Below are 60,948 nucleotides of genomic sequence, written 5' to 3' on the forward strand. Positions count from 1 at the left end.
AGATTGGTTTGCCTTGGCCTCCAGGTACACTTCTAAGAGAATGCTAAGAGGTTGCTGCTTCAGTGACATGTCCTCTTTCCAAGTTTGTCCCAAGAACTTGGGTCTCCCTAAACTGCCACCTGAGCAGTCTGGCTTTTGACACTGCCCTGACCATAGGATGTATTCTACCTACAGCTCAGAGGTGTGTCCAGTACAACCATTATGGGACTTTGGCTAGTAGAGTAGAGGTCTAGCTTACACTCTTGATATCTCTCGATCCTGGTGCTTCCCTGAGCCTACAGATGTGTGCTTGAACATGTCCCCAAGCATCCCTGCACTTCTGTGTCATTTGAAGGGGCCTCACCTCTGTGGCCACTCCACGAGGCTACACATACCCTCACTTGCCATGCACTGCAGTTCTTGTTGCAATTACCTTGTCTGTTGTCCCTCTATCCTCAAAGATGATTGCTGAAGCCTTGGCCCAAGGCGGGATGCACGTAAGAGCCCGGTTCCCGCCCACCTCCACCATGTCTGCTGGCCCATCAAGCTCCATCTCTTTGGGCGGACAGCCCACAGCACAGGTATTTACAGATTGGGCTTCATACAGAGCTCGGCCCAAAAGCTTGGGGTTCCTCTGAGCACCTCCATGAAACATACCTCCTTTCACTTTCGGTGACTTCCTTTCTGGTGGCTTTCAACGCAAGAAAACAAGGGTTACATTTTGTTTGAGGCTAAGCCCTACTGGTCGGTCTTTCTTTTGAGACAGGGTAGCCTGTGTAACTACCTACTAGGTACCTCTGTGTAACCCTGACTATCTTGGAACTCACTCTGTAGACCAGGCTGACCTCAAACTCAAGAGCTCTGGCCGCCTCTGCCTCTTCCTTCTGAGTTCTGGGACGAAATGCATATCACCATGCTTGGCTCTTACTGATATTTCTTCAGGGGCTTTTTCTTTACTTTAAAATTGTCATACTGCTTTTGTTTTCATGGTAAAATAAAACAGAAGACATAGGTAGGGATGCAGTCAAGTTGGCAAAATACTTGCCTTGCATGCACAAAGCCCTGGGTTTGATCACTAAGCTCTAGGTATAAAATTGAGTATGGCGATAATTCTAGAACTCTTGAAGTAAGTTTGAAGCCAACCTGGGCTCTACTCTCTGATTCTGTGTATGGCTGGCTGTTACATTCAGACCAAGCATCTGGTCCTCATTGGTACCAGTCACATTTGCTGCTGTTGAGCTGTGTGGTCCCGATTACTGCAGACACAGCCATCATGGGCAAACATTTTGCTGGGCCAGAATATTCTAGAGTTTGCTGGGAGGAGTGTGTCATTGTCACATAGAAACTTGGTGGACTACATTCTGTGCATTTCATGATTTCATGGAAATATGCTGTACACTACCATGTGGAATTTGGAGTCACATCCCCCCACACCTGTGTATTCATTTGCTTATCAGCATTCCCTATGTCAGGCATTGTTTTGAAGATTATGAGGGTAGACTGGTATTAATGTTCTTTCATTACAAGGCTTTCCATTTTAGCGAGTTTATTGTAAAAAACCTGACCACTAAAAGAACTTTAGAATTCCTTTTCCTACATAGGAAATCACATCTATGATTCTAGCAGATGGAGTTGCTGCCCTTGCATGAGGGCCCACATGCAGGAACAATCCCCCACATAGTCAGACATGAACAGTTGTATAGCTTCCTCCAAGGAGGGTGCAGAGGCCTCTAGCTCAGTATACATTGGGTTCTCAGAGTCAGGTGGAATTGTGGGGATAAATGACTTAGCAGCACAGAAGACTATGTAGAAACTGAAGGTCCCTAACATTTTTGAGGGTGTGATCTTGAGTGAGAATCTTTGTGTGTAGAACCATGTTAGTTCTCATTGTGGCAGGTAAATTCAAGCATCTAGTTCCTTTGCATGTGGAAAGAGCTGGGAGTGAACGTGTTGAGGATCAAGACTCAAGTCCTGTCAGTAAATTATCCTAGGAGCCCTCAGCCCTGCTTTTGTTGCTTTTGTTGCTGCTCTCACAGCCATGCTCTCTCTTCTAACTGACAGAGTCTGTCGATGTCTTTTAAACTAGGTTCTGCCCTGGGCCTTACCCTGCCTCCATTCCCACTGTGAGTAGCTCCTGAGCGGTCAACTGAAATAGGTCTTAGAATCTATAATACTTCCTAACCCCAGAAGGCAGGAAAGTTGGTTGGAGGAGAGGAAAGAAAGAGAAAAATAGATAGAGGCTAAAACAAAAAGTACTTGGAAAAATTTGGATTACCCTCATAGAACATTGTGGCTTGGTTGACTGAACCATCACTGGTAGATGGCAACTTGAAATCACCCAGACTTACTCATCGTCCTCCTGTGAAGTGCTGCCAGGTAGGGGACATGTCCATGCAGCTGTTGAAGACAAATGCAGCAGTTGTTGGAATTGGGAGCAGTAGTGTGGCAAGAGGACATAAGGCAAGATTGTGCTTTGGTTTGGTGTGATTTTTATCCTATTTATTTTGTTTCATTTTATTCTATTGTTTTTGTTTGTTTGGTCTTTCTTACAGGGTTCTCTTTGTAGTCCTGGCTGTCCTAGAACTCACTCTGTAGACTAGGCTGGTCCTGAACCCAGAGATCCACCTGTATCTGCCTCCTGAGTGTTGGGATTAAAGGTATGCACCCCCATGGTCCAGCTGGTTTGACTTTTTTTTTTTTTTTTTTTTTTTTTTTTTTTTTTTTCTTTTTTCTTTAAAGCACATTCATTTTTGCTTGCCTGCTCAGAAGATGAAGGCCCTAAGAATAAGGGAGAGAAGTCAGTGGAGAAAAGCCTGGAGACTCCCCTCTGGTCATACAGTACAGCTGTCTGATTTCAGCCCTTCCTACCTTCACAAGGGCCAGGGCAGCAGCATCCACATTGCCTGTCTGTGATACATGGTGAATGTTAGCAGACAGCACCATGACAGGAGTGGTCCATGGTTCTCTGGAGTGGGATTCCATGTTCATGCTCAGTACTGGGTCAGGAGCTAGGACAGTTTTAAGTGCTGGGCAGGTATAGGGTCTAGAGAGGAACAGCATCATTGTGCCAGCCTGTCTTAAGGTTCTCTGTGGCCCTTTGGACTAGCCTCCTTCCCCAGCTGTGGTCCCTCTGACCTCCCATTCTTTTCCAGCAGTCTACCCAGATTCTTCCTGCTGACCTAGCTGTGATGTGTAGTCCCCATATGATCTATCTAGCAGACTGAAGCACCATGTTTGCGCTTGTGCCTGGGCTTTCCCTGTGAGACCCTGAGCAAGCCACCTCTCTGATCACCACAGTCCATGCCTTTAACATGCAAGTGAAAGATGGTGTGCACGGGTCTGTCTGCCACTCTAGCTTTTGTTAGCACTTGTGACGTGTCCATGCCTGGGCCAAGAATGTGACCTGAGAAAGCACAGCCAGTACCCATCTGTCCATCCCCCTGTCCATCTGTTGTGTCCCTCCACCCCCAAGAGGTCCCTTCTCTGCCCCAAGAGCAGCAACCCCCATCTGGTTCTTCCTCCTTGCTAGGTCACTCTGCCTAGAGATAGTCTATGGGATGCTTTCTTGTACCTGGGGTGTCTGTAATGACTAATGACTTGAGCAACTAGGCTTTGGCTCCTAGAAGGTTCTTCTAGGGGGCTGGAGTTTCCAGATCATGGAGGTGAAGGGTGTCCTTGGTTTTGTTTCCTTCCCATTAGAAATCTTTTCTCTGTCTCCCATCCTCTGGGGCAGCCAAAGAATCCAGGCTGACCCCATACTGGATCTTCTGGGAGTCCCAGACCTGGTGAAACACTGGTGGGGGTTTGCTGTTTAGGTGTGTCTGGAAAAGCCTCATGTGTAAATAGGCTGGATGCAGTCTGGACTCTGGAGGTCTTGAAGTTTCTAGACTATGTTAGGGAAGGAGAATCATGACCCTGGAGTCCAGGCTTCCCAATAGAAGAAAGACCCTCTTTTGTTTGTTTTCTTTTTCAAAACAGGGTTTCTCTGTGTAACAATTCTAGCAGTCCTGGAACTAGCTCTGTAGAACAGGCCTGCCTCTGCCTCTCTAATGTTGGGATTAAAGGCATGTGTCACCACCTCCTGGCCTGGAAGAGACCCTCTTGTCCCCAAAGGCATGCCCTTCTGTCTGGGTCCTGGGATTTTCCCTACATTGGAAGCTTCTCTGTCCCCCATGCTCTACTGATTATTGCTTCTTCATTTCTTAGACTACTGCATCATGTCTTGGGACAGCTGCTTTGATCTCTGCTATGTCCTCAACAAGGGTAGAAGGAGTCAAAGCATTTGTCCTGTGCCCAAGTGTTGGTGTTAAGGTGGGACATGAACTGTGAGGTTTCTTCCTACTATGTGGCCCCCTTCAGTCTTATGTCCCTCTGTGTGCCTAACTGTCCCATGTAATACACCTGAGCTTTAAACTGTGCTGCTACAGCCAGTATCTAGTGCATCGGCAATTGGCACAGAGAAAAAGAAGGGGTTCCAGAGTGTCTTGGGAATATGTAAGGGGCAATCACCCACTGTAGCGAAGGTCTGGCCAACAGGGCAGAGCTTGAACCCCAGCCTTTTTGTGTGCCATCTGTAGTCTGCATGGAACTGTATGTTACTGGGTCTTTGATAGGACACGGGTTGATTCCAGGCAGGTTTTTTGGTCTATGTTGACGACATGTGCCTCCCGTGTCCATGGATTCCTAATGCATCCCAGCACCACAGGAGTGCTCGGCACGCATAAGAGACCTTCCTCACCTTGTCCACCTAGCGCACCTCTGACCTCCTTAAGTCAGGGTGAATTTCCGCTCAGAGGAAGGCTGGGGAGGCTGCCAGCAGCCTGAATTTGCTCTCCTGCTCCCCACTGTGCAGGGTTTCTTGGTCACAACATGATAGCATTGTCTGGGCTGGGCCTTTTTTTTTTTTTTTTTTTTTTTTTTTGAGATTTTATTTTTAACTATGTGTTTATGTGTGTATCTATGTGGGGGTTTGTACATGTGAGGGCAGTACTCACAGAAACCAGAATGTGAACTGCTCCAGGTGGGTTCTAGGAACTAAACTTGAGTCTGTGAGCTTAGTCAGTGATTCTGAGATGACTGAACAGGCTACCATGCCAAGCCCCATGTCATCTTTGACCTGACCATTGTGGGATGGGCAGGTAAGGAGTGCAAGCATCATTTTCCTTGTTGAATCCTGTTCCCACTTGAGAAGTTAAGAACCTATTCATAGAGAATGGTCTTTGCCCGACAGTCCCCATGCTGTGGCAGAGACAGTGTGTGGGGTGTGACCCCACATGGGCATCAGTGTCTAGTAAACTGGGAGAGGCAGCCGATTGACTTGGTCTGTAGAACTCGCTGACCTGGAAGCCATGGGACAGGCTGTGGGGCTACTTGGTGTACAGTGATTGACTACTTGGTGTACAGTGATTGACTGGGGTATAAGAGGTGCTCCCTTGGATGTGTGGGGCCTTTCGAGTTGGTATGGTCTCCAGGGTGTCCCAGGATAGTAAGAGAACAATGGGCAGCATGTTATACTTCTCTGCTGAAAAATGGGGTCACCTACATCCTGTTGCCTTTGCCTGGTTCTGTGATTTCTTCAGTCCTACGAGTTCTTAGATAAAAGTCAGTGGCCCTGGTGCTAGTGGTGGAACAGTCTGTCCTGTGTCTGTTGTCCAAATGCGCATTGACAGCAGAGGGCAGCCACCTCTGTGGACAGAGCCAGGCCTCTGAAGCCATCCTTAGGTGCTCTGAGCCCAGGGAGCTGTGATAAAAGTCACTCATCCCTTCAAGTAGGCTCTGCCTGCCAGGCTAGCCAGAGGTGCTATACCACTTATAGGGTTAGTGTGGTACCACTTAAAGACATGCATGTGGCTCCTTGGCCACGTCAGCCCAGGTAAAATCAGGTGACTCAGCGGCATCTGCACAAATCACAGAGCAAGTCACCTTCATCCAAGGCTGTGTCCTTGGAGCTAGAGTCAGACTGGAAGACTCATGGTGGCATACAGAAAGACAGTCTCCATAGGCTAGCCAAGGATGGTCGACCCTCAGCGAAATGTTTCACATTAAACAGAATATGGCAGAGCATAAGTAAGGCCTTCCTGGTCTCTCTCCTTACACACCAGTACTTGAGAAGCAGTCCTTTACCACAGCTCTCCCACTCCAGAAACCTGAAGTCCTCATGCCCCTGCCCTCCCCCCCCCCCCAAGGCCTATTGGCCTTCTTCTAGCCCCTTGGGTACCATGTGGCCAGGCGTTTGCCTTGGTGTGTAGCATCTTGAAGAGCAAAAAGGGTGGATAAGATGGGTGGTGGGGCCAGGGGGTGCTTTGGGCAGGGTGTGTGTAGCATGGAGCTGGATAAATCTCCTCACTTCCAGGTCAGCCAGAGCAGCCTCACCATGCTGTCCTCACCATCACCAGGCCAGCAGGTGCAGACCCCACAGTCGATGCCCCCTCCCCCACAGCCATCCCCACAACCTGGCTCACAGCCCAACTCCAATGTCAGGTAGGCTGCTGGGGATGCACACATGTGTCCTCCTCCCTCTACCCCAGCCTCAGAGCTGGCAAGGTGTTCTGGGCTCAGACCTGTTTTTATTCACTTGGCTACAGCTCTGGCCCTGCCCCATCCCCCAGCAGCTTCCTGCCTAGCCCCTCACCACAGCCTTCTCAGAGCCCAGTGACAGCACGTACCCCGCAGAACTTCAGCGTCCCTTCTCCTGGACCTTTAAACACCCCTGGTAAGTTGGCCCTGGGCTGGTTGAACAGCTCTACAAGGTGCCTAATGCCCCTTCCTCTTCCAAGGTCTCAAATTATGTAAAGGGCTCATGGGACCTTCAGACCTGTTGTGACACCTGCCCCACAGCTTGTATCAACCAGTCTTACCCCTCCTGTCCCCTCTAGTGAACCCCAGCTCTGTCATGAGCCCAGCTGGCTCCAGCCAGGCAGAGGAACAGCAGTACCTGGATAAGCTGAAGCAGCTGTCCAAGTACATTGAGCCCCTGCGACGCATGATCAACAAGATCGACAAGAATGAAGGTAGGCTGACCCAGACTAGGGCACAACTAGGACTTCCAGGGCCTGCTTCTTAGTGTCCCCTTTCTTTCCCAGACAGAAAAAAGGACCTAAGTAAGATGAAGAGCCTGCTGGACATTCTCACTGACCCCTCTAAGCGGTAAGCACTGCTCTAGGGCCCTGGGTAGGACTGTGCTATACCACACAGCTCACAGACAGTCTCCAAGACTTGGTGACAATGTGGGTTTAACAAAGGATCCAGCCAGCCCTATGGGTGATACTTGAAGCACAGATGGCTTCACAAGTAAGTGTGTGCCGAAACTTCAACCCTGTCTGCACCATCCCAGTGTGCACCTTTCAACCTTGTTCAAGGCGTCGTGGGCCTCGCATTTCCACCTGTGACTGTCATACTGTAGTTCAGGGGCCACTGTGGTAGGTCCTAGCTTGTAGTGGCCCCACCTTCAACTACCCATGACAGGTTAGCCGAGTCTGCCTTTGAACTCTCCCTGACATGCCAGTGACCTTTGGCTGTAGGCCCAGCTACAGCTGTGTACATTAGTTATAAAGATGAACACTGGCTGCCAGGCTTCCAGCTCCTGCCTACCAGCCACAGGGTGCTGTAACACCAGTGTTCAGGATTGTGTGCATGGATGTGTCACCATACCTACTGAAGTGTCACAACTCAGTTCACCTTAGGCTCTGCTGTCCTTAGGAGGGTCCTCCCAGCTGTCTGTCTAGTAGTCACTGCTGGGTGGGGCCTGTTGGAGCAACACAGTCCTCCAGAGCCAAGATGGGGCTAGAGCTGGCCCGGAAGAGATCAAATGTGACCTGCTGGGTCTGTTCTGGAAGAAGCTAGTTCCTATGATGGTTTCTAGTGACCCAGACCCCAGAGGCTACCTGGATGGTGATTGGAACCAGCACCCAAGAGTCACCTGCTCTAGCCCTTCAGCAGAGTGTCAGATCATGTGCCTCTTCTTAGGTGTCCCCTGAAGACCCTGCAGAAATGTGAGATTGCCCTAGAGAAACTCAAGAACGACATGGCTGTGGTGAGTGGAACCCAGGGGCCCTCCCTGTGGAAGGAGTTTTTATGGTCAGGAGTTAATGTTGTCAAGGATGGAACCTGACCTGAAAATACTGCTTAGGGGAGCAGGGAGGGGAGAAGTCACTCTCCGCCTCCAATCCTGTGTCTGCCAGCTCTGCTTGGGATAAGGGCACTGGGGTGGGAGTGAAGCTGCAAGCTGGAGATGGATGGCTTCAGGATCAGCTACCATTGTTTGTACCCTGTCAGGGTGGGGGCTCTTGAGGACCCTGGGGTCTAGAAGACCCCCTCAGAATGATGAGGCCTTGAGCCCAGGACACTGACCTTGACTTCCCATCTTGTCTCTAGCCTACACCCCCACCACCACCAGTTCTTCCAACCAAACAGCAGGACTTGTGCCAGCCACTCCTAGATGCAGTCCTGGCCAACATCCGTTCACCTGTCTTCAACCATTCCCTGTACCGCACATTTGTGCCAGCCATGATGGCCATCCATGGCCCACCTATCGTGTATGTACACCCAGGTTGGATCTAGTGATAAGCAACAGGCCAGAGGCTATGTTACCTCTGAATAATCACTTTAGTCCCCTCCTCCAGGTCCCCAGTAGTGTGTTCTCGGAAGCGCAGGTTTGAGGAGGATGAACGGCAGAGCATTCCCAATGTGCTGCAAGGTGAAGTAGCCAGGTTGGACCCCAAGTTCCTGGTGAACTTGGACCCTTCTCACTGTAGCAACAACGGCACTGTCCACCTGATCTGCAAGCTGGGTGAGTGTTCAGGGGCAGGGATGAGGGGTTTACCATCCATACTGGAGGTCAGTCACCACTGCACATTTGTAGACGGCCCTGTGCTTGCACAGTCTGGCACATTGCTACTGTAGCTTTGCTTTTCATTCCCTGCCCCAATTCCACCAATCCTCAGGCCCGAGCCACAAAAGTAGTTGTGGTTGTTAGAGGTCCTGGGGAAAATGACTGGCAGCATCCTGTCTGCACAGGTGTTTCCTGCCATTAGAGCCTGAGACTCTTCAGGCCTCTGGGTCTGCAGCAGGCTTCAGTGGAACCCTGTGGAGAGCAGAGAGCCCTTTCAGGAGCAGGCTGAGGTGAGCAGGGTTGTGTTGGTGCTTGCCAGGCCAGGTCATATGTACAGTTTTTGTGTCACAGATGACAAGGACCTTCCTAGTGTGCCCCCACTGGAGATCAGTGTGCCTGCTGACTACCCTGCTCAGAGCCCAATGTGGATCGACCATCAGTGGCAGTACGGTGGGTGAACCTAGAAAAACTATCTGGAGGCCCAAGGCAGGCAGGGGTCATGTCTGGGCATTTCAGTGTCCCTGTACAGCAGAAAGATACTTCCAGTCACCCCAGTGGGCAGGGTAGCCTCGACAGCAGTTGCCTGGAGATAGAAGAACCACTATGTCCTTTGCCCCTTGCCTACAGTTCCAGGGCACCTGTTAAGTGGGAGAGGGTTGTCAAGTTCATGATGCTTCTTTGGAGCTCTACCAGGTGACCGAGGGCCACCAGCAGGAGCTCATGTAGCTCGGTCTGTGTGATAGGCTCCAGGGAGAGCCCCTTGGGCAGGAATAGTAGTACTTGAGGCTCTGCTGGCACAGAGCAGGGACTGTGTGGGGCTCCAGACCCCATTCAAATTCAGTTCTTAACTGAAAGAGTGCCTGGAAGACTCCACCACTGTGGAGCGCTGGGGACTAACGAGTGGCACCCTTCTCAGAAGTGGTGCAGGAGCTGCCTCAGGCACTGGCTGCCTCGCCAGGCTTGGCTCTCACGGGTGCCACTGCTGTGTTGCAGATGCCAACCCCTTTCTGCAGTCAGTGCACCGGTGCATGACCTCCAGGCTGCTGCAGCTCCCTGACAAGCATTCAGTCACAGCCCTGCTCAACACCTGGGCCCAGAGCATCCACCAGGCCTGCCTCTCAGCTGCCTAGCAAACCTGAACTTCTGGCTGCAGATTTTACACCACCTACCAGTTGTTACTAGGCTTCTTCGAGGGCCTGGGTTAGGTTAGCTCTCCTGCTTTTACTTTCTCTCTCGGGGGTCTGCCAGATGTTTCCCATGCTTGTGCAGCATGAGGGCCTACAACGTTCCCAGGAAGGTTTTCCATGGTTTCTTCCAGAAGTCAGGCCCACACTTCTTACAGCCATGCTTCCTGCAGCCCTTCTGGACTCCGTGTATACTCAGTAGCATGAGAACTCAGATCCATCTAAGCGTCTGTCACTATACCATTGTACTTGTGTCTGGAAAACGTGGAGGACGTAGGAAACCCTCACTAGACACAGTTCTTCAGGCACAGGCACAGGCACATGACAGGAATACTTATTCATCTAGGGCAGCGGTTTCGGTTTAAAGGAAAGGCCAGTAAGGCAGCAACAGGTTCTCTGCTGCTAGCAGGGCTCCCTCACAGTGCTGTGGGGAGGAGGGCCAGCTGGGGTAGGGGCTGTCCCTGTGTCAGTGCTATGAGACATGACTGTCACTGGAACCCACAGCCTCAGAATACCATATTCTTACTCTCTCCACCACCAGGAGTACGGGCTTCCTTCAGAATGCTGTTGCCATAAGGCACTTGCCACACTGGGCAGCAATGGGCAGCTCTGATGAAGAGAGATTTCCCTTTTATATGTGCACTACTCTGTCATATGATTCTTATAATAAATTTATTATTCCTGTGTTTGTCAGGAGCTTGCTGCCATCTACCTTTTTGTGAGTCTGGGCCCACAGTTGGGGATGCTGTCCATCATGGGAGACCTTGGGCTTGATCACTTACAGACATTGCATCCTGATTCAGGCCCAGGGCTTGGTCCAGTTCTACTGAGGTTAATTCAGGGAGTGGGCAGTGGTGCTGTGAGGTCTGTGCTGCTGGGCGGGAGTGGGCACAAGCTGACCTCTTCTGGGTGGCAGCTGCTGCTCTGGGGTAGTGTGACCTGGAGAGGGCAGTTCTACCTCAGCTGTTGTGCTGGGAGCCCTCAAGCAGCTCAGCCCAGCCTGACTATTGTTCAGGCATTGGGTGTCCAGGCAGTACAGGACAGTGTCTTATGTGAGAAGTAATGCCTTCAGGCCAGTCCAGTAACGAAGTCAGCTGGCCCCAGAATGCCATTGAGGCTGCTGAGATAGGGCACTTCCAGAGCAGCAGGGAAAACTGACAGCTGTGAAAAGAAGGCTTAGGACTTGAAGAAACAATTTTTATTTTCAGTCAACAGGTAGGAGAATAACATTTTATAATGTGCTTTTGCATAAATGCAGAAGTAGTAAAATAATAGAGAAAATAGACAGTTTCCTCAGTTTTGAGAGCAAGTACTTTATCTGTCATGGGTTCTGTCTGTCTTGGAATTTCGTGTGGCTGAAAAGTAGGGTTGGTGTGAACCACCATCGAGAGAGGACGGCCGGGCTCCCGGGCGCCTGCTCAGCAGCACGGAGCGATGCAAACGCCGGCTCTGCACTACTTGCAGCCTTTTCTGCCGCTCAGCAAAGTTGCTTTTCAGGCTTTGTTTGAGCGCAGGCAGGATGGCCCGCTCTGCCGCAGGCATTGGGCTCAGAATTAAGCTGGGTGGAAGAAAGGACAGTCATGGCAAGCAGCTGCCAGCTGCCAGCTGCCTCAAGGGTACCCTGGACCAATGGCTGCTCTGCGATCAGGGCCTGCCTGACTTTACCTCTGGACACCCTACCCTCCTGTCCTTGCAGCATCAAGCTGTGGGGGCACCCATCCTGTGCCTGGGACTCACCACTTCTTAGAGAGGCCCTTGGCGGTGACCTTGGGGAACTGCATGGACTCCTGATCCCTGGGAAAGGAAGTTAGCCATGAGGCCCACACCTCCTCTGGGCTGGGGCAGGGCACCGGGCTCAAGGCACTCACTTTGGAGAGCCCAACCCAGCCTCCTCAGCTGCAGCTTTGGGCCTTTGGGTCCCTTCCAGGAGTGACTTGAGGTGCTGTAGCTGAAAGGCAGGGAAAGACATGGTGGGTACAGTGTCCTGTGCCACTGACATTCAGGGTCACATGCCTGCCCAGGACCTCACCTCCTGGGCCTGCAGGAGGTTGGCGTTCCACAGCTGACGGATGACCACCTCACACTGCTGCACTGTGGTGGGCTTGCGCATGTGCGGGGGCAGGCTCAGTAAGGGGACCATCCCTGTCCCTTGCCGGCCATGGCTGCCCCCCACCAACGTAGCCCCTGAATTAGAAGCCTCTGCATCCTCGTCTCTGAAACATTACAGCAGCCCAGAGGCGACCTGTGGGAATGAATGGTCTAGCCACCCACCCACAACCTCCCTGGGGCAGCACCCATGCCTGCCAGTGTGGAAGAGGCCTATTTCCACTAGCCAGGGTGCTCTGGAGCCAGCTTTGACCCCCGTCTGTCACTTTCGCTGTACTGAGGAGACAACCAGCTAGCTAACCAGGTAACTCCACCCAGCTTGCTTCTTGCCCAGAGTGGATCCTGGAGTTGGGGCTTCAGAGAAGTATCGACCTGACTTCTGGGGAAACTGGGGTTCCAGAGTTTGGTACTGTTAGCCCATGCCTCCCAAAGGCAGACTGGCCAGACATGCGCTAGCTCCAGTGGTGTCGGGCCCAGGAATCCAACTCAAGAGTTCTTGGTAAAAACAAACTAATAGCCAGGTGTGGTGGCACACACCTGTGATCCTCATTCGTAGGAGGCAGAGGCAGGTAAAGGCCTGTGGAGTAAGTTCCAGGCCAGCCAGGACTGAACATCAAAACTCAGGACCCCCAACCCCTCCCAGCAAACTAATTAGGAAGCCAAATCAATTTTGTCTCTTCTCCGAGAAAACAGTAATTTAGGGGTTTCCACTGGTTCCCTGTAGGTGGGACCTACAGGGGTCCCCTGTAGGTGAGGTCGGCCAGGGGTCATGGCAGGACGCCCCCAGGAGAGAGAAAAAAGTAGTGTCTAGTACATGGATAGCAACTTGACAGCTGCCTGCTCCCTGGAGCCTATTTTCATCATAATGGAGTCAGGTCCATGGAGATGGAGACAAGGTAGCCTGCTGGTCCCAAGGTGAAACCTAGTAAGGGTAAGCTCGGGGCCCGTAGGTACGGCCTGGCCCTCGGGTGCAAGCAGGCCTTACTTGGCCTGTCCCTGCGCCCCAGGGACTCTGTCCAGCTTGCTGCTGTGGAACAGGGCAGCACTGCTGAGTGACTGCTCTCCCAGGTCCGTCTTCTGCAGGGCGTCAGACTTAAGCTCTTGCTTCTTGAAGGAGCTGGGCTGGGGCCTGGTCTTGCCTTGAGAGTTGGCTGCAGGGCACACCAACAGGGCTATCACAAAAGGCCTCAGAAGCCACAGACCCACTCTCTAGGATCAACCAATGGACCCTCCACCAGTCCTCCACTGTCCTGGAGGGCTACAGAGAGGAAGGAATACGTTTTGAGAGTGAAGCCTGTGGTGGTGTCTGCTGAATGTGCCAGAAAAATCAGTGGTGGATGCTGGCTTCTTTTGGGTAGAAGAGACTGTAGAACTCTGGGGTCTGGCCTGTGTTTATTTCCAAAGCCTGCTGGTCAGCTGGGGTTGCTTCTAGTGAAGTCATCTAGCCTCCATAGGAGGTGAGTGGAAGAAGAGGCTCTCCTTATTTTGTCTGGGCATGGGGTGAGGGCTGTGGATGGAGCACACACCCTCCTTCCAGAAGGAAATGGGCCAGGGACTTGTCAGTTGCTTGTAAATGACACAGCCACTCACTACCCTACCTGTGTGGGCCTGCTACATCATCTGACTGTGCCACACTGGCAGCCAGGCCTCCTCTCAAGGACTCGTGGCTCACAGTTGTTTTTGTACATAGGACATTGGAACTGTCCCCCTTTGCCAAAGAGAAGGGTTTTTAACTCTAGGCAGCACTTCCCACTGGCTGCCTAGTCTGGGGGCCCCTGCTCACCGGATGCGGTGGAGTTTGAGGCAGACTTGTTGGACTGAAAGCTGGATGAAGAGACGCTGCCTGTGGGGAAATGCAGGGTCCAGTCCGAGAAGCCATTTCTTACCCATACCTGGCCCTTCACACTCAAACAGGGCCTCCCCAAATCTGGCAAGGCTGTGTTCCACATTACCTCACAGTAGCTACACACCTAGATGAGCCCCCCACAGGAGCAGTTACTCCTGGAAAGGCTTCTGCAGGGGCCAGCTACAAAGTAGAGGACCTGTGGCCAAGGGAGCAGCGGGCCCTGAGGCAGCCTCCACTCCCACCTCTACACCCTGGCAGGGCCACCATTAACTTCACCAGTGGGGTCACCAACTTGGGCTGCACTGGGCTCAAACAGTATGGCAAGTCATTCTGTCCTGCTGGAGGAACCCTCCCACCACGTGTTCTCTGCATGTCTTCACAAAGGGGGAAGCCTGGGCATTGCAGGACTGGGCTGTTTCCAAGCAAACTTCTTTAACAGATTGCCAGATGCCCTAAAAGCTTATTATTAGAGGAGAGAACCTAGGAACTCACTTGATGAGCCCTTGGGCTGTGCTATTGGAGGACCAGCTAGAAGACCAAAGCCACTGTGGGCAAGAGGAAGTTCTCAGGGCCCTAAGGTTGCTGTGGAGATAGCAGGAAGTTCCCAAAGTGACAGACACCTCACTCAAGTGTAAGGAATCAGTGTCAAAGGGTTGGGGATCCAGGAGCAGGCACCACAGCAGCCATCAACCTACCAGAGTTATGAGGTCCAGGGGAAGGGGCTGCCACAGGCACTCCTATTTCAAGAGCTCTACTCAGCACAGAGAGGGTCTGCAGCCTCCCTACTGTTCCTACTGTACAGGCCTCATCTTGCCTTTGGTGCTGAGAGCAAGCAAGGCAGCAGTGGCTGGGGAAAGCAGCATGTATCCGAGTGCCCAGAACTGCTCCCCCCTGAGTTAGCATGCAGGGCTCAGTGCTGCCACATGGGCACGAATGGTAGCTCCCAGCGAGCAGCTGAGTCCTACCTTTTTTCTGAGGCTTCTCATTCATGATTAGCTTGTAATGGAGATCTAAAAGCAAGCAAATACTCATTATCACACCTAAAATCTACAGCCACTCAGAACATGGGTCTTTCCATGGGTCCCACTAGCTTTTTCCACCAAGCCTTTCCCTCAAGCACTTCAGGCCAGAAACATCTCTGGCTGATCCCTGTCATCCTCAACAAAGACCTTATTCACTGGGCCAGTCAGGGACAGGAGCCTCTAAATGGGTTGGTGGGGTGTGATGTGGATTAGTCATTCAGACACGGGGAGAGCCTAGGGAAAACATCAAGAGTGTCCTGTAGTAAGGTGCCCAGTGAGAGGATCTTCCACATTCCAGGTAGACAGCACCAGAGAGGGAGAAACTGAGGCCACAGGCCCAGGGTGGAAGGAAGCTGAGGAGCCATAGCTAAGATGTGAGTTAGAGTGAGGGACAGTCATGTCACACAGAGGCCAAGTCTCCAGGGTGGAGAGCATGAAGGGTGCCCCTGCTGGAAGGGATGTGGGGCAATATCCAAGCAATCCCTGCCTATAATCTGTATGTGATTAGTTGGTGACCATTTACTAGCATCTGCTCTGCTGTTTAATTTCCACAACGGTTTTAAACAACGAGGTGGGCCATATCCTGCTCTGGGCAGAGTGCACAGGAGGGTTAGCGTCTGTTTGGGCTGATGGGCATAAAAGGACCAACAATTGGAGGACTGAGCCTGTCAGCAGGCCCTACTAAAAAAAAGCCGTCCACGTTCCTCCCTGCACCCGGAGACTGTTCAGAGTTGTTGGCCATAACCGTGGCCTTCGAGCTGTAAATGCCGGGCCAGCACACAGAGGCTCACCTTTGTTCTCCCGCTTTAGGTGCTCGATCTCCTCGTGGAGTTTGACCAGCGTCTCTGAGTGCTGCTGCTGTAGGAACTGCAAGCTCTTCTCCAGGTCCAGGATGCGCTTCTGTGCCTCGCTGAGCCCGAGTGGAGTGGGCTGCGCCCCCGCGTGCTGCAGGCCGATGGGAGGGCGCGGGCGTGGGCGGGACGCACTTCGGGATCCTGGGGCTGCGGAGCTGAGGGGCCGCGCCCCGGCCGCCACCCCCGCCCCGCTCATGAAGGTGCTGCCACCGCCGCTCAGTACCCGCTGCGGGAGCCTGGCACCCGGTCGCCATGGGAACGGGCGCGCCGGAGAGGGCGGGGCGCGCCATGGGGCGGGGCCTGCGGCAGCGTTCGACCAAAAGGAACGCGCATGACTCTTGAACTCGCCAGAACCGACCGCCTTTACAGATTTGTGTGCGGGTGCGCGTGGCCACCAGCGCTCCACGTTGGGTTCTACTACCCACCTTTAGCTTTTGAGCTGCGCTCTCTCCTCGTCGCTAGCTGGGCAGGCCTGCGAGCCCCAAGATCCCCGCATCTCCCTGCTGCCCTGTGCTAATATCCCGGGTGTGCGCCTTCCCTTCTCGCTTCTCACGTGGGTGCTAGGGACTCGCATTTAGGTCCTCATACTTGAGCACCAATCACTATACCTACCTACTTTTGAACAGGGTCCCCCTCTGTAACACAAGCTGGTCTGGAACGGTGATTATAGGTGTGTGCGACAGCATTGCTTTTTAGTCTCTCACTTTGTTTTAAAGCTTGCTTTTTAAACACATAGCAATAGCTTTTTTTTTTTTTTTTTTTAAATCTTCCAATACAATACTCACAGAATCTTTGTGGATATAAGTAGAAAAAAAAAAGTGTTCTGAACTCATACAAGAGAGACATCTGAAGAATAGGAGGGCCTTCTATCCCAGCACTTTAGAGGCAGAGGCAGGTGGATCTGAGTGAGTTTGATGTCAGCTTGGTTTACATAGTGAGTTCCAGAGCTACAAAGTGAAATCCTGTCTTCAAAACAAACAAATAAAAAAGGCCATTTCAAACTGATCATGGAAACTAGTACCTATAGTCCTAGCCTTAGCATACATATCAAGTTTCATTGTAGGCTACTATGAGATCCTATTTAAAAAAGCAAGGTGGAGATGGTTATAGTCTGTCATGCAAAAGCCAAGACTGGAACTCAAGGTAGGAGCCTGAGGCAGAAAATAAGGAAGGAACACTGCTAGCTGGCTGCTCCCAGGTTCAGTCAGCTGCTGTGCCTGCACAGCCTGGGTTCGAGTCACACAGAGGGAGTCAGGATTGAAGACACATACACACAGCAGACAAGATCAGAAGGCTCTTTATTAAAGCGGCTTGGAGGCTTATACACCCTGGACTGAAGAAGGGAGGGGGAGACAGTGAGGCAGTTCCTCATGTCACATGCGGAAAAGGGCTTTGAAAACAGTTCCAGGGACCCAGGTGGAACATGGAATATCGTATCTTGCACAAACATTTGCATGACTAATGGCTGTTTTTCAGCCATCTGTGTGTGGGGGTTGTGTACCGAGGCCTCTTGGTTCCCACAATTCCCCTTTTTTATTTTTTATGAAGGGGTTCTGTCTTAGGTCACACTGGCTAGCCACCTCTCCCCTTACCATTCTTTGGAAGGCCTTGATTCCTGTCTTAGGCAGGGCGGTTACCTAGCAAGTTGCCCGTCATGGAGCCCCTTCAATCTCTATTTAGCATTTGGAGCCAAACTTTATGGCTACTGGGAGAGCCATGAGCTAAATTGAGCAATATTTGTTTGTGTATGTGTTCTTTTTGGTTAAAGATCTGACAAACCCTTCTCAAGGCAAACAATGCGGCACAGGCCAGAAGTAACCCAATTATCGCTAGCGACAGGGTCCCGGACCACCACTGAACCCATCCCCCTATCTGAGCCATGGCTTTCCACCATCCTTCGCCGGATGGGAGTAACACGCATTTGATTCACTAACTCTTCCGGCCAAGGAATTCACAGTCTCGGCATTCGATGGGGACTGGACAACAGCAGTGCCTGCCTCTGCTACAGTGGTAGCAGAAATAGCGATGGCAGTGATCACAGCCACAGTGATTCCAAAGTTCCTCTTGGGTTGGTACAGAATTATCTCCTCACCACTGTGAGCATCGGCAACCACCATGGAGGTCAGGGCAGCATGGAGGCCAGGGCAGGAACCCGTACAATGAGGGCAGCAGTATCGGCCGTGGGCCAGCAATTACTCAGGGTACAGGAGCTAGAACAATTGAGAAAATCTTCCCCTTCTGTAGTGGGATAGTCCTTCTATGGCACTGACCACGCCCATTGGGGGGTGGAACCATGGGCGGGGTGACCTGTGGAAAGAGGTCAGAGGGAGAGCAAGGAAAAGCCCTCTTGCTGGCATGACTCAGACAGGAGAGGATCGGGTTGAATTTCCTGGTGTTCATCTGTCTAGGTTGTAAGTTATTTCTCCCTAAGTAAACATCTATTCGGCCTATTTGTTTATCCTGATCCTTATTTAAACGCGATATCTGGTGTCAGAAGCGGATTTACCTGGGTTTCACCCAGGCGGCAGACGCCACTCCCCTCCCCCACCTTTCCCAACGGGCAGGGTTTAACCAGGTGGACTCACCACAGCTTTGGGACATTTGCCTCTTCCTTACCGCAAAGGAGATCTTTGCTGCTAAAGCAGACCTGAGAAGGCACTTACCGCTTAACATTTTTTGTCCATTTCCGCATGGGACTTTGCATTTGCGCAGAGCCACTTGGCGGCACCCACCCTGCTTGCGCGTTTTGTCTTGTGTTCCCAGTAATTCCAAAAGTCTCCTTTTAACAAAATTCTGCTTGCCATAGTTTGTTAAGAGCTATTCTACAGGGACCGGAATCAGAAGGATAGTCTGCTGCCGGACAATATTTGGCGGTACACTTCTAGGCAGAACCGGGATCAGACGGGCCTCGGCTGCTAGACGCTATTTGGTGGCACACCTCCAGGCATAGCTACCACAAGCTGAGATATACAACTAAAAGCATCAAAGTTCCAGGACAACAGAATTACACCTAAGGTAATTGTAACATCCTTTGCAATTTAAGCTGATATAAAATCTGAGATAAAGTGTTCCATAACTATGGCAGATAATTTTACAATGCAGAACTTTAGGAATTATTTTACTTCATATGTAAAATGGATTTTAGCAGAAGAAAATTATGACTGGACCAATATGTACTTTTATTTTGTAATAGCAATGGGTTTCATCATTAACATGATGTTCTTAAAGAAATGGTTTGAGATTACAACAAACAATAAGAAACTTATACAGACCATAGGAGACTTAGTAACAAGGATTCGAAACATTGAAAATGATAGAATTCAAAGCATAGAGACAAGGATTCGAAACATTGAAAATGACAAAATTCAAAGCATAGAGACAAGGATTCAAAACATTGACAATGATAAAATTCAAAGCATAGAGATAAAAATTCGAAACATTAAAAATGATAGAATTCAAAACATAGAGACAAGGATTCAAAACATTAAAAATGATAAAATTCAAAGCATAAAAAGTATTTTAAAAAGATTCAGAATATTGAAGATGGCGTTGGCGAGCTGACAGGTAAAATTTGTTTCATGTCAGATACCTCAATAACCAAAACAAAAACAATGCAATGCATTAACACACTAACAGAAACAGCTCATTCCTGGTCGGAGGAAGCTACTAATAAGTTTAAAAAACTAGAACATCAGATAAAAAAACTAGATGATAAAATCTCTTCCATGTCTGAGGATAATGGCAAGCTAGCAGATAGAACATTGTTTCTGAAAGGCAGTTTACACACCATTCAGATAATATCTAAGGATGATAAGATTAAAAACATGGAATCATTTGTAGTTGGAGAAAGTAAGAAACTGACTGATACAATGAAGTCTCTAGAAAGTTATTTGATTCAAGAAGTTCAGACACTCAAAAAAACAATGGTGAATAGATTTCAGGCTTTAGAAGACCTTCAGTCTGATACATCAGAAAAAAAAACTACAGGTAGCAGGGCATGAAAAAGATTTAAAATTTTCCACACCATTTAGGGTCAGGGGAGCTTTCCCTGTATCTATTCATAAAAGGCCAGCAACGAATAAACATCCAAAAGGTGTCGTTACATATCAGTGGGAACCAATATGTATAAAAGATTTAAAAGGTATAAAGGAAGCAGTAGTCTCTTATGGCATACACTCACCTTATGTAAAGAAATTAGTAAAATCATGGGCATGGAATAACAAGGTAACCCCTAAGGACTGGGATCAATTAATATCAGCTGTCCTTGAAAGCTCCTCTCAATTAGAATGGAGGGCTTTATGGAGAGAGAAAACAAAAGCTCTTAAACTTCAGGGCTTAAAGAAAGGTTATAAAGCTCCCCAAGATAAAATTCTTGGTGAGGGTCTCTATGCTGACCCAGAAACCCAAGCTGCCTATGCAATACAACAGCTTTAAAAGCTTGGGATAAGGTTCAGAAATTAGGAGAAAGGATAGAACCCTATACCAAGATAAGGCAAGGACCTAGAGAACGCTTTAGTGTCTTTCTAGAAAGATTATCTAGGGCAGTACAATTAGAGGAACAGACATAGATGCTAGGCGAATACTTATAGAATCTTTAGCTTATGAGGATGCGAATCCTCAATGCAAACAGGTGCTTTGGCCTTTAAAAATGCGATCAACACCCTTAGATAAATGGGTCCTATATACAGGCAACATTAAATATAATGACAATAACACTGAAGCATGGGTAGGAGAAGCCATATCTAAAGGTCAGAGAAGACATCAAGATAACTGAGTTCCTTACTATGGTGACTTTGAAGCTTGGGTAGGAGAAGCCATCTCCAAAGGTTTGAAGAGATATCAACATGTCAGATGTTATAACTGTGGTAAGATAGGACATCTAAAAAGAAATTGTAGGCAAAGCTTCCCTAGAAATAACACTCCCAGGAGGCCTCAGCCTCCTGGGTTATGTAGAAAGTGTGGCAAAGGCAGACACTGGACAAATGAGTGTAGATCGACCAGAGACAAGCAAGGAAACCCTTTACCATCGGGAAACTCCTTGGGGGGGCCTCTCGAAGGCCCCCACGTCACAGGTGGTTCGAACATTCCCAGTCGCAGTGGAAGACAATCTCCCACAGGACAATTAGAAAATTCTGTGCCTATTATAAAAACTCATACTGCTCTGGATGACAAACTAGTGACGGAAGTTGAATCAAACATGACAGAAGGAAATAAAAAACGTATATTTTGGCAAACCGCTATAAATAGTCATAGGCCTAGATTGATAGTTAAGATGAATAATAGACTGTTTGACGGTCTCCTGGACACAGGGGCTGATGTAACTATCATATCTAATAAATCTTGGCCTCGAAGATGGCCCCTGCATGAGGTAAATGTTCAATTCTTAGGGATTGGAACCCTGTCTCAGGTAAAACAAAGCATGAGATGGATTGAATGTATAGGACCAGAAGGACAGAGAGGGAGGCTGAGACCATATGTGGCTGATGTAGTGATAAATTTATGGGGTCGTGACCTATTACAGCAATGGAATACACAGATTAACATTCCTCCAGTATTAGATAGGAACCATAGACGACCTCATGATTGTGGAAAAAATACTGTTAAGTACTATACAAGACAGATACCAAATATCCAGGCAGTACAAAAACAGAATACAAGTGCTGAACAAACAGAGGAACCAAAAGCCCTACCTTTAAAATGGCTAACAGAGGAACCTGTCTGGGTAGGACAATGGCCTATGACCTCTGAGAAGTTAGAAGCTTTAGAAAGCCTGGTTCAGGAACAGCTAAATGCTGGGCATATTGAGAAATCAACCAGCCCTTGGAATTCTCCTGTATTTGTGATCAAAAAGAAATCTGGTAAATGGAGAATGCTTACAGACCTGAGAGCCATCAATAAAGTTATCCAGCCAATGGGCTCTCTACAGCCTGGAATGCCCTTGCCTTCTTTGATACCCAAAGAATGGCCTATTATAGTTATTGATTTAAAAGATTGCTTCTTCACTATACCTTTACAAGAACAAGATAAAGAGAAATTTGCCTTCACGGTACCTAATTACAATAATACTCAACTGGTGAAGAGATATCAATGGAAGGTTTTGCCACAGGGAATGCTAAATAGTCCCACCCTGTGCCAATATTTTGTACAAAAACCGTTAGAAATAATTCGTAAACAGTTTCCACAATCCATAATCTATCATTACATGGATGATATATTTTTAGCTGACTCTAAAGGAGAAATATTAGAAAAAATGTTTGAGAAAGTAAAGGAAGTTTTACCTCGCTGGGGATTACAAATTGCACCTAAAAAAATACAAAAAGGAGAGTCTATCAACTACTTAGGATATAAAATAGGTCTACAGAAAATTAGACCACAAAAAGTACAGATCAGAAGAGATCGCTACCAGACTCTTAATGATCTTCAAAAACTACTAGGAGAGATTTCTCAACTACAAACCATTATTGGAGTAGAAGGGCATGATTTGAAAAACCTGAAAATGGCCCTAAAAGGAGATAAGGACTTGAATAGCCCACGAATACTATCAGCTGAAGCTGAGAAGAAATTAAAATGGGTAGAAAAGAGGATACTAGAAGCACATGTGGACCGTGTGGATCCAAACCTAGACTGTATTCTGGTTATATTACCATCTAGAGAATATCCTTCAGGGATTTTGATGCAGAGAAAAGATATCATATTAGAATGGATATTCCTACCACATAAACAGAATAAAAAACTAAACACATATATAGAAAAGATCTCTGACTTGATTATAAAAGGTAAATTAAGACTTCGTCAGCTAATAGGAAGGGACCCAGCAAAAATTATAGTACCTTTAACTAATGAGGAAATTTCTTCCTTATGGAAAGATAACGAATATTGGCAGAGAGCTTACAGTAACTTTTTGGGAACAATTAGCAACAACTATCCCAAAACTGAGAGAATCAAATTCATAAAGAAAACGATTTGGATTCTTCCACACATTGTAAGAAAAACACCTATTTCTGGAGTTCATACATTCTACACTGATACAAACAAATCAGGTAAGGCAGGATATAAATCAAAAAAAAATTAACAAAGTGGTTCAAAGCCCTTACAATTCTGTACAAAAGGCAGAATTGTATGCCATTCTCATGGTACTTATGGATTTTAAAGAACCCCTCAATATAGTTACTGACTCTCAATATGCAGAGAGAGTTGTTTTACACATTGAGACTGCAGAATTTATTCCTGACAATACAGAATAACTTCATTGTTTATACAGTTACAAGATACTATCAGAAAGAGGACTCATCCTATATATATAACACACATCAGATCCCATACGGGTCTGCCAGGTCCTCTAGCACAAGGCAATGATGAAATTGATCGTTTATTGATAGGAAGTGTGCTAGAAGCCTCAGAGTTTCATAAGAAACACCACGTAAACAGCAAAGGTTTAAAAAAGGATTTTTCTATCACTTGGGAACAAGCCAAGGAAATAGTAAGGAAATGTCCTACTTGCTCATTCTATAACCAAACTCCTTTACCACCAGGCAGTAACCCTAAAGGTATAAATAGGAATGAAATATGGCAAATGGATGTGTTTCATTTTACAGAATTTGGAAAATTAAAATATGTACATCACACTATAGATACATTTTCAGGGTTTCAATGGGCTACTACTCTGAGCTCTAAAAAGGCTGATTCTGTTATAACACACCTATTAGAGGTAATGGCCATTATGGGCGTACCTGCACAAATAAAAACTGACAATGCTCCAGCATATGTCTCCAACAAATTAAAACAGTTTTTTGAGTATTACAAGATAAAGCACATAACTGGTATACCACACAATCCTACAGGACAAGCAGTGGTTGAGAGATCCAATCGTACTTTTTAAAAAAAAAATGCTCCATAAACAGGCAGGAGGAACCAAAACACCCAAACACAGATTACATAATGCTTTATTAACATTAAACTTTCTTAATGCTGATGAAAAAGGAAAAACAGCTGCAGAAAGACACTGGACAATAGAAAAAACTTCTGAACTAAATCAGCCAGTGTACTTCAAGGATGTACTGACCTCAGAATGGAAAGCAGGATATGTGTTACGTTGGGGTAGGGGTTTTGCATTTGTATCTACAGGAGAAAAAAAACTATGGATACCATCTAAGTTAATCAAGATCCGAGTTAAACAAACAAACAAACAAAAAAACATCTTAATGAAGAAAAACATCTTAATAAAGAAAAATGACAAGTCATCCAACAAATTAGGTCCCATGAGGTGTGCAGAGGCCTCTCAAAGGTAGGGAAAATGTTCTGTTCTTGTTCTTACAGAAAAACAGAGAAAACCTATCATCAAACAGCCAAAAGACACTAAACATGTAGGTGCCTACAAAAGAGAAGACAGCTCTTCAGAAACAATCACTTAAAGAAACAAAATCTGATATATGGTAAAAAAATATTTAATTGTAGTAAACTATTTCTATATAAAAATCTATTTCTCTCTACTATCTAGTATTCCTGAAGTCCCAATTTATGTAAACCAATGCTGGCTTTGGAGTTAGATTTGGCTTTCCTTCTCTAAATTCAAGCATGTTGTTAAGATTAAATTCATGGTTTCTGCCTTAAATCAAAAAGCCAATTGGTGTAAGGCAAAAAAAAAAAAAAAAAAAAAAAATCTGGGGACTCATTTCTTATATGCAATTTTCTCTCTAAAAATCCTAATTTTCTCACATACTTTTAATGCTTATTGTTGTCTTTCCCTAATGCATACCTTAAAACTTGAAATTTTTACTTTAATATTGATGTGTAACTTTTCCACAAGGAATAATAACGATTCCTAACAGCAGTCTTTGAACTCTCCGGAAAGAAGATGGGGCCCCACATCATCGTTTCCACTTGACTCAACCTAATGCATCTAAACTACAAACATCACCCTAAAACCGGTTTGAGACTGTTTTACTCGAGACAACTCATGACTAGCTAACTGTAATGGTGCACCTTTCTATTACACCCTGGACAGAGTTTCAAATAGAACTACAGTCAAAAATTTTCTGCCACACAGTGACTAACTACATATGTCACAGCCAGTTCTGTTGAAAAATTTGGTTGCTAAAAATTTTCTTCCTACAGGATGCATTGGAGCAATCATCGTTCCATTTCAGCAGGAAGTAACCTTAAGATAACGACGCCCCCTTTCCCTACCCTTGGAATTTTGGGATAATAGTCATCGTTTTTGGGTTGGTTTTAGTTATTTAGGATTGGGTGATGCTTAACTCAGGTTTATCTTTTAGACAGGAATAGGGAATGGTTGGGAAAGGTATGGTTTAGATGGGATATAGGTAGATTAGCCTATTTTCTTGAGAATTTGAATAAGAATGAGATAGTATTTTACAGCTTACATTGTTATGTATTCTTATGTGGTAAGCTATGTAAAATTAAGTTTATATTTTGTTATATTGTGTTAAATCTTTCCACTTACAATGTTTTATGCACATTATTTTTTACCATATTCTATGTATGTATACTTTTCTTGTATTCAAGACATTTTGTATATTGATACAATTTGGGATATTTATCATGCTGTCCTTCATAGTTCTACCTCTTGTCTTGACACTTATACTCTACCTCTATTTTCCCTAATACATATACATGTATGTATATGTAAATAGTTATATTGTTTAAGTATTTGTTCCTGCTTTACTCAGGGAAGTTTTAATCAGTCTTTTTAGCTAAGTTCCTGAGTATTACAGATTATCTTCACTCATATTTCCTGTACCTATGAGATTAGTCAGATATAGATGCTTCAATCACTTCATAGACATGCAGAACATGGCATTTAAATGTTTTAATATTAGTAATCCATTGACATGAGACACTGTTGCTCCTGACAGCACCGTGCACTTTCCCGAAAATATGTTGGATACTGTTGTTGCTCCTGCTGGAGTCCATTTTCGCCTCAGCTAATGGCCTGTTGGGCAAATAATTGCCCCCACCTTGACCACTGATTTGGACATGCAGTCCTATGTGCTTACAGGAGACAAATATAGAAGACTGCTTGACCTTGCCAAGTCAGGGTAAGACAGCCATTCTACCTCCCTGCTGTTGTTGTGGTCTGTCAAGTTCTCTTGGCCTTAGCCAAATCTGGGTGTACCAATGTTGCTGTGAGACCTAGGGTGACTGTTCAGGTGGCTTGCTGTTTCTGTCCTTGCTGCACCTTTTGGAAGTTGTCCATCCACATTTCCTGTCTACTCTAGTATTGTTAATTTCCTTCTCAGGTCTTGATGAGGTTGAAGATTAAACTATCACAACTATTATTCTCTCTTCCTAGTTAGATATATTAGGTACTAGACTTATGTTTTCCAGCTTAGGACAACTCTATTGTAAACTCCATTATGCCCTCACCCTAGGACTAGATATGTAGGTCATTTTGTTCTCGATTTTCCTTTTCTTAGAGCACACTTGTTATTCGCTGTTTTGTATATAGTTTTGTATTAAGCCTAAATCTTTTCTTTAGACTAAAAGGGGAATTGTAGTGGGATAGTCCTTCTGTGGCACTGACCACGCCCATTGGGGGTGGAACCATGGGTGGGGTGACCTGTGGAAAGAGGTCAGAGGGAGAGCGAGGAAAAGCCCTCTTGCTGGCATGACTCGGACAGGAGAGGATCGGGTTGAATTTCCTGGTGTTCATCTGTCTAGGTTGTAAGTTATTTCTCCCTGAATAAACATCTATTCTACCCTTCCCCAGTAGAATTCCAACTGAGATTTAAAAAATGGGGCTACAACACAGGTCAATCTTTTTTGTAAGGCATCCAGGCAGGCGCGAGGCCCGCAGAAAAACCTACTGGAAAATATAGGAATGACTCCGGCAAGGTTAGCGTTCCTAAAGTGATATTCTTCCCCTGGATCTGTAGCATTTTTGAAAGGTGGACGGTGCCCATACCACCACAACGAATCAGTTCCTTGGAGGAGCCAAGGGTCTTGAGTAACACAATCTCCCCAAGATAAAATGAAGGTAATGAATATCTTTTATCATTTGGCCAGCAGGATGGTACTGGTCGAGGGGGCGCCCTGGGATCATTTTAACAGGGTACCAAATATCCTTCAAACCAAGAACCTGGCTGTTAGATGAATTACTCAAAAATCAGAGTCATTACTCAATATAAGGCAGGAGCCCCAAAGGGATGCATTTGTTAATTGACTTGTATTCATTACTTTAATAAGACAGAGAACTTCCTTCAAAGAAAAGGTAAGATTGTGAAATGGGAAGCTTTCCAACTTAATATTAGCCCTGCCATTCCCAATGTGTAATTGGTGGTATAAAAGGCAGGAAACAAGGAACTATCCTGACTGACAGGCATCGGTATCAGGGGATTGCCTACAAGGGCCCATACTTCCCTGTTGGCATGACTCGGTTGTATCTGGCTTATCACTGTCACTCCCAAGAACAGGGACCACAGGGCAAACATCGCATTCTGGGATCCAAATGGACTTATCCGTGCCTGGGGGAAAAACACAAACAGCTCCTCTCACCCTTGCTAACAGGGGAGTTGGTTCATGCCATTGACCTGAGACAAGATCTTTCCATCTGACCCAGCCTAAAGACTGGAAGGGTTTGTTTCAATGTCTTTCCATGGCAGAACGGTTCTCATTATCAACAGTCAAAAATTTTAAAATAAAAGAATTGTAGAAAACTGTGTTGGGGGAGGAGATATATTCCCCCTTTTTTATTTTTTCAATGTAGCATGTGAGCGTTCTGCATGGCTTGGCCCATGGGGTTGTGGGGAATACCAAAATGATGTTGAATATCATAACCTTTGCAAAAGGCAGCAAATCTATAACTTGTATAGTCAGGCCCATTGTCAGTTTTTAGAATATTGGGAATGCCCATGTAAGCAAAGGCTTGCAAGCAATGTGAAGTAACATCCTTGGTCCTTTCTACAGAATGAAGGGAGGCAAAGATTACTATGGAATAGGTATCCACAGACACATGCATTAAATTTTAACCTACTAGCTGACCCCAAATGGGTGACATCCATCTGCCAAATGTCATTAGCTTTTAGTCCTCAAGAATTTACCCCATCATTGTGAACAGTGTGGAATGGTGCGCAAGCAGGGCATTGGGCTGCAATACAGGTGGCAACATCTCTGGAGCAGTGCATTTAGATGGCATCTATTATGAAGTTTAGAAGCCTTTTCCTCCACAGAGTCAATAAAGTCCCTAGTCAGGGAATCAGCAACTTGGTTGCCTTTTGCCAGTGGGCCAGACAACCCAGTATGAGCATGGATATACCCAACAAAAATTGGGCATCTATGTCTCCAGAGTAAATTTTGCAATTTTTTTAGGCAGTGTTGAACCTGGGAGGTGGGTGCTATGTATGTGGCTGTCTCCAAAGGTTTAATGATGCTAGCCATATAAATGCTGTCAGTGTACAAATTAAAGGATTCTTCAGGGTATAGCTGAAATGCCATCAAGCAGGCTAAAAGCCCGGCCGCCTGTGCGGACACCTTGCCAATAGGCCTTCATCTTTGTTCTCCGTTGGAGATCACCACAGCATAGGCTTTGGACAATCCATCAGTAAACACTATTCATTTCCCAGACAGCGGCATATCTTTTACTATTTTGGAGAGTATCATCGGATGTCTCTTAAAAAAGGTGAGCAAAGGGCTGAGAGGATAATGACAATCAAAGGAAGCATTCACAGAGGACATAAGTAATGCCCAGCTGCCATGGCTAGTCTGTAAATGTGATAACTCTTCTTTATCATAAGGCACAATGATTTTATCAGGTGTTTTCCCCAAATATTTGAAGACTTAGTTTATGAGCCTTCCATAATAATTGTAATACAAGCTCATAGTAAGGGGAAACTAGCCTTTTAGGAAAGGCTGACAGGTGTACCCAGTATATAGGCCCCATCTACCAAAACACTGCTGTGGGTGCAAAATGGGAGGAAGGCACATTCACTAGCAGAGGCTGACTATAATAATCTGTTGAAGATGAGCTTCATCAACACTCTGTAGGAGTACTCCTAGGGCCGCCTTGGCTGACTCTGTAAGCTGCCTAGAAGAAACAGGATCTGCGTACCCAAGGAGAAGATCATGCAATGGTTTTAGATCACCAGTTTTAATGGAGAGAGATGGCCAAATCCATTGTACATCCCCCAAGAATCTTTGCCAATCATGTAATGTAAGAAGGTGAGAACAATCAATCTGTAACCTTTGGGGCCTTAAGCCAGCTTATTGTATCGTATGCCCCAAATAAATGTAAGGATGCAGTTTTGTACCTTTTTAGGGGCAATAACCAACCCATATAATTCGAATTTCAGCTGTAATTCAGCAGAGGCTTCAAGACAAACCTCTTCTGTGGGGGCAGCCAACAGAATATCATCCATAAAATGTATAATATAGAATGTGGGAAATCTCCATCTAATGGGATCTAGGACAGTGGCAACATAGGCCTGGCAAATGGTGTGACTATTGGCCACACTCTGCGGGAGCACTACCCACTGAAAGGGAAGTGCAGGTTCCCAAAAAGTAATAGATGGCAGACTAAATGCAAATCTTTGGCAATCCTTCTGATGCAAGGGACTAGAAAAGAAACAATCTTTAAGATCAATAACAATAAGATGCCAATTTTTTGGTATGGCCACTGGAGACAGTAGTCCCGGTTGCAGGGCACCCATGCTGCATGGTGGCATTTACTGCCCGTAAATCTTACAGAAGTCTCCATTTTCCAGATTTCTTTTTAATTACAAATATGGAAATATTCCAAGGGGGTGTCAAGGGCACAATACGCCCTGCTGTTAGCTGTTCCTGAACAAGTCTGTGAGCCGCCTGTAATTTCTTTGTTGTTAAAGGCCACTGTTCTGCCCATACAGGAGCATCAGAGAGCCAAATTATAGGTATGGGTGCAGGCGGCCTAACAGTGACCCTTATCAAAAATGTCCCAGCCCTTTTCTATCCCCAGGGTATTGGGTATCTTGTGGCAGGGCAGCGACTGGCTGAGTTTCTCCCTGTGCCTCCTTACCTAGTCCTAGGCCTTGCTGCCACCCCATCTTATGCATCATGGCAAGTACCTTACTAGGTTTGGCGGTAGGCTGAGTTGTGAGGATCACTCCTATCTCTAGTAATAAATCACATCCCCATGAATTTGTTGGTAAGCCTTTTAGCGCATATGGTTGAAAGTATCTGGAAAGCCCTTCCTCATCTTGCCACTTGAGAATCCTAAGGCTTTTTTGTGGTATGGCCTGCTCTATGCCTCCTTAGGCCAGGTAACAGGCCATGAAGCATCAGACAGAACTTAAACATCGGCTCCAGTATCCAATATTCCTCTGAAGGGCCTTCCCTCTGTGTAGGGTGAAGTGGGGACAGTCTGTCATAGTGGCTACCCAGAAGACAGCAGGTCCTTGAACAATTAGAACCTTAGCCCCCACGTTTGGCCCGGAGGGAACTACTAGTCAGTGGGAACTCAGGAAGCAATACCAGTTGTGCAATACGTTCCCCCTCCAGGATGGCAACCACTCCATGTATCACAGAGGTCATAATTTTAATCTCTCCCTCACTATCCTGGTCAACAATCCCTGGGTGAATTTGTATTCCTCGCAGGAGCGTACTAGAGCATCCCAAGATCCATCCTATGGAAAAGGAGGGCACTCCAGGAGGTGCCTGGATACCCATTTCGGGTATTAAAATTGCCCTGGTGGTGGGACTGAGGTCCAGTCCTGCACTCCCTGGGGTGGCTCTGAAGAGGTTGGTGAGGCAAAGGGGTTGCTTTGAGGGAGAAAGCGAATCTGACTGCTGCCGGCAGAGGCAGTCATTGCCCCATACACATTGGTTCTGGGGCTCTGGGGCGGGCCCGAGTCCAGTTTCCCGAATTATAATTGGGAGGGAGGGGTTTGCCCTCAACATCAGTCTTAGATCTGCAATCATTTGCCCAATGATGCCTGTGGTGAGTGTCTCCTAGTGGCACCCTGACTATTCATTGGGCATTCCTTGTGGAAGTGACCCGTCTTTCCACATCCAAAACAATGTTTATTCTCCCTCTTTAGGTTGGGTGCCTTGAAGGGCCTGGACGGGTTAATGGCGGCAGCAAGTACCTGTCCCTGTATGAAATTACCATCTATATTCCTGCAGATCCTAATGCAATCATTGACTTTTATTTCTGTGGGATCAAAGAGCCTCGGTGCAGTACTTTATTCGCATTCTCAAAGGTCAATTGCTTGTCCCATTGCTCCAAAGAGCCATTCGGCCAGCTGGATAAGCTGACCCACATACTCATGGAAGGGTTCAGAAGGTTCTTGAAGGCCAAGTGGTCCCCTCCCACCTTGCTCGGAAGCGCCTTCCAGGGGTCCGTTGTGGTCGCTGTTATTTGAGCATAAACGGCAATGTCATATTGCATTTGCTGTTGGAGAATAGCGTGCTGCCCTGCTCCGGTTAACATGTCAAGATTTCTCAGAGGCTGCCCGGCCTGATTGTTCATTTGGGCCGTTTGTGAACATCTCTCCTGAAATTCTCCCCTCTAGAGCAAGTAATCTCCCCCGGACAGGGTAGCTCGGCAGAGCTGCCGCCAATCACTAAGGTCTAAGATTCAAAGCCATAAAGGACTCAACGAGGGAGACAGTTGTTTAATATCTTTAAATTGTTTAATTCAATTGTTTAATATCTTTAAAGGTCAGGGGATTGTGCAGTAGATCCAGGGTTATTGTGGTTAGGGATCTCAAACATGGGAGCCACCGCGGGGCAAAACTGAATCCCCCCCCCCCCCCGCGCGGGTGCTACATCGCGATTTTGTGGGACAATTTATGTTGTGGAGTAATTGTTAGTTCCTTATCCCTGTCTAAATATGGTGGGGGTGTGGAAAAGATGTCACTCAATTTTTCCCTAAGACAGGTTCTTTTTAATTTTCTCTTTAGAACATCAATTTCCTCAAGCAGACGTTCCTCCTCCGACCTTTTGAAGTTTCACTTTCTGATTCAGAGAGACAGAGATAGAGCCTGGTTTTTGTCTTAGGGGCCCGGGATTCACAGTGGTCTTTAAGCCTCTCATCCTATTGTCTCTTGGACTCAGGATGACCTCCTGTTGCTCCCTCTGATCTTCCAAATCACTGTCATCCTTAGGGCACAGTGATTTCCTAGTTTCTGCCTTCTGACCCGGACCCTGTCGGTCAGTAAGACGTCCTTAATCAATCTCCATAAGGAGAAGGTTGACAGTGGGAGTGAATTGGGACCCTCTTCTCTCAATTTCTGGAGGTCGAAACAGACCTCTTCCCAATCAGGGATATTTAAACCTCCTCCAGTAATGAACCAGGGACTTGCCTTTTCTATGGATTTGATGAAAGCCTCCACAGTCTTTCTCTTGACTGCGGTTCCCTGTTCTTCCAATAACTTTCTTAATTGATGTCGAAGTTCATTTTTCCTAGGGAATTACCCATTCATTGTTGCTAACCCCAATAAATGTCCCTGCCGGCTTCGGGACGACCCTGTCCACTTACCTCTCTTTCGCAATCTCAGTGGGACCTCCAATTGCTGTGCCTGCACGGTCTTGGTTCGAGTCACGCAGAGGGAGTCAGGATTGAAGACACATACACACAGCAGTCAAGATCAGAAGGTTCTTTATTAAAGCAGCTTGGGAGCTTATACATCCTGGACTCAAGAAGGGAGGGGGAGACAGCAGTTCCTCAAGTCACAGGCCTGGGTTCAGGCAAGGTCTTCATGTTCCAGGAAAGGGCTTTGTCAAAAACAGTTCCAGGAACCCAGGTGGAACATGGAACATGGCATCTTGCACAAACATTTGCATGACTAACAGCTGTGGGGGTTGTGTACCGAGGCCTTTTGGTTTCCACAGGCCCACCTGTTTACACAGTACCACCCACAGCAGGCTAGGCCTACATTAACAATCAAGAAAAGATTCCACTTGGTTGAAGTTCACTTTCCCTGGGAGTTATCAAAGCTAACTATGACAGCAGGCAAAGACTTGCTGGAAGTCTGACAGAGTTCAATTCCTCAAACCCAAAAGATAGAAGAGAGCTCACTCCTTCAACTTCTACTCTACCTCTACATATACAGCATGGCATACATGCATGCAGTCCATTCCTTTTCAGCTTAAGTGAATGTAAAAACAAATTTAACTCTGGGGCATGTGGAGGGGTAGTCAGGGTAGATATGACCAATATAGTGTACACATTATGAAACTGTCAGAGTAAAAAAAAAAAAAATTGAAGATTCACCTCATAAATATTGATTGATAGGCTAGATGGTAGTGGTATATTCCTTTAATCCCAGCATTTTGGGGGTAGAGAAGGATTTCTGAGTTCTGAGGCCAGCCTGGCTACATAGACAACCAAGGCTACATAGAGAAACTCTCAACATTCAGAAGCTTTAATCAGGGAAACTGAGAACACTGGACCCCCAAATGGCAACTGCCCCTCCCTCATAAGGGCTGTACTCCTGGGAAGATGCTGCCTTGGAGCTGCTAGCACAGACCCAAATGCTCATGATTCTTCTGGGAGCTGGAGAGATGGCTCAGCAGGTGGTCAAGGGCACTGCATAAGACGGGTTTGGTCCCAGCACCCGCCAGCACCTCTTCTGGCCTCCTCCAGCAATGCATGTGTGTGATGCACACACAAGAAACTTACTGACATAAAATAAAAATAACATTCCTTAAAAAAAAAAAAAAAAGTTTCTGCAAGTCAGAGGTGATGCTTTTTCTGGATGGGCTCTGAGACGCTGAGAAGAGAATGGTCATAGCTCTCATTGGCAGCCAGTGTTAAAGTGAATCTAACACACACTAGGGATGAGACAGGGCTCCCAGGCAGAAAGGACTGGAGTGAGGTAAAGAGTTGCCATCATGTCCAGTAGCTTGTTCCATAGTTCCCGAGTGCCCAGGGACCCCATGCAGGCAAATGTGCTAAAGATTCAGCCTAGACAGTGAAAGTCTCCAAAGAATGGTTTATTTGGATCCTTGGTCAGTTATGTTTTGCTTGACTTTTGGTCATGGGTCCCATGATGTATTGTGAAATTACATTGAAATACAAATTACAGTGCTAAAACTTTAAAAAAAAAAAAAAGTTGGTTTTTTTTTTTTTTTTCCCCTCCTTAAAAAACAGCCGTATACACCCAGGACAAAGGACTGCCCTTTAAAAACACTGTGGAGATGCTGCTGTTGCTAGTGTCACCTATAGAATGAAGATGAGGCCTTTGGTGTCTGAGCTTTGACTGTGAATGTGTCATTCTTTCATACAGGTGTTGTGACAAAGGTGACCTTCCCTTATAAAGTCCTTGGTTTTTCAGGTGAAACCAGTGTTGTTGCATTTTATGTCCACAGAAGCTGTGGTAGGACCCAACTCCATTCCCAAGCAGCTGAGGACCAGCAGCCATCTTCAATGCTTGCCTGCCACATGGCACTGTGGGGCCTGGAACCCACTCTAAGTAACACCTCACTTAATGGCTTGTGGACCATGCACCAGGCCCTGACCTGTCATGCCTGCTGCTGCGGGTCTCCTGAGGCTGACTAGCTGGCCGAACAGAGACCAAAGGCAGTAGCAAAACAGATGTTTACAGTGAGGGACGTGGAGCTTCAGTCCTGGTATTTCACAGGGAGAGAAGATATCACAAAACCCATTCTACCCACCTCACAGAGTACTAGGCAGAGCCCAGCCGTGGGAGCTGCCATGGGAGCATTAGTTCCTGAGCTCTGCACAGCAAAACAGTAAAATGGTTACCAAGGCCTTGGTTACTAGCTCAGCTGCTTGTGGGACCTTGGGCTGAAGGTGAGGACTGATGGCCAACACTGATTGTTCTACAGAATGGCTCCTGAACCTGACATCATCCCTTCCATGCCTAGTCTGGACCACTGTCCCTTCCTACTTTAGGTTCTTCTGAATAACTCCATCTTTGCAGGGAAACCACTCCCAAGAACTCTGAAGATGACCAACTCTCTGTTCCTGGCTTTGAAGCAGCCTGCCAGGGCCTCTCAGACCCAGAAAAGGGCCATGTGAATACTCCCACCAGTCTGTTCAGGAGAGATGGCCAGCAGGTCAGAGCTGGTGCAGCTTCCCCCGCTCAGTGAGCAGTGTCATAGCTACGGCATAGAGGAGGTAGCCGAGGACCAGGAGCAAGGAACAGGGCAGAGGCCCAATGCAGAACAGAGAGGCCACAAAGAAAGCCATCAGGAGCAGGAGCAGGGTCCGGTAACTGCCTAGGAATCGCAGGCTGAGCCTGGGGCCCCGGGTAGGACTGCTCACCTGCCTCCGGCCCACAGGGCTCAGCAGGTGTCTGTTGCTCAGTGCTGGCTCAGTGAGGTGATAGCGACAGAAGCTGCCAAGGAAGTCATTCCTGGAGCACAGAGATGCCATCTGGCCTGCAAACTTAGTAAGAAACAAGGGTTCAGCAGTGTTGGGGACTGCAAAAACCCTCTCTTCCAGGCTGCCTCTAGGACTAGGTGCTTCCCACAGGCTCACTCTTAGGGCTGTGAAGGGGAAGATCCTGCATAGGGCAGGAGTACTCTGGAAGTGATATCCAGGAACATCCCAGCAACCTCTGGGCTCACTTACTCTGCGGTTGATGGCAGATGACAGCCGGAAGAGGGCTCGGACCAGACTGGTGATTTCGTAGCTCCGGATGGGCTGCAGCTCTAAGTCTCCCTGGTACTCAATTTCAAACCTTCGCAGACCATTAATGATCTAGAAACCCAGGCAGCGGGAAAAGTTCCGAAAATAAATCTTGGCAAACTACATGGGCAAAGGGGTAGGGGGGAACCAAGGACAGATCATGTGACCATTATGTGCCCCTGGTGACAGAAGTGGTAGTGGCCTGTTAGTGACCTACCTGGTAGCGGCCCAGGGGTGTAAGAATGAGCCCTTCTTCCCCAACAATGCAATCTGGTAGCTGCTGCTTCCCATTCTCATCCTGTGCATTCCCCAGGGCAAGTGTGAGCTGGGCCAGCTGGGCTTCATTGAGCTGCCAGAGAGAAGGCCCCTGCTTTCAGAGGGAATTTCAAAAGGGAGGAAGGGGAGAGCTCTTCACAGGGAACTGTGTAGGACGTACTCGGAATATCTGACGCAGGTACTCCAGGGCCTTCTCCAGGTACTCATCTGTCTTGCGGACACTGTCCTGACCCATCTCATCCAGGTCATTGCCTGGGTAGCAGCTATTTGTGTCTGTGGTGCCAAAGCCCAGCCACGACAGGAAGGAATGGCTAGCTGGGCTCTCCGCACACTGATCAGAGATGGACTTGGCAGTCTGCTTGGCCTGTGTGATGAGCTGAGCAAGGCGTAAGACCTGCAAGGGAGGCACAGGCATGGCAAATGGTCTCCAGGGAACACCCAAGGAGGTGTCACTGCCATTTGGGCAGGGTGGCCCTGAAGAACTAGCTCTATGAAGAATGCACAATCAGAGCGAAAAATGGCATCTTGCACGCCTTTAATCCCAGCACTCAGAAGGCAGAGGCAGAAAGATCTCGTGCCTTCAGCTACATAGAGAAACCCTGTCTCGGAAAAAAAAAAAAAGGAAAGTGGCATCTTATGATTTATGGTGTGGACGGTCTTTGTTATAAGAAAATAGTAGCCGTTACTGGGGAGGGGAGGAGAGGACTTGGAGCATCTACTCAGTACCCAGCCTTCCTTTCTTCCTTGTGGTCCAGTTGGCCTTCATTGCTTCAGGGACCTCACGTAAGGATGGACTTTGACCACTCACCAGGGTCCGGACTTCAGGACCAAACATCGGGATGTATTTGCAGTCTTGACCCTCCAAGCTGTAGACATGGCTCTTCACCTTGAATGAGGCATCTGTCACAACTGGGGGCCATGGTGACAGGAAGCTGCTGGTGACTGTGAAATGCCGATGCTGGCGGTGGGGAATGATGAGCTCTGGCTCCAGGAACAGCTGCTCTCCTAGAAAGCAAGATATGAGCCGAGTGTGGCTCCTGCTTCCCGGGAGCCACTGATACGGTTCCTTGACCTTTTCTCAGAGCCCTGAGGAGCTGTAACAATGCTGTACCTCCAAGGCCTACCTGAGTAGTATCTTAGAGGACCCAGCTCCAAGTGCTTAGGAACCCCAGGAACACGAACAGTAGGCAAGTGCTAGGACAGCAACAGCAGCTAGTGCCTCCCACTGCCCACCAGTCAACAGGAAGAAACAGCAGTTCTCAGAGTTACATCTTAGAGCTCTGTTGCCCATATCTCTGAGTTCAGTGCAGCCATTACTGCTGCCAGCACTAGGAATGGGACAGTCAACCGAGTGCAGAGCTTTTATTACACTTCTGTGTAAGTTCCCAAGCCAGCCTATTCTAAGCCATAGTGAAAGTCCTTGATCCTGCAACACCCGTGGGTTCCTCTGCGCTGCTTTGGCAGTTCAGGTCCTAGCGCAGTGGGGCTGGCCCCAGGCTGAACACTCACCTTTCTGGATCATCTCAGTCAGGTTGGGCTGGGCAAAGACCTTAGCCACTCGGAAAACCATGAGTGCGTTCTTGGGGCTGACCAGGTCTGTGCGGAGTGCCCGATTCAAGAAGCTCACAAACAGCTTGGTGTACATCAGCAGGTTTTCCTGGATGAAGGGTGCCCTGGAGACAAGCGGCGGGATGGAGGACAGCCAGAGGAAGACTAAGCATGGAGCCACACTGGTCCTTACTCTCTAAAGATCACTCCTCCTGATTCCCCCAGCTGCTGCCGCCATGCAAGGGAGTCACAGACATTAGGCAGGAGAGAAGTAGAACACCTCAGTTGTCTAGTATAACTAAGCATCGAACACTGGACCCTTCTCGAGGGGCCATGAGCATCACAGCAAGGTCTGCTGGAATAGGATATGAAGGGCAAGACCAAGACCCAGGAGACTAAAAGCCATTGTGACCCCAGCACCACAGGAATATAAGAGAAAGGGACATGGCAGCTGCTCTGTGCTGCTAAGTGAAATGGGGGCCTTTGGGATGATCATGGAGCCAGGCTAGGCCAAGGCAAGGAGATGAGGTTCCATGATCCCTCTGTACCCACTGTGTAAGACTGAAGCACTACACGCCCAGTCAGCACACCTCTGCACAAAAGGCCAGTGGCATCCCTGGGGCAGGTGGGCTGGGGGCACTCACCATTTCTCCGACACACACCGTGGCTGGGAATCACTGCTCTGAGCCTGCTTCTCAGGGGCATACCTCCATGGCTGCAGGTAGCTCAGCCACATCTCCAGGACCTAGTAAGGGACACATGTGCCCTGAAGGCCTGTAGTTGTAAGTTAGTGCACTTGTTTCAGACACATCCTTTGATGGTCTGGACCTGCTCCAAAAAAAGATCCTGCTGGGTCTGGACTTTTCCCCAACATCAATGTAGATGCCAGTGAGCAGCCCTTCCTACATCCTCACTACAGGAACTCAGTGCCTCAGACCAGCCCCTTAGGGAGGGTCATGGGAGCTGAATATGGCTCTTCTGTCCCCAGGAGTCAAGAGCACAGCAAGACTCACCAAGGCTTCATCTCTAAGGCCCGTGATGATAGCCCTCCTGTCTTGACAGCCCACCCCACAGGCTGCCAGCATCACAGCACAGAAGGCATGAGTGATGGGAAGGACAGGTGCTTACAGCTCTGAAGGATGCATCCAGAGGCCAGTGGCCGAAACAGTGCTGTAGGAAGACATACAACTTCTGCTGGACAAACCGTGGCACTGCAGCCCTGTGGGGATGGGAGGGTCATGAGCTGTCGCTTGCCAACGGTGGTGTGCCTGCTCACAGGACCAGCCCTGGCCTGTAAGTCTGTTCTGCCTATAGGGAACACAGAGTACTCCCCTGTTTCTAGCCCTGTTCTCCAGGGGGGCACAGAGGTCAAGAATACAGTATGTACATAGTCTTTGAGGTCAAACCCTAGCACCAGCCTGCCTCCTGGCTGAGGTAAGACAGAACAGCAAGGCTGTGAGCCCTGGCCTGGCCAGCAACTGCACAGGAAGGAGCGTCCAGACAAGTGGTACTCTGCATGCACACATTTATGCCAGAAGAGGGCAGCAGATCCCACCATAGATGGCTGTGAGCCACCATGTGATTGCTGAGAATTGAACTCAGAACCTCTGGAAGAGCAGCTTAACCTCTGATCCATCTCTTCAGCCCCCAGAGTGGTGGTTCTCAACCTGTGGGTCATGACCCCTTTGGGGATGCACATCAGATATTTACATTGTGATTCATAACAGTAGCAAAATTGCAGTTATGAAGCAGCAACAAATCACTTTATGGTTGGGGTCACCACAACATAAGGAGCTGTATTAAACGGTCGTAGTGTTAGGAAGGTTGAGAACCTCTGACCTAGAGGGCAGCCTTTAAGAGCAGAAGCAGGCAGGAAGCCCCAGCCCTCTGGCCTCAAACAGGCTAACAGGGATCAGTCACAGTGGGGTAAGTGAAACAGAGGCCAGGAGCCCTACCACACCCCACACCCACCGCTTAAACTCCTCCAGAGGGCTGGTGGCATGGGAGTGTGTCGATGGTGAAGCCTGGTCTGGCTTTAGGCTGTTGGCAAAGGCGTGCAGGTGCTTGAGCAGCAGGCGTACCACCAGCACGTGCTCCTCAGTAGGCGTAAAGGACTCCTAGGAAGGAGGAGGGTCAAGGCCATAAGAGATCTGGTGGTTCTGCAGCCCCATAGGAGAACAGTACCAGGCCGGGAAGGTCGTCGTGTGCTGCTGGACCTGCACTGACACCAGTTCAGAGCACTGAGTTGTGTGACCTTGTGCCTACTCTGGGTGAGCTGGTAAAGCACACAGTCAGCAAAGAGCACCTCACACCCCACCTTGGCAACATCTGGCCATGCACCCTCAGACACTGCAGCCTGTGCTGGGCCTCCAGAGCGTGAGAACAGGTGGACCACTAGCCCACCTAGGCTCTGGCTCCAAGATTGTCTGGCTGCCTCCCAACACAGGCAAAAGCTCACCTTGCTCAAGTGAGAGTTTCTTTTTTCCCCAGCTCTTTCACCAGCCACAAGCTCAGGCCTGCCCAGTTGTCTGTACTAGCCACAACCAGACAGGGACTCAACCCAGGAGTCAGCTAAAGTCCCCAGGACTACAGATTCATTCTAAAGCTTGTGAGGTGAGCTTTAGACACACACACACAAACACAAAATCTTTGGACCACAAGAAGCATCTCTGGTTGCTGAGCATCATCTGGGTGTAGGTAGTACTTGTAGGGCAAGGAGTAGAGCTGCCATCTGGAGGCATGAGTGAGTCAGTCAGGCAAACCCTCTCCCTGCATCCTTTGGGCCCTGATGACTTGTGGGGCTAATGCTGACAGAGGGCTTGGCCCTGTGGCACCCATGAGTTCAGGAGACCATACACAGGCTCTATGTACAGCACAGTCCACTCAAGCCTCCCTGTCATGAAATGCTTCCACAACAGTTGAGCATGATGGCACACAGCTACAATCCCAGCATTTGGGAGGCAGACAGGGAACTTGCAAGTTCTAGGACACACAGCCTACACAGCAGGCCAGCTAAGGCTACATAATAAAACTATCTCAGAAAGAAAGAATGGGGAGGAAAAGGCCTCACGTCCAGGTCACACTACACTAGCTATAAGGAGGGTTGTTCTCTTCTGTTTATCTAGAACTTTAGCCTTCCCAGAGGATGCCCTGCTTCTGAGGTAGAAAAGAGGTGACCATCTACACCCTCTGAAACAGGAGATCTAACCTAATTCCCACTTGGCAGCATTACAAGGCAGGGCCTGGTGATCCTGACAGTCACCATCTGGAGGGGTCAGTCCCATCACATGATCAGTGGTTTAACGGGTCACCTCTGGAGCCAGTGCCATAAAGGCAGCCAGGTTCTGCAAGATCTCAGCCACTGAGCTGCACTGCTAGCCTGGGCTTTTTGAGACAGTCGTACCGTATGGTTCAGATTGTCCCAAAGTGGCAATCTGCCTGCTTCCTCACAAGTGCTGATCTAGTTTGGTCTCAACAGCACTTGTCTCCTGCCATGAAACTGGCAAACACTACAGTCATCATCAGATGCACACCCTCTTCCACTCAGGACCAGCACTAAGTAGAAGAAAAGCAAAAAAACCTAAGGTTTTGTTGTTGTTGTTTGTTTCAAGATAGGGTTTCTCTGTATAGCCTTGGGTGTCCTTGAACTCAGAGTTACGCCTGCCTCTGCCTACCAAGTGCTGGAATTAAAGGCGTGCGCCACCACAGTTCAGCCCTGTTAATAATAGACACCGTTAATAACAGAAAATGTACTAGAACATATAATAGTCACACAGACTAATCAATACTAATGACCATCAGGTCAGGCAATAACTCCCACTCATATCTTCTCTACATACAGCTGCTCTCCTGGCAACTGGCCTGACACCTGAGCAGTGACATCAGCTCAGTCTTTTAGCTTAGAAAGTAAACAGCACCATCTCAAGAGCCACAGGCCGTCTCCCCCAGAAGCAAATCTTACCCAGCTTTTTTCAAGGAGGTTATAGATGGCCAGCCCTGGGTACCCTTGCCCATCAATGTCCTCCTCTTTCCTATGGGATTGGGTAGGGGGTTCACATTCTAGAGGGGCATTGTGGGTATCCCCCATGCCATCTGCATTTTCTTTTCTTTTTTCCTTTCTTTTTTTTTTTTTGGTCTTTCAAGACAGCGTTTCTCTGTGTAGCCTTGGCAGTCTTGGCACTCACTCTATAGACCAGGCTGGCCTCGAACTCAAGTGATCCACCTGCCTCTGCCTCCCAAGTGCTGAGATTAAAGGTGTGTGGCACCACTGCCTGGTGCCATCTGCACTTTCTAATGACAGGAGGATGTGCTCCCAAAGCTCACAGCATCCCCCACTATGCCCAACCTCCTCGGGCTCATCTTCACAGCTTCTGGGGTCTTCCCTGGAAACTGCCTCACTGCCAAGCCCTCCCATGGGAGCTCACTAACTGCTGCTCCTGAGCAGGAACCCCACTTTGAGAAGCACTTATTACCCAATGCCAGCAACACTCAGTGGGCAAGCCTGGCTTTTTCATCTTTGCTCTTCCCCAGGATAAATCAGACACAGTCCTGTTTGGGAGCACATCTCCACATTCCCACGATTTCACACAAATCAACCAGCTCCACTCCCCTAAATACCTGAGGTCTGAACTTCACTCTACTGACCTCATCCATTCACACATTGGTCATTTTTGCCTAAACAGGCAGCAATCCCCACGCTCTAAGTGAGTCTGTAAGTAGCTGGGACTCAACAGACCTGAGGGCTCTGGGGGAACCCCCTGTTCTCCCTACTCTCTTCAGGCTGGGTAACAACTCTCAACAGGGCAGGAGCCACACCACACAAGTCCTCTGTGTAGTCAGACCACTGCAAGGCTCCCCCACAAATCCTGACAAGTTGAGACAGCTCTGTGGGCTAGGAGCATAGGAGACGATTCCATAATCCATGGCCAGCCTCCTATAGCCACAGAACCACACACCAGGCTAGCCTGCAAACCTGTGGGGCGAGTCAAGCTGAGGGCTGAATGGGGCCTGCCTCTAACACATGGGTATCATTTTGCTCAGGACTCCCTCTTAAGGACCACAGTAGACTTCTTGGAGACCTTTACAGTGGCACTGTACCAACATATACTCTTGCGCCCACCTTGGGGCAGGGGAAGGGAAGGAAAGGCCAGTACTTGATAGGCGTGGAGGGCCTGGAGGCTGGGTTGGGCAGGGCTGTGGAGGGCGCTGGAGACATTGAGTCGGTAGTGTAGAACCTCCAACTGAGAGACAACAAACAGAGAAAGGCCAAGAAGAGGCAGATCGGAGGACATACAGGGTGGGGGAAGGGGATAGGGTAGGGCAGGGGAAGGGAGGTGGGGTGAGAAAACACAAGGAGCCCAGGAGAAAGAACAGAGGAGAACAAACAAACAAACAAACAAACAAAAAACAAGAACAAAAGTTCATCAGTGGCAATACCCAACAAATGCCCAGCAGCCCTGGGTCTCCCGCAGGCAAGCCCCAGCTGAGATAGATGAACCCGCAAGATCCCCTACACAGCTAGCTGGTCAGCCCTCACATGATCAGCAGGAAATCCTGGGCTGCTGGGAATGAAGACCTCAGCAGCTCTGAGGTCTGCAGTTCTTTTTTTTTTTTTTCCAGAAGTATAACACTGTCCCACTGACCCTAAGATGAGGATGTATAAATATATAAATGTATGTATGTATGATTGTATGTATATATACACATACATATGTATTACACACACACACACACACATACATATATATGAGACAACATATGCACATAACAGTCCCCAAAATCCCAGGATGTCACTGTCACTGGCACATGCTGCTGCTACCAAGGCTAGCAGCTCAAGGCTCAGAAAAGAAACTTCTGAATCAAGCACAGAAGGACTCAGGGAAGGGGGGCTGCAACTGGCTTTCTGTATATATGGGAGCCATATGGACTTGGCCAATCTAATTTGAAAATATTTTAGAAAGGCATCTGCCCTGAATGTATGTGTATATAAGTAACCTGAAGTATTTTGTTTTGAAACGGGTCTCAGACTGCAGCCTATGTGGGCCTGGAACTTGCAATTCTGCCTCAACCTCTGGAGTACCAGGGTTAGACACATGTAGGGCAAACCTTAAAGCAGGACAGGTCAGTCATGTGCAAGAGCATTTTCTTACAAGGGAATTAATGATGCAAAAATCTAGAATCCTCAGAAATAGGCCCTGAGACTGTCCCTGCATGCTGAGTGAGGAAGTAATGAGGGACTTCCTTGGGTTGACTTGACAAAAAGTTTACCAAATTCGTTGGGAATACAGCTCAGTGGAGAGCATGCCTAGCATGTGTGAGGCCCTAGGTTCAACTTCCAGTACCAGGAAAGGGAAAGAGGGAATGTATTGACCAAATCGGTAGTTAAGTATATAATAGAACCAATCTTCATTCATCTAAAACCCATAAATATCCTTTCAGGAATGGTTCTTGCCAATCTAAGCAGGTGGGCCTAGGCTCAGTCTACCAGGCTGCTCTCTGCCCCTACACTGGAAAATGCTAAAGGTGGGGCACTTACTAGCTCCAACTGGGGAGACAGACTTTTCTACCTCTTGTCTCCCAGGAAAGGAACCCCAAGAGTCTGACAGTCACATTCCCCTAGAGGCTTGGGGCAGCCCAGGACAGCAAAGATGAGAGCCAAGCCAGCAAGCCTCCCAGCCCCACCCAAGCACCCTCTACAGTATGTCCCTTAGCACTATTGCCTGCTAAAGCACTCCTCCAGCAAAGCACAGCCAACACCAGCAAGCTTGTGCGCCACAAAGCTCACGCCCTACCAGCATGCCCACAAACTGCAGGGAGGAAAGAATGGACTTGCCAGACACTGAGGAACCTCCAGTGAAATGAGCAAAGGCCCTTCCTTCCTCACAGGCTTCATCTGTGCCAGATCCCAGGCTCAACTGCAGTGCTCTGAGAGGAACCAGGTTCCCCTTCATGCAGGAACACAGGGCTAGTCCCCTGAAGGCCACAGCCAGCACTGACCCCAGTCACTGGAAGTGACATGTACTCTGGACACAGTCTGACCAGAGTGGACTCTGAGGTGCCAAATTTCCTGCATGTGGCAGTCAGGGCTTGGTGGAGACTGGAGAGGATTTCTGGAAAGTACAGTACAGGCCCCAGTAACAGAATGGAGCTGTGGAGGAAGGCAAGTTCTGCAACTGTTGTTCCAGGTTTCCAGCCATTGGAAACCTCTAGGTTCTATATTCTCTCAGGAGAAGGCAGGTAAGTACAGCCAGCCAGGGAGCGGCAACCTTTCCAGCACACCTCACCCACCCAAGGTCTGGCCAAGAGGAAGCAACTGTGGGGACAAGAAGGAAGTCCTCTTCCCCAGACCACAGAAGACAGAAGGGCGTTTCTGGTTGGCTCTTTAGAGTGGGTGTGGCTTCCACTCACTGGAAAGACAGCAGGAGTGACAGGGAAACACTGTAGCAAAGCACTGTAGCCCTCAGTCCTCAGCAAGACTAAGCCATGTGGGCAAGGGTGATCCAGCTGGGGGCTGGGGACATGGAGAAGCCCAGTCCCAGTCTTCCCTGTGCCAGCACAGAGTAGGAGCAAGCCTGGCTGGGAGCATGAAGGGTGTCACAGGCACTCTGACTTAGGTGCCCAAGGCCAGGAAAAATCCCCAGCCTTCCCCTGTCTTCCTCTTCCAATGTGATGTTTTGAAGAGACATTTAGGGGGCTCTGCACTTTGAGGGCAGTGGGCGTCTCCATCTCCAACACAATAGGATGTTGCAGTTACAGAACTGACTACAAGGACACTGTGGTAGCAGGATCAGGGTTACTACTGAGTTACAGGGCACACTCCTCCATATGAGTAGCATCATCTACCCTCTTCATTTTAAAGGAAATGCTTGAGAAGTTACCTGGCAGTGACAAAATCAGTCTACAGAGTAAGGAGATACAAGCAGCAGCATGTGCTGATGCTGCCTGTGTATGAGTCTGTGACTCTCAAGACCCACCAGGCCACTCACTAACACAACAGAACTGTTTTACTCTGGCCAGTACTTGCCTAAGGGATACCACCACCAGGAGGTCTCAGAGACTCTGCCACCTCCACATCTCTGCAAATAAGTGTGCTACCCCAGAGGGAAGACAAGGGAAAAGGCTGAGGAAGAAGAGAGGACTGAGAAGCAGACCAGGCCACATGCAAGAGGGTCCCAGAGCTCACACATCACAAATGGCTGCTTGTTGCTGCTCTGCAAATCAGAGCAGCAAGTAGGCCAGAGGTGTAAGGTCATCATAGCCCATCACCTGAGAGGATCAGGGCACTGCTGATGGCAGCAGAGAAACTGCACATGAATCCCAAATGGACTCATAGCTTTCTCTGTCCCAGAAGACCAAGAGCATCAGACCTGAGCCATTCCCAGTGATGGCAAGGACTTCAGAGAGGACAGACCTCAGGCTCAAAGGTCACCTCCTATGTACAGTATCCAAATGAAGGGTGAGCTTCTGCTTCCCTCCATCAAAGCTGGGACACGTGACTCATGCTGAGGACAAGATACAGCAGGCTAGCAAGGGCAGGAGACAGGAGATGGATTAACAACCACAGACACATACCTTGGCATGGGGGGACTGCATTTTTTGGTACATCTCCAAAGAATAATGATGAAGCCACATTTCAACAAAAACCTGCAAAAGGACAATAACTGATCAACAAGGCACTACACCATTAAATGGTGAACAAGTCTTTCTAACAAATGGAGCTGGAAACAGGCTGCCCACATGCCAAAGGAGCAAGTTGCAAAGTACCTGATCCCACACACAAGAATTAATGCAAAATGGAATGCTGGCCCACGTACAAGAGCTAAAAACTACAAAACTCAGGAGAAAACACGGGAGGAGCATGCATGGCCATAACTTCTTTGAAGTGACACATACAAAAATAAATAAATAAATAAAAATAAAAAGACAACGGCAATGCTATCAAAAACAAAGCTTTTGTGCAACAAAGACACTTTACTAGAGGAAAAGCAATCTACAAAATACGAAAAAAAAAAAAAAAAAAAAAAAAAAAAACAGCTGGGTGTTGGTGCTGCACGCCTTTAATTCCAGCACTCGGGAGGCAGAGGCAGACAGATCCCTGTGAATTTGAGGCCAGCCTGGAGTACAGAGCAAGTTGTAGGACAGCCAGGACTGTTACACAGAGAAACCCTGTCTTGAAAAAGCAAATAAACCAAAACAAAGAACAACTCTCAAGGCTGGCCGTGGTGAGGAAAAAAAAACTCAACCAAACATTCATCATTCACAATGCAATTAAAAAATGCACAAAGGTCTCATTTCAAAAAGACAATGCTCCAAATAAGATAAACAAAAAGTCAATAAAACATAAAGATAGTCAACATTGTTAACTATTAGGGAAATGTAAATCAAAATAACACCACTTTATACCCACTGAGTGGCTACAGCAGCTACACACATGCTGGTTTTTACAAGCTTTGTAATTACTTTCTAAAGGATCTGTTGCCCTCTTTTCATTTTTTAAAAAAAGATTTTATTTACTTTTATTGCATGTACATTGGTATTCTATCTGCATTCACATCTGTGTGAGGGTGTTGGATCCCCTGTAAGTTACAGACAGTTATGAGATGCCATATAGGTGCTGGGAATTGAACCTGAGTCCTCTGGGAGAGCAGCCAGTGCTCTTAACAGTTGAGCCATCTCTCTAACCCCCACTGTTGCCCTATTCTAATCTGAACAGTGTGCACACATACATGAAAGCAAAATACTCATACACATTAAAAAGAAAGAAAAAAAAGCAGAAAATAACAGACACTGATTTCCCATGTGAAAAAAACAGAACCCACATACTCTACTTGGGGGCTATAAAACACGAAACAGTAGTAAGCAGAACTACCATGTGACCTCATAATGCTGTTTCTAAATACATTATACCCCATAGATCTAAAAACATATGGGGTGGAGGTTAGAGGTACCGGAGAGATAGATGGCTGTGGTTATGAACCCTTGCTGCTCTTCCAGAGGATCTTGGTTCAGTTCAGTTCCCAGCACCCTCTCAGGCAGTTCAGATCCCAAACTTTCCAACCTCTGTACTTAAATGGCACAAATATAAATAAAGCAAACATACCCCAAATGTCTGCAGATAGATGAATGGATATAGTCATCTAACCATTGAAAATGAGAGATTAGAGACAAGGTCTTACAATGAAGTGCAGGCTAGCCTTGACTTAGATCCTTGGGTCTCAGCTACCTAAATTTGGGATTACTAGGATCTAATACCAAGTCCAGAAAACAAAAGGAAATTCTAATCATGCTACAAGAATGAGGACATTATGCTACATAAAGCAAATGAGTCACAAAAATATTTCAGCCAGGCAGTGGTGGTGCATCTTTAACCTCAGCACTCAGCAGGCAGAACCAGGCAAATCTCTGTGAGTTAGAGGCCAACCTGGTCTACAGAACTAGTTCCAGGACAGGCTCCAAAGCAATAAAGAGAAAACCTGTCTTGAAAAAAAAAAAACCAATAAGTAAATAAATTCACATAATCTAGATAAATCATCTAGAAACAAGGTGCCTAGAGTAGTCAGATTAACACAAACTGAAGCAAAATAGTGCTTCCTGGAACTAGAAGGAAAGGAAAATGGAGAACAGCAAAAAAGGGTTGGTTTGTTTTTCAAGAAAGCTTAGGGAGCATTGTACAATATGGGCTAAAGGAGTATAAGGCCAGAGGTCAGGAAGAATTGGAGTCAAGGGTCTCTGGACATGACAGGACCCTGGTACTCAAGAACTCCAGCATCTATGGTTGATGCACAAGATCAGTACAAAACACCAGTCAACTCCCAGCATGGACAGAGGACCAACCTCACACACTCCTACCCTAACTAAGAAGCTACCAAACAACTGATGACTTCTGGGAGTGTGTGTGCTCTTTGGTTGTGTAGCTCTCTGCAGGTCAACTGAGCTCCAGGGATAGCCCCATACTCACATGTACATGGGCAGCACAGAAAGAACTCTGTGAGTTACAAAAGCAAAAAAGGGAGGGAAAGAGGCAGGGAGAGGTGAAGGAAAGAAAAGCAAGCATGAGGAAGTTGGGAGAAGTAGGAGATTGGGGAGCAGAGCTAAGAGGAGTAGTGGGAATAAGTGCTCCAAATACACTGTATGCATGCATGGAATTCTCAAAAATTGGTAAACTGCTACTACTGAGTGTTGGTGGTACACACTTTTAATCCCAGCACTTGGGAGGCAGTGGCAGGAGGATCTCTGTGAGTTTGAGGACAGCCTGGTCTACAGAGTGAGTTCCCAAGACAGCTGGGACTGTTTCACAGACAAACCCCGTCTCGAAAAACCAGAGTACTTGCTATTGTTGCAATGATTCAGTTCCCAGCACCCCACAGTGCTTTACAAGCATCTTCTTTCCTGTAATTTCTTTCCAGGGAAGCTGATGCCCTCTCCTGGCATCTGTATACAACTGCATGTACATGGTGCACATAAACTCTCAAAGGCACACACACACACACACACAGGTGTATACATTTTTAAAAAGTGTATCATATGCACAGCAATCAATGTATTGAATACTACTTGAAAATGGTTAAGATGCACTTACGAGGCTGAGGTACATGGATATGAAGTTCTAAGTCAGCCTGGACTACACAGAAAGTATTTCAAAAAACTAAAGTAAAAAAGTTAAGATGATAAAATTCATGTTATATATATATTTTTCTACAATTAATATTTTATAAAAATAAAAAGAATTGGTGCTCTGGTTCAGGAAACAGAACCCTCCAAATCTTCTGTCCTAATGGCAGAGGACATGGAGTCACATCTCATGAGCCATCTATACCAACACAAACTCCTCTGGGAACACTGATGACAATGGCCTACTAGGGCTACTATGAAAATAAGCAGGAGGCTTCTAAAACACAGCACCCCATATTCCAGTTATGTAAAGCTGGGGACTGATTCCAGCCTATCCAGGTTCCTCTGTCAGGAGGAACACTAGCTACCTACCAGCTCTGGAACAAGCTGATCTCCCCAGACACTGGGACATGGAAGAGGGTCCCTGAGGACCTCTGCCCTTCCACTTGTGTCTCCTGCTCAATGGGTGGGAGCTCACTGCTGACCAAGGTGGTGGTTTTGAGGGCCCTCACATGCAGCATCATACAGAGAAATCTCCGCAACAAGACTTATCATCCAACATAGGAAACCAACACTAGCAACACATAACAATGTTAGAGGGGGACAGGGGAGGGCACATGGAACATGTTCATAGATGGACTCGTTGGAAACTAGGAGACCGGTGAATGAATATATACTTGTGAGAAAAACATTACTGTGGACAAGGGAATCTGTGACAGAAAACACTATCTATGACATTTAGCAGTTTCTCCTCATCTGCTTTCTCAATGCCACAGCAAGAAAATGTCATTTAGACCCAGCCTCCAGTTCACTAGGTGTCTTTGGGATTTCTGCCCCACAGGATGGAAGGTGTTAGCTAAGTAGTTTGCTCGGAAAGAGAAACAGGGACTGGCTTCCTTCAATTTTACCTGGAGTAGAGTTTCTGACCGCCAGATCTCATGGGAGGCAGGGTCTGCATTCACAGATGTCTGATGAGAGATGTGTCGCTTCAAAAGGCTAGTGTGGAGACCATAGGAGGCAAAGGGCATGGCTGGTGTCCTAACAGGAGATACAGAGACAACAGCAAGTTAGGGACCCCTGCTGACACCAAAATCAATGATACCAAGAGTTAACTAAAACATACTGAATCACACAGTGACACAAGGTTCATACTGATACACTTGACATCCTTACTATAAACTGTCCAAAAGCAAATGAAATGCTAAAAAAGCAATGAAATCAGAAAGTCACAACTTAACAACTTGCTCTATTAATAACTGCATAATTGAAAATAGCAGATGCTAGCATAAATGATAATTTGACATTCGTTCCTACCAAGTCCTTCATCCAGGTAGAATATAGATTTGAATTTATAGTAGAAAAACCTGGTTAACGTCCTTAAGCACAATGACCAAGTACCTATCAGCACTATCGGAGCCCAGGGATGGCAAAGATCTGATAGGATACTGGGAAGTGGTGCTCCCGCTTACTCAGCCCAAGCTAGACCTAGGCACGAGCAGACACCCAAGGAAGGGAGTATCTACATCCACCCTGTCAAACACACCTAGGGACCTCAGCCACAGTGAGGAAGTATAGGAGGAATAAGGGAAAAAGAACTGCAGAGATGACTTCTGTACTAGTTGATTTTTTTGTCAACTCAACAAGTTGGAGTTATCTGGGAAGAGGAAACTTAATTTAAAAAAAAAAAAAAAATGGCACCAAAGTGCCTGTAGCAAGTCTGTCATGTATCTTCTTGTTTAATATTGATAAAGGAAGGTCCAACCTAAGGAGGGTGGGGACAGGGCCACCCCTGTGCAAGTGGTTCTGAGTTGCATTAGAAAGCAGGCTGAGGAAGCCATGAGGAGCAAGCTAGTACAAAGCATTCCTGTTGGGAACCAGCAGTCTGCTGACCCAGCCCCTGACGATGGGCGGGATGTTCATGGCCATGTCATCGCTACATCAGGCTTAACCTGGCTGCCAGAAGACTCAGTTATGCATGCGCAAGCTCCCCTTTTAAAGCAAGCGCGCCAAGCATGCCCCTCTCTCTTGCTCTTTCTCTCTGGCTTTCTCTCTCTCTCTTCCCCCTGCTTTTGGTTGGCCACCAGCTACCCCCTTTCTCTCCCTTCCTTCAATAAACTCCATGTGGGCGCTGAGTCTTGTGTTTGTGTTTTATAGGCATAAGCTGCAGCAAAAGAACATCAGTTCCCCCATAGTTTCTGCTTTAGTTCCTGCATACTTCCCTTAGTGATAGATATGAAACAGACCGTTTCCTCCCCACATTGCTTTGCTCATAGTCTGTACCACAGTGAGAGAAATCCAAGATGACTGTGAACAGTGAGCAGCCGGCAAGTACCAGACTCAGCCAGCAGACATGGGGGGGGGGGGGCGCTGGTGGTGAACACTAACAGTCTCTCAAGACTTGACGATGGCTTGGCAGCATACAAGCCTCCCAAGGTGGACAGATGCACTGTGCTCAATCAAGAAGAATGTGATGGCCTCTAGGAAACACAATGGAACACCAAATGGTCCAGGGAAGCTAGGCATATTTGTAACCCAATACTCAGGAGTTGGAAACAAGAGGATCATGAATTTGAAGGCAGCCTAGGCTACACAGTGAGTAACAAGACAAAACAACCCACCATATATATATATATATATATATTTTTTTTTTTTTTTTTTTTTTTCTTTAAAGAGAGCCATAGCTATGTCAATAATTTGGAAATCTTGGTTAAAAAGCATTTTCAAGTCTATCTGCCAACTTTTCTTTTTTTGGTTTTTCAAGACAGGGTTTCTCTGTAGTTTTGGAGCCTGTCCTGGAACTCACTCTGTAGACCAGGCTGGCCTCAAACTCACAGAGATCCGCCTGCCTCTGCCTCCTGAATGCTGGGAATAAAAGCCACCAATGGCCAGCACCAACTTTTTTTTAATGTGTGGCATTTCTTCAAAGAAAGGTCAAAGCAAGCCAACAAACTAGGCCCAGATAATCACTTAGCACCTGAATTCCACTTTGGAGAGAGGAGGAATTTACTGGACTTCCAAGACCTCCTCCTTAGTTACAGCACTACCAGTGTATCGGGGTCAAGCCTCACCTCCCAGTCTACCTACATGGTGAGTTTTAGATGATGCAAATACCAGAAGACATGGGCTGAACCAGAGCTTGCATCTGTGCCTACCTACAGCCTCCTAGAGCAGGCAGTGGGTCAGTGAGGTCAGGGAGGGAGCAGAGAAGCTCAAACAACTCCTGCTGGGTTAGAAAGTTTCCTAAGGAGAATGACCAAGAGGCTAAGGGCCTTTAGTCCCAGTACTCAGGAGGCAGAGGCAGGTGGATATATTGAGTCCAGCCCGGTCTATAGAAGGAGTTCCAGGACTATTATACAGAGAAACCCCACCTTGAAAAACAAACAAACAAAACAAAAAACAAAAAAAAAAACAAAAAAAAAAAAAAAAAAAAAAACTTAGAAAAGGGCTGGAGAGATGGCTCAATAGTTAGGAGCATTGGCTGCTCTTCCAAAGGACCTGGGTTCAATTCCCTATCCACATTAAGGCTCATCATTGTGTTACTCCAGTTCTAGGGAACCTGACACCCATGGCAAAACATCAATGCACATTAAAAATAAATAAACAAATAAATAAATAACCTTAGAAAAAGCAGCTGGACAACACTCGGGATGCAGAGGCAGGCAGATCTCTGTGAGTTAGAGGCCAGTCTGGTCTACAAAGCTAGTTCTAGGACAGCCTCCAAAGCAATACAGAGAAAGTCTGTCTTGAGAAAGGAAAAAAAAAAAAAAAAAAAGAAAAAAAAAAAGAAAAAGCAGCTGGAGAGGCAAGCTCCAAATTGTTGCCATAACACACCTCGAACCGTAGTATACTCCAACTGTACATGCTATAGCATGCCTTTTCAACCCGGGCTCTCCCCATTGACCCCCTTGACCACTGATTTCTATATAACGATCATCTCTTTTCAATATAAGACAACCCTTCCCCCTCCACTCAGACCACACCCGCAGTGAGGGACACTCCATGGCAAGGCCTTGTCAGTGAGGCCCGAAACAAGTCTCACCCCCTTCCTGTCTTTGTCAAGGCAAAGGAAGTTGAGAATTGGACCCCAGAAAAGTTAGGGATCCTTGGACACAGACACCAATAATTAACTAGGCAATGCCATTAATGAGGCCACTCCCAGCAGAAGAACCAGGTCTTACTAGTCAAGGCAGTCTTACCTGGGGGCTGGTGAGGGGCTGGACCCTCCTGGACTGGAGGAGAGTGGTGGGGGCACACTGCCTTCAGTGGGCAGGAACCATGACAGGTACCTGTCCACCAGGATGAAATAGGCACAGTCTGAAGTACGAACATGGAGGGACATAGGCATTGGCTAGAAAAACAAAATTGTTATTAGTGCTGTGAACACTGGCAATTACACGGTCGGCCAAGGCGGAGCCTCGGCCCTTCACCGTGGGGTCTTTACAAATCACATTCAGAGGTAACCCCTTCTGTACCTTTTGAGAGATGAGGCTCAAAGCAAAGAAGAACATATAGTATTCAAATGGATCTGGTGACAGTGTCAAGGGGCAAAAGCACAAATAGTAGGCCACCTTCCAGTGTTCTGGCTACCCAACCTCCCACACCTTGAGCCACCAAAGGATACTGAGGGCAAGATTCAGGCCAAGGCCTCCGGTGGGGGAAAACTGAACCTTGTTGTGGTACAGAGGACTGTCAGGGAGGACATTTTCCTGAATGGATGCCTTCACAGGGCCCTGTAAAGAGAAGAAGATTGGTGGACAATCGCCAGAACAGTACCCTCTAGCGGCTGCAGTCTTTGGGGGCTGCTGAGGCAGACACCAACACACAGATCCTGCTTTACGGGTACAGGGTCTGACCTCTGGGCAGGGCTTGGCTTAGAATTTTCCTCTAGCCCTTATAAAGCTTCACACACACAAGGGTGTTTTTTTGAGCCCTACCTCCTGCTTTTCACACCTCCTGAGCATCACACTGCAACCTTCCCTGAAGGTCTGGAAACTCAGAAGAGTAAGGCAATGCAGTTACATGGGCCTGCCTGCCATCTGGGCCACAGCACAGTACAGTTTCCATCAGCAATTTGCAATGAGTTTTTAAAAATGTCACACTGGAATTTGTAAGCTGTGATGCCCTAAGTCCCTGAGAGACTTCCCTGCCCAGCCACCCATTTGGCCCTCTGCTCCCCAGTGCTACTCACCACCATGGCCATGGATTACTCACAGGAAGGCAAGAGACAGGAAAGTCAAAGTTGTAGTCTTCAGCTTGAAGCTTATAAACCAACTTCATCATAGGGCCACTGAACACAAGATTTAAAAAGGAGAGGGGGTCTGTCAACACGAGGAAGGACTCAGTCCTCCCTTCTCAAGCAGGAAACCTACCTACCTTGGGTCTAGAAACTCCATTGCTATGCTGTACTCCACAGGGTTCACACGCCCCTGGAGGCATCGGAGATTCCAACCAACAAGGACACCATCCAGGCTGCCAAAGATGCTCTCCACCAGCCATGGGAAGATGGCATGCAATTCCTGAAACAGTGCGCAGTAGGCATTCTCACTGAGGACCAGTGCCCAGCTCCGCCTCTGTTCTGGGTTGCACCATACAGTATCTGCCTGAGGTCACTCTGATATAGACCCACAAAGCTCTGTGGCAACGGTGACCTCTTCCACTGGTGTCACATAACACACCAACCTTCGATTTAGCCCAACTAAGTCAGCCTTTGACTGAAATATCTTTTAAGGTTTATTTTTATTATTTTAAAAATTATGTGTATATGTGTGTGGGTGTGTGCATGAGTACAGGTGTCTATTGAGTCCAGAAGCAGGCATCAGATATCCTGGAACTAGAGTTACAGACGGCTAAGAGCTGCCTGACATGGTTGCTAGAAACAGAACTTGGAATTCTCTGAAAGATCAGCAAATGCTCTTAAGCCCTGAGCCATCTCTCCAGCCTCCCTCACGCTCTCCACCAATGTGTTTGTTTGTTTATTTTGAGACAGAGTCTAGCTAATGCAGTAGGATGGCCTTCAAATCACAAAACTCCTCCTGCCTCAGCCTATAACACCATACTCAACCAAGAATAGATTTTTTTTTTTAGGGGCTGGAGGTGTAATTCAATGATAGAGCACTTGCTTACCATGTGAGGCTCTACATTCAGTCCCCATACCACAAAACACTAACAACAACAAAAAAAACAAAACTCTAATGGGGACACAGAAACCTTAGTCAGTAAAATGTTTGCTGCACAAGCCTGAAGATCAGAGTTTGATCCCTGCACTCATACAGAAATAGAGGGGTAGTAGCACATCTTAGAACCCCAATGCTGAGGAGGCAGACAGGAGAATCCCTGGGGCTTGCTGGTCACCCACCCACCTAGCCTAAGCAGCAAAGCCCAGATCCCAGCAAAACCCTGTCTCAAAAAACATGGTGGACAATTGCTGAGGAATAATACCTGAGGTTGCACACATACACATGTAAACCTCACACACACACATATACACAAGCACATGTGTACCATTCCCCAAAACCCTTCTGATCTTAACAGACATTGATTAAAAAGGAAAGAAATTCTTTTTCTTTTTTTAATCAAGTCACTGAAACATAACAGCAGTATTAATTTGTTGTCCAGGCCAACTTTTGGGTCTCATCACTTCCAGTGTGTATTACATTCACATTCTCAAATTATTTATATGAGGCTCTCAATCTTAGTACTATGGATACTTGGGGATGGATACATTGTTGTTGTTTCAGAGACAATGTTTCACAAAACCCAGGTGGGTCTTGAACTTGCTGTGTTAGCCTGGCCTTGAAATTCTGATCCTCCTGACTTCCAAGTGTTGGGACTACAGTATGCATCACTATGCCAGGCTTTAGGTTGGATACTTGATTGTTGCAGGGAGCTGTTCTATGTATTGTAGGATGTTTTTAGCATTTCTGGCTTCAACCCACTACAGATACTCAAGGATTATAGGAGATACCCAAAGGGAGCTGCAAGCAAAGCTGTACCTTTGCTGGAAAATCCTCAATGACTTTTACCAAGTCTTGGCAGCGCTGTGCAAAGGGCTTATTTATAGAGTCAGCTTTCAGACTAGCCTAGAAGACAGTGGGAAAGAAACATAGTAAACAGACTTGCTACACAGATTCTGCAAACAGTCTGCATCTGATCAAGAGAAACACAAGTAATGATTCCACCACTTCAGGCAAAAGCCCACAGGAAACTTCTAGAAGAGAGATATTATAATTCTACCACCTGTAGAACAGAAATCTCAGGTGCTCCCTTAGGCATCTGTTACTTCAGAGTGCTGCATCACCAAAAAGAAACTGACTCCCACTGCCCACAAACAGGGTCAAGTCAGCATTAGATCACCCCCAAAGTTAGAAAGGATCCCTGTTGTATAGGGAACCTTTATGCAGTTCCCAGGTATTGTTTATACACAGCAGATGCAAACTTCCCACCTCCTCAAGCACCAATGATTGCACCACTATGATCATCCCATAAGAACAGCCAATAAACACAGAGAACAGAACACCTCTTTTCTCTCCCTTTTTTTCTTTTTTCTTGTTTGTTTTGTTTTGAGACAGGGTTTCTCTGTATTGCTTTGGAGCCTGTCCTGGAACTTGCTCCGTTGACCAGACTCCAGACTGGCCTCATACTCAGAGATCCGCCTGCCTCTGCCTCCCGAGTGTTGGGGATTAAAGGTGTGCACCACCGACACCCGGCTCCTTTTTTTCTTATTCTTTTCTTTTCTTTCCTTTTTTTTTTTTTAAAGGCAGGTTTCTCTGTGTAGCCCTGGCTGTCCTGAACTCACTCCATAAACCAGGGTATCCTCAAACTCAGAGATCCACCTGCCTCTGCATCTCAAGTCCTGGGATTAAAGGAGTGCACTACCACCACCTAGACATCTCTTTTTCTCTTAACCAGTGGATAGCAACTTACTGGAGTCAAACCAAGGAGATCTAGTGAGGTCATGGGATGAGGGGATAATACACTGAGTCCATGGAGAAGAGGTCTCTGGGCAAACAGACTGAGATCAGGAAATGCTAGACTTTCAACAAGCAGGCTTGAATCAAAGCTATCTAATGCTTTGACCACCTCCAAACAAGAAGGGACTGCATGGGGCAAATCTGACTGTTAAGGCCATGGGCCAAGGCAGCTGGCTTGAGGGGTACACTAAGGATGAATATTCCATTTTGTTTTGGTTTTTCGAGACAGGGTTTCTCTGTGTAACAGCATTACCTGTCCTAGAACTTGTTCTGGAGACCAGGCCGGGCTCAAACTCAGAGATCCACCTGCAGTTTTCTCTGTGTAGCCCTGGCTGTCCTGGAACTCCCTTTGTAGACCAGGCTGACCTCGAACTCACTGAGACCCACCTGCCTCTGCTTCCCAAGTGCTGGGATTAATGGTGTTGGCCACCACCACCCGGTGAAATGAAGACCTTAATCACTCATATCTACCCAGCTCCCTATTCTAATCTTTAAATTAGAGCCCTAATGGCAGCAGTGTCCCTCTAGTTTTCACTGATAACAATTATAACTATTAGAATGCCTTACACACACATAGAGCTCATGCATCATGACCACTCTGTTACATATTCTTCTCATTCTGGGGACTCAGGAAAACTACATTTGATTCAACTCTTGTTTTGTTTTTGTTTGCAGATGACTTTTCATTGTGTAGCTCTGGCTGACTTGGAATCCACTATGTAGCCCAGGTTGACCTCAAAGTGTTTACAATCTTGCAGCCGCAGCCTCCCCAGTACTGGCTGAATGAGAAAATCAGAGTTCAGAGACTGAATGCATGCAACATCCTGCATTAAGAGAAGGTAAAGAAAGTATTCTAATACTCATTTTGGTATTGTTTCCTATTTAAAAGAAAATATCTAGTAGAGAATTTCTCAAATCAGTCGGGTATGGCAGCACATGCCCACTATAATCCCAGCATTTGGGGAATTAAGGCAGGAGGGACTAGACTTCCAGAGGCCTGCACAGCCAGGTGTGGTAGTGCACACATTTAATCACAGCACTAGGAGGCAGAGGCAGTCGAATCTCTGTGAGCTCAAACCCAATCTGGTCTATATGGCAAGTTCCATAACATCAGAGCTACACATAGAATAGAGACCATGTCTCAAAAACAAAGAAACAGTGAAGCATGACTCTACAGCAAGGCTCTTTGTACCCTAAAAACTAGTGCTTCAAATTAGCAGAAAGTCACTAAACTACAGAACCATCAACAGCACACTTCCAAAGGTGGCTGACACTTACCAGGAGGAAGCTGGGCTGCTGTAGATGAGGGAATGCCATAGCAGCTTCTGGGAAGGCAGAAATTGCTGCCTTAGGGAACCACTGTGGAAAAACAAAGACAAAATCTCCATATCTTCTATACAACAGATTAGACGATTTCACAATACCCAGGAGAACAGTTGTTGAGCACAGCATAAATTACACCACATATTCCTTTGATTTCTAAAATGCAATACTCATACAAACCACAGTAGCCATAGAGTTAGCTCTGAAGAGTTGCTAGATGTCAGGACTGGCTTAAGAGCTTTTCATTTATTCCCTTATCTAATCACCCTGACCATCCCCAAGAGTCTTCTTGCTTGGCTCTTCAGTCAAATGCCCATCTAAGCAGTGTTATAAAGAGATTTTTAAAGAATCAACTGAAGTACAATGTTGGTGAACTTTAAGATAGAAAGCAGAGCCCACCTAGAAGTCAAGAACTCAAACTGGATTCTGAGAGCCACTTGAAAAAGCTTGGAAGCAGATCTCTCCCTGGAGCCTGCAGATTAGAGCAGATCTTGATTTGACCCTTCTAAGGCCCTAAGCAGATACTTCACTGTAGCATGAAAAACAGATATTGGGGTTCAAGCCTCAAGCTGAAGATCAGAAAAGCAAAGCAAAGAGGCCACTAGCTCTTACCTCTACCTCGGCTCAGGCCAAAAAAGGCAATCCTAGACTGCTCCCGACTTCACTTGGACTGCTATGCTCTCTTCAGGGTGGCTAGAGACTAACTCTCAGACTGAATGTCAGCTCTGAGACCTTGCTCCTGTCTTATATATCTTCCTAATGCTGGGATTAAAGGCATGTGATCCCAGGTGCTGAGATCACCTTTGTGTGAGCTGTTTCTTTTAGGACGCGATCAATTTCATATAGTCAGTGAGGCCTAAACTAACAGAGATCCATCTACCTCTTAATCCTGAGACCTGGGATTAAAGTTGTGTATGACCACTGCCTGATCTCTATAACTTGAGGCTGGCTTTGCTTTCTGAATCCTCAAGCAATCTTTAATAAGTCATAAATAATATATCACCACACTTCACAAATGTATGGACTTGTGACTATGTAACTAAGAGAATGTAAATGCAAAAGGTGCTAAGTTAGGAAGAATAAAAAGAACAGAAAGAACATGTCCACAATAACCCCAGAGGCTGACACAAATACAGTAACAGAAAACAGCAAAAGATTCCTCAACACCCCACCAATAAGCAGCAGAGCCAAGAGTCTGGTAAATTCCTTACAACTCTCTTATTCCAAAGGGCAAAACTCTTTGCAACAAATGAAGAGCAAGTTCTTCCAGGAAGCCTTAGAAATGGACACCAAAAATTAGGACTAGCTCTGCTGGTTCCAACCTCTCTGTGCCTGTGGTCTGAAACACTAAATAATCACAATTAGAACAGAGAGGAAACCCGCCTTCCATTGGTGGACTAGTGCTATCTTTTCTGGCACAGCTCTGCCCACTACAGGAGTAAAGGTGCCAGGGTGGCAACTGGCACTCTGTGAGGACAGAAGGAGGAGCTGAAGGCAGTTGCAGTTTTGAGAAGACCATCATCAATCTTTGCCATTGGCAAGGGAATCACTTCGCAGGTTTTTCTAATTCCTAAACTAGCTATCTGTTTCAGTGTTATGGAAAAACATAAAATGTTTCAGTTCTGACCTACACTGCAAACTACTCCAAAATGGTCAGGGCAATATAAAATTGTGGACTATTTGATAAGGACGGAGCTCTAGAGACAAGTAACTCTCTCCTCACAGAAAGCAAGCAACTGAAAGTGAGGGCCAGAGATGTCAAACGTGGGTCTTCCTACGACTCCTATCCACTGGTTAGACCCTGTCAGTCATGCCCCGAGCCAGTGTGCACTCAGTGCCAAAGGCGATCGCTTCACCCGACCCCTCAATACCCACTTTCTTCGAGCGCTGCTTCCAACTCTGTTTTTGAGGTTTCTACCGATTGAGAGTCAACGCTCTCAGGCCAAAACAAACATCGCGCCACAGCCACGAACTCCTTTGGCTGCCCCCATCTGTTGACCACAATTGTTCAACACGCTAAGTTTCGAGACTACCCTATTACAGAGGAGGAAACTGATGCTCGGAGAAGTCAAAAGGTGAAACCTGGACCCACACCGAGTTCTACGATCAACGTCGCTAGCTGACCAAGGTTCAATTTGCACTCCAAGTCCTCCCTCCCTCCCTCAACTCCCGCATCGTGGGTTCATCGAGCCCCTACTGGCTGTGCGGACCACGCAGGAAGGCGGCAGAAAGGCATGGCCCTGGGGGTGGCGTGAGGGTGCAGCTGGGCCCGCGGTTGCCCGCCGGCCGCGCTCAGGCGGAGCTGCCGGAAGGCCCGAGTCCCTCGGCTCGAGGGGGAACGGAGCCGCCTCGGCGGAGACTCGAGGAAACCGCACGGTGCGGGGCTGCCTCGCGCGTGGCTCCTGCCACTCACCTGCCGGGCTGATGACACAAACCTCGAGCTTCTCAGAAATGGAAGCCGCCATTAGTCCACTGGGCGCAGAGATGTCGTCATCAAACTGCGCCGGGTGCCACGCCTCCTTGGTTTGGCGGGAATCGGAGTAAGGTCTGAAATGCAGAGGAAAACCAAGAAATATACTTCAAGAAAAATAAACTCGGGAGGCAGAGGCAGGCGGATCACTGTGAGTTCGAGGCCAGCCTGATGTACAAGAAAAAAGGGCAATAATTCTCTACACATGACTTCACTGGCACAGAAACATCCCGAAGAATTAAAAATGGATCTACATGAAATTGAAAAGTTTCTACAAAGGAAACTAAGTACAACAAAATCTTTCCCAACTGTACTTGGAAGGGAAAGACGATGTTAATATCT

The 60,948-nt window shown here is 47.3% G+C and overlaps 3 protein-coding genes across 16 annotated transcripts in view; 1 reads left to right on the top strand and 2 right to left on the bottom strand.

Annotated features, from left to right (window-relative positions):
• Window positions 1–10,689, top strand: part of Med15 (mediator complex subunit 15) — a 59,796-nt gene extending 49,107 nt beyond the window's left edge. For 8 of the 12 annotated variants that reach the window (XM_051191079.1, XM_051191073.1, XM_051191082.1 and 5 more), the window contains 10 exons: window positions 441–560; window positions 6,332–6,459; window positions 6,564–6,691; window positions 6,855–6,989; window positions 7,062–7,125; window positions 7,945–8,011; window positions 8,353–8,513; window positions 8,601–8,767; window positions 9,161–9,259; window positions 9,803–10,689. In XM_051191079.1, coding sequence (XP_051047036.1) covers window positions 441–560; window positions 6,332–6,459; window positions 6,564–6,691; window positions 6,855–6,989; window positions 7,062–7,125; window positions 7,945–8,011; window positions 8,353–8,513; window positions 8,601–8,767; window positions 9,161–9,259; window positions 9,803–9,939 — 1,206 coding nt within the window. In that variant the 3' untranslated portion in view covers window positions 9,940–10,689. The remainder of the gene's footprint in view (window positions 1–440; window positions 561–6,331; window positions 6,460–6,563; window positions 6,692–6,854; window positions 6,990–7,061; window positions 7,126–7,944; window positions 8,012–8,352; window positions 8,514–8,600; window positions 8,768–9,160; window positions 9,260–9,802) is intronic. The other 4 variants (XM_051191081.1, XM_051191084.1, XM_051191074.1 and 1 more) reach the window with 3 other exon arrangements.
• A 487-nt stretch (window positions 10,690–11,176) lies between these two features.
• On the bottom strand, window positions 11,177–16,119 carry LOC127226928 (coiled-coil domain-containing protein 74B). Its single transcript, XM_051191096.1, has 8 exons — window positions 15,759–16,119; window positions 14,911–14,955; window positions 13,883–13,942; window positions 13,085–13,250; window positions 12,023–12,206; window positions 11,862–11,941; window positions 11,731–11,787; window positions 11,177–11,551 (listed from the first exon to the last, which is right to left on the bottom strand). Exons 1-8 carry the CDS (start codon window positions 16,015–16,017, stop codon window positions 11,308–11,310), a joined length of 1,095 nt encoding a protein of 364 aa, XP_051047053.1. The 5' UTR covers window positions 16,018–16,119; the 3' UTR covers window positions 11,177–11,307.
• A 17,611-nt stretch (window positions 16,120–33,730) lies between these two features.
• Window positions 33,731–60,619, bottom strand: Smpd4 (sphingomyelin phosphodiesterase 4). 3 transcript variants are annotated; one of them, XM_051191069.1, is made up of 20 exons: window positions 60,550–60,619; window positions 58,092–58,172; window positions 55,836–55,922; window positions 54,217–54,359; window positions 54,055–54,130; window positions 53,465–53,573; window positions 53,316–53,368; window positions 53,040–53,191; window positions 49,752–49,881; window positions 45,805–45,876; window positions 42,387–42,473; window positions 39,205–39,350; window positions 38,362–38,452; window positions 37,878–37,978; window positions 37,195–37,358; window positions 36,494–36,690; window positions 35,846–36,079; window positions 35,627–35,758; window positions 35,353–35,481; window positions 33,731–35,166 (listed from the first exon to the last, which is right to left on the bottom strand). In XM_051191069.1, exons 2-20 carry the CDS (start codon window positions 58,128–58,130, stop codon window positions 34,837–34,839), a joined length of 2,472 nt encoding a protein of 823 aa, XP_051047026.1. In that variant the 5' UTR covers window positions 58,131–58,172; window positions 60,550–60,619; the 3' UTR covers window positions 33,731–34,836. The 3 variants fall into 3 exon arrangements, with proteins under 3 accessions (XP_051047026.1, XP_051047025.1, XP_051047027.1); XM_051191068.1 differs by lacking the exon at window positions 60,550–60,619 and adding an exon at window positions 60,334–60,477; XM_051191070.1 differs by lacking the exons at window positions 42,387–42,473; window positions 60,550–60,619 and adding an exon at window positions 60,334–60,477.
• Between the last annotated feature and the right edge of the window lie 329 nt (window positions 60,620–60,948).

The sequence above is a fragment of the Phodopus roborovskii genome, unplaced genomic scaffold (assembly GCF_943737965.1).
Source record: "Phodopus roborovskii unplaced genomic scaffold, PHOROB, whole genome shotgun sequence".
NCBI lineage: Eukaryota > Metazoa > Chordata > Mammalia > Rodentia > Cricetidae > Phodopus > Phodopus roborovskii.

Excerpts from the sequence above, each read along its gene's own strand:
- LOC127226928 (XM_051191096.1), bottom strand. The coding sequence starts at position 16,017 with ATGAGCGGGGCGGGGGTGGCGGCCGGGGCGCGGCCCCTCAGCTCCGCA. Across the intron at positions 14,956-15,758 it reads CCTAAAGCGGGAGAACAAAG|ATCTCCATTACAAGCTAATC; the intron begins GTGAGCCTCTGT and ends GCTTGCTTTTAG. Across the intron at positions 11,942-12,022 it reads ACCTCCTGCAGGCCCAGGAG|CTACAGCACCTCAAGTCACT; the intron begins GTGAGGTCCTGG and ends CCTGCCTTTCAG.
- Smpd4 (XM_051191068.1), bottom strand. The coding sequence starts at position 60,372 with ATGCCTTTCTGCCGCCTTCCTGCGTGGTCCGCACAGCCA. Across the intron at positions 49,882-53,039 it reads AGCCCCTCACCAGCCCCCAG|GACACCAGCCATGCCCTTTG; the intron begins GTAAGACTGCCT and ends ATCTCCTGTTAG. Across the intron at positions 35,482-35,626 it reads CACCCCTGGGCCGCTACCAG|ATCATTAATGGTCTGCGAAG; the intron begins GTAGGTCACTAA and ends CTGGGTTTCTAG.